We start from the raw sequence: 54,832 nt of genomic DNA, 5'->3' as shown, positions 1-54,832 counted from the left end.
TAAGCAGAGAACTGAACAGCGTGACTTTGTTGTAATTCGTGTACATGTGTTTGTGTCTACGAGAAAGTAAGTCGGTCAGCACATCACACGCGCGCGCGTTTGCGTCTGTATGTCCTTGAAAACCCTTTTTCCAATTGTATTCTGTATTCATCGTTTTAATTTTGTTTGTTACTTTTGTTGTTGTTGTGCTTTTGTATTGTGCTTTGTTTTGTATGCTTCTGTATTGGATGCGCATTTCATCTGGGAAGTTTTCCTCGATAACGTTTCTCCGACAAGTTTGCCTTGATTGGCCTTGTTTGTTAGTTTAGTGAATAACTATGACTACCTATTCCTTGCTTAGTCTTCGTGTCAAATCGGAGAGGGCGTGAAAAAGCGTCGTGGACATCAAAGGAACCGCTGTGGAGGACCTCAATGTACTTGCGGAGGCGGCAAACCTCCTGGTGTGCGTGCGGCTCTAAACATTCTTTCGGTTTTAACTCTGCTGAGTTTCTTTCGTTTTTAGGGTGGCAACGTGGAAATGGCTGGAGGTGTTCTTTGTCCTACGTGCGCTGCCGATACAGTACCTCACTTAGGATGTCTAGTTTCTGTAAACAATGAAAGTTGAGTAAATGATTTTCGAAAGCAGAAAGTTAATTGAAACAATAGGAGAGAGCATAGAGGATAGACAGGTTTCGATACCTATTTTAAGATAATTACTATGATAATAATAATAATAATAATAATAATAATATGATAGTGGTAACAATAGCACCTGTAACTGTTATGATGTCAATTATTATTATTATTATTATCATCATCATTATGCTTCGTGTCCCCATTGAACTGGGTCTCACATCAATTATAATTATATATTCTTTAATAGTTTTGAGAAAGGTAATGGCTGCGCACTTGACATGCCTTCATTCTGTAGAATTTATCAGCCTGAGCTCATGAGCAACCGTAGCTTTTCCTAACTGTGAGATACTACGTCGTTGTTAAGTGAAGAAGAGAAGAAAACTGATTCTCTCTGATTATCAAAATTGCAAATATGACATGTAAATTAGACAAAACCGAATCAACAATTTGCTCAAAGTGTTTGAAATAAAAGACAATTTTCTATGTTAAAAAAAAACTTAAGCAATTGGTTATTTTTATCGTCAGTAAAACCCTGGCCTAATAACGGCGAATAAGCTAGGTGAATTAAATAAATATTATTGGTTTGGACTGAGGTGTCAAGTTTTGATGCAGAAGTAATTATGTGTCCTTTCCAATCGTTTTCCCTGTTCCCAGAACCCCATGGCAGCCTTCATTTGCGGTGTTTTCATATTTTGTTTGCCTTTTCACAATATTGTAATTCTGTTCAGTAACGCCGGCTTTTGAACAAGTCGGTTTATCTTAAGAAGTCAAGGTATACACCTGGGCCCAGTTGTTCGAAGGCTGATTAGCACTAATCCAGGGTTAGATTTTTATCCAGGTTTCCATATTTCTCTGATCAAAAGCCGTTTTGGGATAGTTTTCCCAATTCTTTTTAGAACATTTAATCATCAAATTGTAAACAAATGGAATTAAGTTGAATTTTCTTTGAAAGCTTTCAGATCTGAAATCAAATTTCACACTAACCCTTGGTTATCTTAACCCAGCTTTGAACAATCCGGCCCTGGTTATTTGCGCGTACTTAGCTATTATGCTTTTGTGGTCGACAAATGCATCTACTGCTCTCAATAGATGTATTCGTTATGAATTTGTAAATGGCTTTGTGTGAATGTCAGCATACATGCCTTCGGGTTCTGATTCAAAGTCGTCATTAAAGTTGAGTTGGCGCCAGGAATGGATGCCTAATTTTTTTATATACCCATTTTCTCAACCGAGTTTTGATCTTGCAAGTGTTAAGATCAAAGTTAAAAAAAAACATAATGAATTAAGAGAGACGATAGCTAATTAGCCCAGTCTTGGAATAAGTTGGCGCTAGACACAAGGAGGAAGAGCAGGGGGGGGGGGGGAGGGGGGGCGCACTCATTGATTTGGTAGCCTGATTTGCTTATCGATTTTCTTAACCGATCTTTGGTCTTGCTCATATAAATATCGGCGTCTCGATCTTCTGCAATCTTCAAACTATCAAATCCCAAACCAAACGAACATTTTTATGCGTAATCCCTCTTTTATTCAGCTTTTAATGATTACAGAAGGGAGTTTCTACGTCTTGGAGACAAATCTATTGGGGACCTTTTAACTCTGCTTCACTTTCCCTCGCCTCTAGTGTCTAACTGGCGGAGATTTTATTTCCTTACTGTTGTCAACGGGTTTTACTTTTGGTGCCGGAGGATTTATAGGAGGAAACATTGTAGGCTTGTCACCAGACTTCTTCACTTTTCCTCGCCTCGCATGCCTAACGGGCGGAGGCTTCATTTCTTTACGGTTGTCAACGGGCTTCACCTTGGGTGCCGGCGGATTTATGCGAGGAAACACTGTAGGCTCCGGTTCCTCTCGATCGTTGTCATTAGACATCTTGGCATAAGGAGCTTCTATGTCTTTGGTGTTGTCGATGATCTTGACTACGGGTCCTTCGGGGTATAGGCGAGGAAATTCTGGGAAGTTCTCCCCCTGGTCTTGCATTGCTGTTAGATTTGCAAGTGCATCATCCATCTCAGAGATAGGTCGTGATGGATACCACTTGGACTTAATCTCGTTCTCGGTGGTCTCTTCAAACTGGCCTTCCATGGTGAACGCGTACAGGTCTGAATTAGTGAGTTGGTCGATGTAGTATTGAGCGTACGGATAATGCTGTTTCAAAGCAAGCCATTGCCAAGGGTACATGTTCTGCTCGATCTGGTCTTTAAGGTCGTCATAAAATGGTTTATCAGCACTCCCAAACGTCCAAGACAGTGTTTTTCTATCTCCAGATCCACGGTGCTCCTGGTGGAAATTTGGATACTTCCCATGGTAACCACCTCCCCATACCATGTAACCTTCCAGTTTAACAGAGAATGTAGGGACGACTGTAGCTGTATACGGAACGGTAACTTTTTGAGGTTTTTTGAAAGCGTGCCATTCTGAAAATGTTTTTGGGGGTAGTTTTTTAGCTTCTTTGATGGAAAGAATGTGCCAGTTTTGGTCGACTGTGGTATCTTCCTGATCTCCACCCCATTCATAGCTGAAACTGCTTTTAGCAGAAAATCCCACCCCACCGGTTGTGCTTGGTGGCTCGTACTCCATTCCCACTTCAAGTCCAAATTTGGAATCCCAACTGGTTTTTTTAACATTTTTTAAGGTGGTTGCTACTCGAATCTGTATTTGGACCTCAGAGTCATATCCTGGTGTTGATTTTCTGTTCGAGGATACCTTGCTGTAGCTTCTATCAGGAGAATTCATCAATTGCTCTTCCTGGTCCAGTGGAATTGTTTGCTTTATAGACTTTCCAAATTTTACATCTTTCATGGTAAATTTGAAATTTTCATAAGTTATCTTCAAGCGAACGTCTTTCTTAGGTCCTTCACCCAGGCAATGAGATTTGTAGACTGATTCCCACGTGTCTTTATTCCGCCGGAAGTGTTCTCCAGCATATTTTGACCAACACCCTCCAGACCAGGCAAATCCCATCATGTTGGCCAGCTGTCCAATGTTAAACATGGTGGCATCCATCACACGTTGTTTAAGTCCATCCATGGTCTTAAGCTGTGGAATACCTAAACAGTGAAGTAAATGTGCATTACTGACCAAGCTTGAGGTCAAGATAACTGATTATTGATTATCTTTTAGTTCTTTATTGATCGAGACACAAAAAAGGAGCGATGCTAGTGTCCAGCCATCTTGACCGAATAAGCTTGGTCAAAGTTCTATTGCGAAAAGGTTTCGTTATATTTTTCGTAGACAGCTATTCTTATCTTTGCTCTTACGAATCACATTCACTTAATCGCACAAAATTCTTCGTCATTCATGAACATAGATCTTCACCAGTATACGAAATCGATATCAATATAATAATAAACCAATATAATAATAAATTATTAGCTCATTATTTGTAACTAGTTTCACGTTCATGTTTTAAACGAGCTATTAGCTCTTAGGTGATACTTGGGTAAATAAAGTATTATTATTATTATCGTTGGCGATAAAAAATTGTTATCAATTGAAAGTAATATTTTCCTGCTTCTTTTATTTACATTTCCGTTATTTTCTAAATTTACCTCAGATTTGGAAGTGCTACGACAGTATTGCAGAAATAACAGTGCTGCTACTACAATTTTTAAAACATAACACTGAGGGTGATATGCTTCATAACAATAGCCCATTTCCGAATTACCTATTGTCTCTTTTCCAAAGGGAGTCCAGGTGCTCATCCTTTTATATCATAATAAGTTTTCATTCACATGTAAATTAAACTCATTTTCAAATGATTGGTCGAGCACCAGGCCTCGTTTTGAAAAAGAGGCCAAGGTAATTCCGAAATGGTCCATTGTAAAACTTACTTTCAACCATGCGGCAGCATTTGAACTTTTTGATGCTGGATAGCTTTCCTCCAGAATCTTGATTTTCAAATCCAGCGATAAAAAAGCCATCCCTTTTGCACTCACTTAGACCGGCTTTGTTAAACGTATTGCTGACGTCCTCTACATAGCACTCGTGATGTTCATAAGGATGATGAGAGGGTTTGCAGCATTTTCCCCAATCAATACTACCGACATTTTGGCCATTGTTGTCTCCGCGGTACAAACCCCGGAGGTAGAAGCCAGAAGGACAGTTGCTTATTCCAGTCCTAGGATCATTTTGAAACGAGGTCATAATCATGCGTATAGAGAGGGGATGATCAGTAAGCAATAAGCACTTGTGCAGAGCATCACTTAATTATTCAGCAAAATCAAGGGCTGCAGAAGAAAATTATCTTCGATCCCTTTAGTGATTCACATTATTCACTTCAATTAAAAGTCAGTTGTGGTGAGCGAATGACAAAGAAAAATGGCACAGAAAGCTTTATGTCTGAAGCTGGATAGTTTTTGGTACTATTAATTAAGAAGCCTAATTAAACGAAAGCTGAGCTTAAAATGAGGGAATGTATTTAGATTGAGCACACCACCCCACTACATCAATTGAAGGATTTCTTCCCTGAACATGAATTTTAAACGGATATGAATATTCGATGATATCCACCTCGCCTTCGGTGAATAATTGTTAAATATCAGTTAGGGGATTATTAGTTGATCTAATTCTCAGAAGTAACATGATAAGAATTGATAATATAAATTTGTTCTGTTGTCTCAAGACAAAGTCACAAGATGTAGAACGCAACGTTACAACTGCTTACTGCAAGTCTTCTTCAGACAATGGGGTCGACCGGTTGCACAGCATTATGTATCATCATGGTGGTCTGTGGATACCTACAATAAGCAAACATCAAAACCAACGACGCGCGAAAAATCAGCGAACGCCGAAGGAAACCATGGTACGTGGAAACAATAGCCGGATCGAAATGTACCAATCACAACAGACCACCATGATACATAATGCTGTGCCGCAACCAGTCGACCACATCGCCTGAAGAAGACTTGCAGTAAGCAGTCGAAACGATGCGTTCTATATCTAGTGACTTTGTTGTGAGACAACAGAACAAATTTATATTATCATCCAGCTACCACGATGAACAACAACCTATTTCACAACATCATAAGAGGTATATGGCAGACAGCAAGAAAAATTACTGATGAGATCGTCGGAGGGAAAGGGTTGAGTGTTACCTGTCCATTGATTTGATCCAGTCAGGCATCGTGCACTGGGTCGGTACTCCCCAGAACGTTTGATCCCTATCGCAGCACTTGGCTTTCTTTAGTCCTAGCAAGTTGTCAGTTCCGTCCCTTTCAAAACCTACAAGGTATTTAAATCCGCTACATTCCTTTTCCCCTTTACTGTTAAAAGGCCAGTCTTGCATGACGCAATTACGTGCAGCTAAAAGAAAGAGAACATAAACCAGGGGTTAGCATCTTTGACTATGTGGCTTTGCACGGGAGAGAAGTAGCATATTTTTGAAAGACAACATTCAGCCATAGTGCAAGTGTAGGTTTGCCGTTCTTTCGTTCTATTTTAGCTCTTAACTTGGTCGTGATGTTCCATGCACCAGAGCAAACTCAAGATCTGCCTCAAATTGTGATTTTTTGATGGACGTTTCATCGATGAGTAAGACAAAAGATAAGATTGGATCTTCACTGGTTGAGTGCAATTAAAGTCGTTGCGTAAGAAGAAATGCGAAATATTCAGCATCTGATGGGTGTGGAGTTCTTGAATCCTAAACACTTATTGGGCACCACTGCAAACTGAAATACGAGACCTCTTTCTGGGATTGAGGCTTTTTAACGTTTTGTTTTGTTTGCAGAGTTAAACTCGTCATGTGATGTCTTATCCACAGATTAGATTAGAAAAATAAAACAAAGTTGACAATCGATACCTTTACGGGATGCCAAGCACTTTTTCAGATTTGCCTTACTTACGATAGCTCGCTTTGGTATCATGTAAGCTCAGTCCTCGCAGAGGCCTGACTCTTTCTCTAGCTTCTTTTTTTTATGCAGTGACTGACATTTCTGTCCATTGGTAATGATCAGTTCCTTTCTTGTTAAAAGGAAATTTAAAAGAATCCCTTTCAAATTTTTTTCAACAACCTACCTGAAAAATACGAAAAAGAGCCCACTAATATAAATATCACCGGGAAAAAAGTGCTGGACAACATCTCCACTCGAGGAAATCTCTTTGGAAGTAGTAAAGACTGCAATGGGAACAACAGAACAGGTTCATTCTTGGAGACAAAGAAAAATGTTCCTGAGTCGGCTTTTGAGTATCATGATAAAAGATTGATGGGCGACGAAGGCGGTTCGGGGAGGATAAAGATTCAAGAAAGCCATGCGATCTTTTTGACTGTCGAACGGATGCTTATGAGTAAACTAAACCATCTTATAAATATTTGAAGTTTCATTATATTTATCACGACGTAGCTGCAATGCAAGTTTTAAGACTCAATTTTATGTACTTTGGTCTTACTTCTATACAACGCTTTATTCTCCGTATACGGTGCAGTGCTTTGAAAAGATAATTTTAAGATAAAACTCACCTAAGACGAATAAAAAAACTTACATGAATATACTCGAGATGCGGAGGGTCTGGACACAATCACTGAGACCAAATGTTGGTTTATAGATCCTGGGATCTTTGATCTTGTTTTCCGTAGCTATTTCCAGAAGCTGATACCAGAATCGTGTAAGAGTGATATGGTTGTTACGTGTAGAGCAATTAGTAAACCGACATTTGAGTGACACGTACAATAACCTGTACAGAGTCAATCTTATATGTCAAACGCCAATTACGTTTCTTCGAATAAGTGCTTATTTAATTAAAAAATTCTTGACAACCTCCCGAAGAATTTATTATTAGATTGTACTCTAACAAAAGGAAACTCCTGCCAACAAACACAAAAAGTATCAAAACGAAAAACATCGTTTTTCCTTTGTTGAAGTTTATGAATAACCTATAAAGATTTCATAATGATTGCCTCAAAATTGTTTGAGAAAGGAAATTATTGGAGGTATGTATGTATGTAGGACACTTAAGGTTGACGATTAAATGAAACTGAGTACTTAGGCAGAATAAAAGGCCATTAGTAGGGCAAAATAAAAGTACATTGCTACGAGTATCAGTTCAAACAGTGTAAAATTGGTTACGACTTGCAACAAGATGAAAAATCACCTATTCGGTATTAGAGTACGACTGTTTAAAGAGGCGATTAATTACGGGAAGTTGAAGGAACGGTTTTTTTTTTTTTTTTGCTTTTTTTTTTTTCGTCACAGGTGTGCCCATTCATCCGATTTGTGCTAAGAAAACGTGACAGTGTAACCCGCAACACGCGCCTTTCTGTTTATGTAGTGCGACATACACAATAAAATTTAAATGAGGCGCACCCTCTAAGGCGTTGCAGAAAAGCTGCCTATCTATTTTTTATTTTCTTTTTCACATCTATGGCTTAGGGTGTCATTATAGCAGGCCTTTGCATATATTTCTTTATATCGAGTTCACTAGACCAGATGTGCTAAAGCCAAATTTCTAAATTTCAGTTCAGAAAATAAAGTGATACCTATTCTTTGATTTTTGCCCAAAAACATTTTTGTAAATCAGTAAAACAATTTTTCAATAAATGCTAAGTTAAGTGTATCAAGATCAGGGTCTTGTATGATTAGTTTGACAATTTAATTTAATTTGGCGACAAGACCATGCAACTTGAAGGAGACACTTTCGATTCAGCTGGTTTTGGTTGAAAAATTATTGGTTACAGGTATAACCTTGTCTCAGAAACAAATAGCAATTTTCCCCTTTGTTTATGTCTCAGTAAATAATTAATTAACTGCTTTCATAGGTCGCTTGATACACTAATTAACTAGGTAATAAGTTCTTTCTGATTCATGAAATAGGTAATTTTATATTACACTCCTGGCTTCACTGACCGATGAGTCGTGCTGAGTAAGTAATGTTTAGGAAAATTTTTATTCCTTTTTCTATTCCCATTTCTGACAACCTCGGTTTTTTTGTGATAATGAGAAGGCGAACAAAACGTGCCGGCGGGGAAATAGACGTCCCAACAATTATTTTATTGTGGGGTTTTTAATGGCATTTGGCCACTTTCAGGAAGTACTCCAACATCATTTCTTCATCTGTTGAAAATATCATTCGTTAACCACACTGACTATTACCTTTTACAACTTCTCAAAAGCAATTTGTGGACATTGATCATTGAATGCTGATCTCTGTATCTTGAATGATGGTATTTACGAAATATTGATGGCGCGGAAAAAAGGAAGAAGCTCTGACTCTTTGCCTAACTGCTATCCCAGACAATTAAGAGTAGTATGTGAATTTTCCGATGAAAAGCAGGACTTACCATCCAAATTTACTTCCTTTGAAAATACCTTATTATTTTTGTCACAAGTATTTGCCCATTAACCCTTGTATTTGTTTGCGCTTAAAAGTGATCACTGCCATTTTTTAAATTTTTCTGTCACTTCTTGCTGGGGAAGCGGGTCCATGTTTCAATGTCTTTTTAAACATGAACCTCTCATAAGCAAGAGGGCTATATTGTTTCCGAAAAAACAGAATACTTTTCTTTGTCTCATTTTTCTTCAAAGTATAATGCTGTTTTTTTAGCAAACTCGTTTCCATTTTGTCTTCATCTTCCATAATTACCTATGGCTAATTGCGGAGAGAGGAATGTTGGAAATAGCCTCCGGTGGTTTCTTCTTATTCTTATTTAATTATCACTCGTCTCACTGTTATTTTAGCCACTTATAGAATGGCATCATTTGGCTTTGGAATGTTGCTTTTTTTGGTGACACTTTGTACGTTTCCAAGCTCAACATTACAAGCGTGTACCCAGTACACAGATATGGAAACTGAAATGGCCAAAGAAGGATACGCTTACTGTCCGTACACAGATGATAATTTGTACATGTCTGGATTTACTCGAAAACGAGGGACCGATGATCTAAGGGACTTTAAAACTTATATATGCTGTCAGCCTCCTCCACAACACAGAAAGAAGCCGTACACGTGTACATCAGCTGACTGGGACATGAGTTTTTCAAGGTGTGTTATTTTAACAAGGAGTTATCTTTTCAGTAAGGCGAGTCACGATCGATTGCTAACCGTGGTCCCTGAGCCAAACGTAACGTGCTTGTTGTCTCATGATGTTTTAACTTTACGATTATATGAACTAGCTCTGGTCTGTCTCTATGCAACTTGTTTGGTTTGGTGAAGGTTATGTGCTGTAATATTGCCGTTCTGTTGTTAAGGCTGGGCCCCCTGTGCCCTGCCCGCATTTTGCATGACCAGCGGTTTCACTTTATGGCTATTTATTATCGTGACCGCCATCTTGTATTTAGTCTTTAGTTAGGTTCTAAGTGAAGTAAGGCCTATTAAAGGTTCGAACTCAACATTATGTAGCCTGATTGATTTGTTGCAGTGTTACTAAGTGTTGAACGAGTTTGACACACTTGATGCATTTTTTCTGGCTGTCCCTTACTCAACTCCTCGGCCTTGTCCTATAATAGTGAACTGGTTTACCCCCTGCCAGTTGGGGTTTTCACAAAATGCATGTGTTTAATGTACACTATCATTTTAAAAATTATTTGGATGTTTTCGCTTCGTGGGCGACGGTGAATGTGATCTTTAGTGACTTTCTCCTAGATTATTACAAACTAGACCTGTATCATTAGTCGGATGAGCAACTCCACACTGATGCAATTTGATAACGGCTTTCATTCAAAATATCTGCAGTGTTTTATCGATATCCTAGTACCTTTGCTAAGTCCAAAAGAAAAACAAACAAACAAACAAACAGACCAACAAAAGAAGCGTTCTCATTTATTGGCAACCGACTAGCGCTAGTCAGTGTAGTTTCGTAACGTCACGTTCACCGTTGCCCTATAGCTACTGGGCTGGCTGCTCTAATTTCCTCATCTACTAAACATCTGTTCACAATCTGAAGCAGCTATAAGCTCTTTTCATACATTCTTGTATTCTAATCCACTCTTACTGCTCCTCTGTGCTTCTACTTGCTTCAAAGGGAGGGCTGGGCTGTTTGCCCATCTGGGCATTTCCTTCGTGAACTTCATCGCGGTGGAAGCCATGAACTGAAGAGTATCCAGTGGGCCACATGCTGTAAGCCGGCACTTCATCCTCATTGGTACAAACAGTGCTATGAACAAGACGTTGGTCAAGGCGAGCGGATGGCTTGCAGTAGGAATGGTTACTATGTGGTGGGGATTCATAGAGGTGCCTCTGAAAAGCTTTCCAGCATCAATAAGCTTAGGTGCTGCAACATGTATGATAGTAAGTAACTTTGTCGGGTGGCTATGCGGTTAGGCGATCGTTACACATTTTACATTATGAATTAAGAAACCAAACGTCATCAAACTGAAGCATCATTAAAAGCACTGGGTAAGATTAAGGAATTGCCACTCCATTCAGAAAAATTTGTCTATCTTGTTAGCGTTATCTGCAGTACCCTTGAAAGCGAATTCCTTTTGGCCATATAGCCAATGCCTAACTGACCTGGCATCCCCCGCCAGGATGGCTGGAAATTTCCTTCTTCTGTAACCTAACGCTCTTTCCGCGGAGGGATGTCACGTTCAGTCAAGTTTGTATGATGTACCTTTTTTCAAAGTAGGTAAATTTTTTTCTCGGCAGAGCCGCTCACGCTCAAATCAGTATTAGAAGTCAGGACAAGAGTCATGGACATCACACAAGAAAATCTGGCATTGTTGGCCAATTATCTTGGTTATGGTTGGGCGGGTGGATGTCGAGGTAGAGTCGCCGGTCAGGACTTTGTGCGCGAGGGTGATTCCTGGAGGTCACATTACCAGCAAGGATGTAGCGGATACATGTCAACAACTCGTCTGAAAATCCATTACGACAACTTTTCGTTCAGAGTAAAGAATATAGACTACGGGAAACCGGAAATCGAGTCAATGAAGCCCATTGTGCAAGATGTCGGAGAGATAAAGAACCTGGATTCCCAATCGACGAAAAGTACGATAGCACGACAGATTAAGACTGTCCGCACCGTCACTCACTCGTCTTCGACCAGGTTCAAATCAGGTTGGGGTGCTTCCGTTACCCTCAGTTACAAGTCTCCAGGATTGATTGGCGAGGTAGCCACTGGAACTTTCAAGGCATCTGTAACTTTGTCAGGGGGAAGCGAAAGTGCCCAGTTGAACACAAAAGAAAATGGTGATATTAACTGGGATATTGTGCAAGTGAAGGAAACGCAAACGACGGAGGGAAACTCAGGTTCCTCCTATCAAATAACCACCTCCCAGAAGAAAGTCAATGTTCCTTACAAAGCCACCATACAAGTCCAGTTCACTGCTACTCTCGATGGCTTCCTTATCTGGGGAGGAGGCTCAAACGGCGATAATCCAAACTACCACGAGAGGTATCGAGGCTCCGGTGAGCGGCCCATCTTTAAGTATAAAATTGGCACAGAGAAGGTTCCCTTCTACACGTTCTTGAAGCAGGCGAGCCAAAGAGGTGACAGTCCTTGGTTATGGAATCTGATGAAGCAGAATAAGCCTTATTCCAAAACCGCAATAGACATACTCACGGACGAGTCTCTCTACGAATTTGAGCTCGAGGGAAAGTTCCATGATGTGGCTGGTTTGGATTTTAATGTGCAATGGGATGATGTAGCAGTGGGAGGCGCTAATTCCACCATCATTGCATGAAAATCTGTGGCAAGTGAAAAATTTACATTAGGCTTTCCAAACAAACAACAGCATATTGTTATATGAGGGATTTCATCAAAATCGAATAAATTGAAGAATAAAATCCCTTTCATGTGGTTAGTGAGGTTCTCTTTGTACTTGTGCGATTGCGTGACATACGCGTAGTAAATTTAACTCAAATGCTTGTTGCATTAAGAGGCAGAACACTTCGAGGACCGTTTCATTTCACGATTAACTTTCTTGATATCATTCAAGTTTTTGAGGATCTTAAATTCCTCTTCATACCTATTAAGGTGACCTACTAGTCAATTCGTTACCTTCTCTTAACGTTGGTAGCTTTAGAGCTTAGCTAATGACGGCATCTCGCAAGGATTGCGGTGTTAAAGTTCAAATAATTCGATCGAGCCAAGCACATTTCCCAAATGCAACTCATTTTATCCGCAGCTTCGTGTAAAGATGAACCGGCATGAATCCATACCAAGTGTCAGTAACTTTTGTACAATCGCTGAGACAACAAAGTAAAAAATTGAAAGGTTACTGGCTTGCAGAATTCACACCTAAGAGAGACGTAATTGATAAACAGAATGTGACGAAAAAGTGAATTCAGACTTTATTGTAGCCGAAACTTTATACAAGCCATTTTTATTTTGGGAAGTCGCCACCAACAATAAACTCTCACGGTGAAATGATAGACGCCATATTTTTGATATTATTCATCTTTCAGTCAGCACAGCCAATTTTTCTATTTACATGTGCTTCGTTTAAGCGTTATACCGGACCTTTCACCGTAGTTTTTTTAGTCCCGAAAAAGAAGCTTTTGAAAATACTTAAGCGATATCAGGTCACGCATAATCAAATTGTTTCAGTCTTATGAAACCAATATAACAAGTTGAATGTGGGAGATCTGTCGCTCGCAGACCACTAACTGACAACAAACATGTGCGTATCAATATACTTCCTACGTAGGTTATAAGTGCTGAAAGTAAATTTTTGCTTAGAACTCAATATCTTGCCTTTGAATGTACTATTAATTGTTCTGACTTTATCATGTCATGCTTTTGAATCTATTGTTCAGTTTATTGAGATGAACAACACAGTTATGAAAAAATCCATATGCTTCAATGGTGGCTGATATAAATTCGCATTGTGCTGTAATCAGCAATTTCGAAAGTTTTATTTGACTTTTCCCACTAGAGATATACCAGAGATTTAATTCTTTGCTGCAACTTTATGAATGAAGAAGTTGATAAAATCCGGCAGTGGATACTCTAGTCACAATTTCTCCAGAAGTGCTTTTAGGTGCATCGTGGGTTTGTTACAGTGCTTTTACAGGTAGATGTGATATCATTCTTGCCTATTTAGTAATTCTTTAAATAGAATCGAAGCTATTTTAACCATTTCAAGGTTAACATGCGGTAGATCAAAGGGTAAGTGGACTGAAGAGAGACTGACAATCATTACACGGAATCATGATGATATTAAGCCCATGATCCATGTGGAGATTGAAAATGACCTCCCAGATCTATCAAATTCAATTTTGACTTAGAACAATTCGTTTTTCAAACCTTAAATATTTCAGCGATATCTTACGAATTATAGTTCGTTCTAAGCGCCATATCGCTTATGCTCAACAATATATCACGGTTCCGCGATATATCATTTACATCTAACGAGATATCGCTTCCGCCAAGTGATTTCTCGTTTGCACTGAGCGAATTATCTTAAGGAAATTTTCAAACGAACCAATAGAAATGTGCCAAATACGAAGATTGTCTTCGGAATTGTAGCACTCTTTAGCTTTGTGATTTAGCTATGCTGAGCTTTGACTTTTCTTGGACTATTGCACTTTAAAACTTTGATCTGTGGGTGTTCAAATACTAATATTTCAAATGCCAATATATATCATCAAGAATATTAATAGTTCATAGTTGAAGTATCTACCATGTCTACGTCGCCCTTTAGGAATATAAATGCAAACATTTGATGTGGTTAAAACAGAAATCGAACGATCTTATTTATTTATGTTTTTGCTATCTGATTCATTCCTCATATTATTTCTCACTGAATTCTACTGTCGCAGCTAAAAGTGACTTTTTACCCCAACGTACAGTTGGCCAGTTTTCTCGTTGAAAGAGGAACTCTGCTGGGAATGCGAATAGCTTAAGCTTACTTCTCTCAAGTTCGTTGTTCTCCCTAAGCACGATTTTCGTCAATAGACTGACGTAGCCATAAGCGCGAGGATCAATCGTTAAAAACTCTTACAAATCTGTCTCAATTTGACGCTCTTGTTCATGGAGAGTTAACATCTATTGCGTGTTTACCTGAAAATGAAATCACTGCTTGACGCGGATTTAAATCATTGACCCGCTACAATTTTAAGGTGGTCCAAATGGTTTCGCTAAGACCAACTCTTTAATAGATAATCCTTGAGCAAGGTGTCACAAAATTACCAATAATTTCTTAAAAATTTTAACATGTTTTGTTTTTACATCTAAGGTTACCATTGCAAAACCGCAACCTCTTAGAAACACCCTTAATTTAAGCTGTTTGTGTCTGAAACTCGATACTCCCCATTTTTAATCTTTATGCAGAAACCGTAAATTAAAAAAAAATAGATAAATTTAAAAAATGGTACAGCGACACTTTAAATGTTTGAAGAATAGCGTGGGCCTGAACTGATTGAGAATAAGTTTTGAAAATCTTGCAGAAGAATGAGTCGTAACATGCCGATTGAAATTCGATGAAAATAATGTTGATAAATACAAATTGAGATCAACGAACTTTTTGAGTTGCATGAACATGACACTCCACGTAAAGGTCTTTCTGAGAGCTGCTTTAAGGTATCCATGGCAATTTTAATTTAAGGCAAAACAAAAACTACAGCATGCTCAGAAATTCTTTAGGCATCTTTTTTGATTCTATACGCCACGAAAAAAGACGAAATAGCGGAAACCACCAGCCATTAAAGAAATATTGTTACAAAAGGGAAACTAGATATTCACTCAAACACAAAAAGATTTCGTGAAAGAATTCTCTCGACTTATCAATATTGAAATTGCAAAAATTTTCCTCAATGAGAGATTCAGTAACTTTCTCGAAAGACAAGGGTAGTCAGTCAAAATATCAGTAAAAAAAAACTGTCAAGTGATACGTCAGAGTTGATACGTGTCCAACCATTCAATATTGAAATTACAAAAGGTACGAAAATAATCTTTATTTTTAATATACAATGCCTGTAAAAAGGGACAAACTGCCAAGTGTTTCGCCAGAGTTGATTAGTGTTCATATCACTATTCATTTGGAAAAGACTATTCAAGGAACTAAGGGCATCGAATGTGTACAACCTTAGAGACCAAGCATCAGGCGAGTTGCAGTAGCTTTTGTAAAGTTGTCAAGTATTTTCAATTGGAGTTAAACATTTTACTACCCCAGGGTGTTTTCAAAGAGGCGAATGGGTTACGTTCATCTTCTATCGCCAAACTTTTCGGAAATTCTGAGTTGTTAGTAAACCGGATAAAAGCAAAATTTTTGTCATGAAAATGAAAAGAAAGGTCAGCTATTTTCATCTCTAGACGTGGTCGAACCATGATCGTTTCTAAACATCTGATTGATGAGCCCAGCAGATCCTGGTCTGCAGCCAGATCTTACCAAAAAAGCTCGCTTGGATATTTACTGCACTCAATCTCAGCCAATAATTTCGTGATGTTTTGAATAGTAACTGTAGTTTATTTTTGTATGGTCCTATAGAGCCACACGAGAAGAATATGGCGGATAAACGAACGGCGAGTAAAGCGAGGAGTTAAAACTAAGTTTGGACTTTTACACGAAAAGATTTAGAATCTTGGTGGCAAACTGTTTGCAATTCCCCTCGTTGCGAAAGCATTATCGGCCTTTCCAAACGAGAAATCTCCGTGTATATGGCAAACATGTTCATAAACAGAGACATATATGGTATGAGTGTTGCTACAAGGCTTCACATTCTTGCATCAGAGGTTCGAAACCAGACTTTTGACCTTTTTTCGAATGAGATGTTTAGGGCGAAATGAAAGAGAAATGTACTTTAGCACTGAAGCAGCAGCAATATCAGAGAACTTTGTAAAGGCCACTGCTTAAATATGATTCGTTTGACTTTCTTGTTCTCTGCATTTTCAGATTTGGTTTCTGAACTAACAGCGGTATGTTCCTTCTGCTGACAGGAACATTTTTGGCGTTATCCGTATTCGGAGGCACTCAAGGTAATGATTTCACTCTTCATAACATCTGGCAAGCAGGATAGGGCTGTCCAAACTATAAACTGTCGCTTTAAAATAAAAAGAAGTTTTTCCATGATAAAAATTAATCATAGCAATCGGCTGTTTTTAGTCATCAGAGTAAGATTCTAGTTGGTGAAATGATTCAAAACCTTGCGTATTCTCACACCCTCGTTCATCTGCCTTTGCTTTGTATACTATTGTGTTGGCTCAGTCACAAATAATCAAAATTCATTTCTGAACAAACATGTACAATGCATCCCTGATCGAAAAAAGCAATCTCTTAATTTTTTCCTCTTTTAGGTACAGTGCCTGTTTCATACTTGGGATGTTACCGAGAATTTACATATCGCCCTCTCTTCAACAGAGTGTATTTCAATTATAGAAATGGGATCAATCTACGACGACGACCCAATTGGAGTTTCATGATTCAGGTCTGTGCTCGAGAAGCCGTCATGAGAAAGTACTCTTATTTTGCCATCAAAAGATATGGTCAATGTACGTGGGGGCGTAGAGGACTTAGCATCACCAGAGGATGGAACTGTAGAAATCGATGCCACTACGGCGTCGGCAGGTTGTGGTATGCTGCCGTATACAGAGTACAGGGATCTTCAGGTTATTGCTTATATCAGTTTTTTATCATTTAGTTCCAGAGCTATCTGGATGCTCTTGTATGACGCCGATACATCACAGTTTTTGTGCAAAATCGGCTTTTTAGGCATGAACTTTTCACCAGGAATTTCTTGACCTTTCAGATATTGATGGACCCATTTTAGGTTAAGTGAGATCTTAAGAGATAATTTGAAAAAGGTTGGCTTATCTTACTGAAAGAAAAAAAATATGTTTGTGCTACATTTGGCCTGCCGAAACTAATGTTCTTTCTTTCTTTTTTGTCTTCCCTTTGCAAACCGATATAAGAAAATAAGAAAACTTCTATTCAATATTTCATATCTGTAGAAAGCTGACAATCCGAGGTTACGAGACTGTAACAAAAAAGTCAGAAATCCAGTGCATTCCTTTTTTTTTTATACTGTAATGATAGACGAACAGGACGATCTTTCATGAATATGATTCTCCCCCTGTTTTAGTTTGCCAAGAAGGACGTAAATCGTTTGATAAATGTGGGCAGAGATGTGATTGTATTCGTGGACGTCTCGTTAACTGCGTAAGGATCAGAAAGGAATTCACTTCTCTCTCGTTAAGAGAGCGAAGGCGTTATATTCAAACCATTCTTAAGGCTTCAACTGACCCTACGTTCAAAAACGATTACGACCGCCTGATCAATGACCACAGGATTCTCTTCACGTCTGGAATTCATGAGCATATTCACTTTCTGCCATGGCATCGTTATTTTATCCTCCTTTACGAAAACCTTCTACGACGAGTGGACTGCAGAGTTACTGTGCCATACTGGGATTGGTCTCGAGTCTCGGGTGATCCATTTCGAACAAATCCAACAGACCTTTGGCATAGTGGAAATGCTGGTTTTGGTGGAAATGGAGTTGCACCAAACGGTTGTGTACAGACGGGTCCTTTCAGAGAGAGCATCTGGAGCCTCCCTCCCCTTCCAGCGGGGGCGCCAACCGAGCCTGGACCTAGATGCTTACGGCGACGATTTAATGGGAACCCTCCAGACCTGGTTGCCGTGAACAGAGTCCTGCAAATAAACCTGGTTAACTTCACAGATTTTGAGCTGCTACTCAGGATTATTCTCCATGACGTTGTTCACTGCTTGATTGGTGGTACCATGTGTTTTAATGACTCTGCTTCAGCGCCTGAGTTCTTTCTTCACCATGGCTTCATTGACAAGATCTGGGATGACTGGCAAAAGAGGAGTGATGCTCACCTGAATGTATTCTTTCCTAATATCAACGAGGTTATGCCAGGCACTCAGGTGTTTCCCAGGGAGGTTGTTGATCTTTCCTCCCAGCCAGGTGGCGTTCGTGCAGAATATCAGCAACCTAAAAGCCCTGTGAGACCTTCATCAGGTGAATATTGCTTAAGTTATATTCTGTCGTGTTTATGATCGTCCAGTTGAAGGTTTTCCTGAGGAGGGCAGTTACTGCAAGTGGTGACGGACGTATCGACAACCTGCGCGTCGCGAAGGTAATCGATATATATATATATATATATATATATATATATATATATATATATATATGGAATTGATTATCAAATTTTCCTTTATTTTCAGGCCAGGGACATAATCAGCAACGAAGGAGATTTTCCTCTCTCAATGCAAAGGTCATCAGAGTGTTCCACATAAAGTCAACTGAAGTCAGTAAAGCGATGGAGATGGCAAAGATGTTACAACCTTGAGCTTGTTGAAAGCAAAGAGGAAAAAACTGTCTCTTTAAGTCAGATGCACTCCTGACTGAGATATCGATAATGAGAAATCTTAGGCTATTTACTCGCATTAAAAAGTAACGAATTTAGTCATCTCGAACTGATTTAAACTTTTGATTTAACTGATATATTTTAAATATATATATATGGAATTGTGTAAAGCGTAAAAGTAAGCTCAGCTGTAACTTATCCATCACCTGGCCCCGATTTTTCAAAGAGCAGATAACCCGTTCCAACGGATAAATCGCTGTCCAGCGGAAAAGTGTTAACTAAACCTACTGCGCTATCCATTCGATAGAGATTCAACCAGTGTATTGCATTATCCACCCTTCGAACAACCAGGGCATGGTGGCAACTGGTGCTAATAAATGATGAAGCAACAGTTGCACTGTATTGACGTGAATATGGGTTTGATATCGTTTGATATTTACAAGATTTTAAATGAAATTTGTTTTGCATTGATGCTACGACGGAAATGCATGGGCTGTCCTGAACAAAATCACAATGCATCTCACACTCTCATTTTAGCATTAAAAAAAACTGAAAATAGAAGGAAATCTCTACAATTAAATTGGATTTTTAGAGCAATTTTTGATTGAATATGCAAAGTAATCACAAATTGAACAAGCAGTCGCGAGTACAATTTTATACGTACATCAAAGCGCTTTTATTGGAGACAATCAGACAACAATCCTTGTAAAGGGCTGTATGCGATGAGAAGGCCGGGGAAAGCCCTAAGGCCAACCTAAATGCGACTTTAAAATGCTAAAATGCACATTAACTGTCATACTGGCAGGGAAAAGTTTGGTTCTTAGCCATTATCCCCAGCTAATATCAGATGAGTATCCTCGGGCCAAATGTCATACAGTCTAGACCCCTCACTCAAGCAATAAGTGCGTTGTACACTAGTTGTCCCACTTTGAAGCAAGGGAAATAAATTTTAAACTGTCTTGGCCAAGCTACAACTTGTGAAGGTGTAGTCTGATCGTCCGGGTGAGTGTAGTCCTGAGAAGGACTGTTGTCGGTGGTAGTGACTGACGTTTCGACAACCTGTGCGGGAGTCATCATCAGAGTCAAGATGACTTCCGCACAGGTTGTCGAAACGCCAGTCACTGCCACCGACAACAGTCCTTCTCAGGACTACACTCACCCGGACGATCAGACTACACCTTCACATGTTACCCCCGGGTTCAAACCATTTACTGCACTACAACTCCTTGCTAAACACTTTAATTCTGGTATTCAAAAAGATTCTCAAGCGTTCGCAAGATCGTCAACAAATCAGTTTTTTCCGCTAGCAAATTGTAACGATTTAAGGTTACTTCCCACCTTCGCTGGTCTCCTTCGGGAAAAAATTCGTGCACGCGCTAGTTTCAAGAAGATCCCAACAAACTATATATCAAAAGAAAGCTTAATAAATGCAGTTTACGATAAAAATATAAATTATGCTATTTTTTTTATTTAGAGAGTATCAGGAGCAGGTAAGGCGTCAAACGACTGAGGGTCCTTCTATTGAATTTACCGGGTATCGGATCCTGCAGCACGAGCAAAGTGGCTGCACAGTCTTATTCACAAGGCACCAATTAACAAATGTGTCAGGTTTTTCCTATATTCTGATTGGTTGTCTCGATATCCGCATTTCAAGTTAGAGTAGCGTAAAATATGCGAAACGTGTTGCGTAAATGGACACAACGTGAAAAATATTTCAAATATCAAAATTTCCTGACACTAATTCGTCCTTAGGGGCCTTAAGCAGTCAGGACGACAACGCCAAGGAAGACGTCAATTACAAAGTGAATTTATACTTTTAATTAGAATTTTCGAAAATTGCTTTTTGTGTGAACCATCCCAGGCGGCGCCACAAATCAACCTCAAAATAACGTATAAGTTGCGTTGAGTTCCAAATGGAAATTTAAATAATTTGTCGTCACGGTTTCGGTTCGCAAACGACGCAAATTTTGGTGATTTCACATTGTTGATTTGCAAAAGACGGTTATGAAATGTACTAAGTTTTAAAATGCACATGCTGACCAACCGTTCTGCCAATTAGATCTTATTTCCACGTCCTTGTTGCCGTCGCTGTCGTGCAGTCGCCGTCGTGGTTTGCTTCAGGTCCCTATTATCCCTGAAATTTTTAGCGAAATTTCACGAAAATCGGTCAAATCTACATAGTTACCCTATAAATTCGCATAGAGTGGTTGTATTCCTCTCAAAATAAAATGCGAGATTTTAGTTCCTAAAGGTTTGTAAACGACTGGCGCCACACCAAGAGATAATAGGGAGCTTAAGATACAGACGTTTTCGGGGCGACGGCGACGTGACAACCCAGGTAAACTGGGTCAGAGGTTGCCGTTTGCGCGCCATAATTGAAGTTGTTAAGATTCTAATGACGGCCGGCCTTTGCGACATCTTCGAAGTTCGTCGAGTTTCGCTTCATAAATTGAGGCTTTTTTGTCGTAACGTGGTGACGTTTGAAGAATTCCGCCACCTCCTCGTCCTTTACTACGACGCTAATCTTATTAGCGATGAAGAGTTCTTGGTTTTGTATGAAATATTTCCATCTAAAAACCTTAATTTTCCAAATGAAAATCTCCATAGATCTGAGGTGTACGTTTTCGAGGTGCATCTACGAATTGATAAAGGGAATGGCAGCAAGCAAAAATTCCCTTTTATGTTAAGAATTCAAGTACTGTATGCCCAAAACTTACCTCGACGATTTGGACTTCACTCTGTTGCCTCGGTCATTTTAACCTAAAGAGAAAACAAAAGGTCTCTTGAGTTGGCCGAGACATCGTGTGATGATTTGTGCGAAATGTGATAATGCAATCACTTTAATACAAGTGACAAAATTGGCAGTATATTAAATAAAACAAACAAGATCAACTCACGTTTTCACCACAACGGCAAACTCATTGATCTCACGTCGCCGACGTGAGGGCGACGGCGGGGCCGCATGCGCAGTCAATCTCGCCCCAATCTTAATCGGCCTCCACGTCGCCGTCGCCCCGAAAACGTCTGTATCTTAAGCTCCCTATTATCTCACCTCCTGAAACCGTGAACCAATGGGAAGATGGAACTGGCGTCAATGACAATGCATCAAGATTTTCCCGGGAAAAGTATCGCATAGCAGTCGATCAGATTTTTTATCTCGCTCTGTTGATTGTCGAGTAATGGGCGAAATTGGCAAAATAAAAACCCGCGGGTGAAAGATAAAGTTGGAAAAACTTCTGAAAAGCAAAACAGCGAATCGACAGACAGCTTAAGTAATACCCTTATCGCTGAAATGAGTTCCCTCAGGTAGGTTTATTCATGATTTCATACGATTCGAGGCCATTGCCTATGTTTTGTATCAAGGCCGGTACTTGCCTATTGAAAGGAAACTTCGTTTTCAACCTAATGCACGACAAATGTAGATTTGATGGCGACTTCTTTGTTCGTAATTTGTATGCCAGCGTGGAGAGGAGCCCCAGGACTGGTTTTTTTTCCTGACAAAATGGTGCCATTTCCATCCTCTTTGGGCGCTGGGCCTGTTTTTTTTCTTTTTCTTCGCCCAGCCACTCCTCTCGAGTTTTGATTGCTGCTTTTTATCCATGAGAAAAGACTTTCCACCAGCAAAGAACTTTCACGTGTGAATTTTTTCAATTGTATGAACATGAAATTGCCGCGAGTGTTCCCTCCAGGGGGTTCGCCCATTTACGAGATTACGACACCCTCCTGATTTATTAACTTTTGATTGAAAATAGGTTTTCTAAATAAGTTGGACGCTTTTTGAGATTTTAAAATTTTTCCTTTTTGTAAACGTTAGGTAAAATATCGGTCTTCAATCTAGTCCAATAAAAGAAAAAAACATTTTTTTGGTCTCTGAAGGTGGGAAGTAACCTTAATCAATTATAAAGACTACGATTAAAAATCTCACTTTGGAGAAGCTGGGACTGGACCAATCAGTTACTTTCTTACATCCAGGGTGAATCTCGATCGACTTCAATCTGTTACTTATCAAATACGTTATGACCGAGAGGGTGTTTTCGAGATCACATTAAAATATCGTCCAATAAGTTAGTTACAATGAAAAATGATGATGAAAATGATAATATAATAGAGCTATATTGAGTTGATATTTGAGATTTGACTTCAATGATTGCATTGTTCGAGTAGAATCTTTGAAAAAAACACTAACAAAGAAGAACTTTTACAATAGCTACCACTGCCAGCAGTAGTCCTTTGACAGCGTTCGAGACAACGCGCACGGTAAGTCAAGTGGTTGACTAATTCTAAGGTGTCGTTTTTAACAATTTTTTTTTGGCTCACGATTTTAACTGATCCAGAACAAAAAAACCTTTTCATCATCATCGAAGCTAGTGCATTTGTATACTAAAGTGCCCAAGGTAATACTTCACCTGTTTGTCAAATATTTTAATTCTGTTTTTTATTCGACATCTCATTCATTCTGTGTGGTATGAAATTTTATCAAAATTACAGGATTTATTAGAACATATTTGAAAATCTTAAGCCACATTGGCGTCGTAGAAAAGTAAAATGTGTTGTCTTTTGTTGATTTCTTTTCGCTAATATGGGGTGATTGAATGAATAAGGTGTTATTATTTGACTTAATCATTGACTAATCTAAAGAAAAAAGAATTGAAATGAGACACGACGTGTAACAGAATTCATAATCACTTCTTAAAAAATTTATTTTCTTTTTATACGTCTACCAAAAACGTTGGGGATGATTTTGAAAAAGAATGCTACGAGGAGTGATGTTTTTCTAACCCATTTATTTTCCGTATGTTTCAGTATATTTAGCCGTTGTTTACCGAGATTCACAATAATTATAGCGGGTTATTGGATTTTTCGCTTTCTATAATAACGAGTCTTTCTTTTATTCTGGCACGGAAAAGGATATTTCGACCGTGACAACCCCTGGCTGGCTAAAAGAACTATCAGAATATACAATATTACTTGCTAAATTATTTGTTTTTTAATCAGTTGGGTGGCTGAAAAGCTAATTTGGCTTCAAAGTTGATTGTAGTAGGTAGTAAATATTCGTATCCTCTTTTCAGATCTCATTGATAACAATGGCGAGAACTATAGCTCTCTTCTTGATGGTGACACTCTTAGCTTGCTGTGAAATGGATGGTGAGGATTTCTAGATCAAATAACGAAGAAAAAATTAACCGTAAAGCATATTTACAGGTTACGCTTCTATATGAATCATCTATTTAGAGTCCTTAAGTTTAGAAATTAAATAATGAAAGAAATGAGTAAAAAAGCTGAGTACTAATTACCATTCAACCGCCTGGAGAGTTACTCAGGTTTCTATATCGTATCAGGGTGGTCCAATATATATCAACCACCTGTACAGCTACTCAGGTATTTCTATATTGGGTTAAGGTGGTCCAATATATTTGATGAGACATTTCATATCACGCCTGGTTTGCTTTTATTGTTTCACGAGATGTACATGAGCAGAACTCTCTTTTGCTTGAAAAGACAAGACTAGCAAATAGGAAATGTTATAAAAGTTTGGATTATTGCCGGTTGAAATGTTGAGAAATCGTATAACAAAGCAACTTAAAAGAGAAGCTTGTTATTATGCTAACACTCCAAAAACCTGTGGAGTTCCTCGGCTATTTCTATGTTCTGGTGAGATGGTTTAATATATCAATTCACCATTTGAAACTGAGCGACACACACTTATTATCACGATCGATTTGCTTTAACAAAGGTACAAGCTGCCCTTCCGTTTTCTTTTCACCTCCGTTTTCTTTTATATTCTTTCATTTTTTCTTTGTTCTTTGCGTGAAGAAACAGGATTAGAAAAAAAGGAGTCAAAGGGCATTTACACGAAAACACATTTTTATACAAAAATGAAAAGAACAAAACACAGCAATACAAAATGCTAATATGAAATGATTAATTCACTCTTCTTCTTGTAGCATCAGGTCATTTTCACGTGTCCTACCTGGGCTGTTACCTAGAACCCCCCTACGACTCGTTGTTCTACAAAGCGTATCTAGATTACAGGTACCGTATAGATTGGACAAAGCTACCTGATTTGAGACACGTAACACGGGCCTGTGCTCGAGAGGCCTTTAAGAGAAATTATACATACTTTGCCATCAAGAACTATGGAGTGTGTTCCTGGGGCCCAGAAGGTCTCGCAGTAACGAGTAAAGGGAAAAAAGTGTCTGGATGTTTCCTCACCATCGGAGGACCGAGGGCTGTTTCCGTCTTTAAGATTATAAAACCGAAAGGTGAGGAAGTAGCAGTTCTGATTAAAACTAAGAGTTGCTTATATGAAAAGGTTAAGCGTCAAAAGAGCTTCAAAACAAACAAAAAAAAGCCATAGAAATATTTTCGGAACTTGAATATCTACTTTAAGACCTTTCCGTTCTTGATTAGCTTATTGAGAAAAAATTGATATCCTTGCGTTATTACTGTGTTTTAAGGGTAATGTAGAATAACATAAAAGCATATTGAGCGCCGCACAAAATGCAGACATAACGCCTTAAGCCGGTACGAAGTGATTTTCTCGGACCTGAATTTTAAATTTGTGCTGAGAAACATCCATGTTTCAGCGCTAATGTTTGACAAAGCACCTGGGAGGGAGGGGGAGTTGGGGGCGAAGGCATCTTAATCCTGAGAGAGTGGTAGTGCGCACACAGCCGAGGTGTAACACACCTGAGGGCGACAGATCGTGCAGCATTACACGTTATACTTCATGAGTGTCTCTATTCTTCTTTGTCCTTATTTGAAGTAAATGGCGGATGGTCTCTCTGGAGTCAATGGGGCAGCTGCAGTCGGACTTGTGGTGGTGGATCAAAAACAAGATCAAGAACATGTACTAATCCCCCTCCCAGCGCTGGTGGTGTAAGCTGCCAGGGCAGTGGTTTCCAGACCCTATCCTGCAACACAGAAGGATGTCCCGGTGAGAATGAAATAATCGCTTAAGTCTTAAAATAACTCTCAAAGCTCAACGCAGATGGGAACTGCGTTGATATCTGTCACTTCTATTATTTGAAGAATGGCGGATGGTCCCATTTGCTCTGACGAAGGGCTAACGCTCGATACGTCAGCTTTGAATCTCTTTTAGGTGGCCAATTCACAATATCAACTCAGCTGATAAAAACAAAGTTACCTTGTAACGCCCACCGACGCAGCACCATAGTTTCTTTAGAAACCTGATCCCCTTTATTTACCTCTATTATATATTTATTTGCTGTAGCGTGATTTGGTATTCACAAACGTCTCTTATAGTGAATATCTTATAAAGCAGATCATGTCTTCAGAACTTTAATAATTTTCTTTATTTTCTAAGTTGATGGTGGGTGGTCTTCCTGGGGAACTTGGAGCATATGCAGCCTATCATGTGGCAGTGGCAGACAAACACGCGCGCGGACATGTACTAATCCCTCACCGGCAGCTGGCGGTGCCCACTGCGTCGGGAATAATTCTGTTGAGGTTCAGTCCTGTAGCACTGACAGTTGTCCAGGTGAGATAAGGAGTTCTCTCTCAAGAATTCTTTCCCTCACTCTTTTTATGTTCACTTTTAATGTATGAAATAGACATCTTTGTATGAGCGTCACAACGCGTTCTCCATAACTACTTAATCGCACTAAGGAGCCATTAGCTTTTTAATCAAACATGGACTGGCGTCAAATTGTCTGAAATGCGTTAACGCGTAATTCCAAGCTGACAAAATGATTCTTTAGTTAATGGCGCCTGGTCAGCGTGGGGAGCCTGGAGCGAATGCAGCCTAACTTGTGGTGGAGGGGAACAAACGCGGATGCGCACCTGTTCCAGTCCTCCGCCGAGTATAGATGGCCTTACTTGCCAGGGAAGCGACTCCCAGTCTCAACCTTGCAACACGAAAGAATGTGAAAGTAGGAAAAATTAGGAGGTAAAGAGAAATTAACAGGGAGATCGGTTTCTGGCGTAAGATTTTGTCGTTGCTTCTGGTTCATGGTAAATGGAACGAGTAGGGATCTGGGGTGGTTGCAGTCAGACTTGTGGTGGTGGTGCACAGACACGTAAGCGTACTCGCACCAATCCTACCCCGAGCAGAAGGGGAACCATTTGCCAAGGAAACACTGATCATTCAAAACCATGCAACACCCAGTCATGTCCAAGTAAGAGACTGAATCATATTTCTATCAAAATCCGTTTAAATAAAAACTTATATGTAGCGTGAATTTTCTTTTCCATTTGAGTAAATGGCGGATGGTCTATCTGGGGAGTTTGGAGCACATGTAGTCAAACTTGTGATCATGGGATCCGATCACGCGTGCGCACATGTAGTGACGGTGTTGCATGTCAAGGACCTGGATCTCAATCTCAACTTTGCAATGCCAATAGCTGTCCAGGTAAGAGTTTTTTTTTTAAAGGATGATGCGGACAAAAATTTTCATACTTAGTACCCCTTAGTAATCCTTCAGAAAATTGTGGATTATATGATAAGGAAACGCTTTTTCGTTGAAGGGAGCAAATTCAGTGATGTAAGTGCATACAACCGCATAGAAAATGATACGGATTTTTTTCACGCACTGTACTTGTCATGTAGAGATCGACTTTACTTTTCACTATCTCACATTACCTGTGGTAAACATTAATAAGTTATTGTAAGAGTTAAATTCCAAGATGTTTTTATGTCGGGGAAGTTCATTGTACTTTCACTTAGCCAATTGTGTTTGATAGATCGTGATTGAAGATTATCTGGCTTCATTTAATCTAGTTTTTTTCTCAGAAAAGTGATTTACATACTTTTGTATCAAACTAACACGCAACAATAATTTCTGACTAAGTGAATGGTGGTTGGTCAAACTGGGGAGCCTGGGGCAGCTGTACCCAAACATGCGGTGGTGGAATTGAAACACGCAGTCGCACATGTAACAGTCCCGCTCCAGCCAATGGTGGCCTTCATTGTCCAGGAAGTAGCTTGGAGTCTCAAGCGTGTAACAGTAATACGTGTCCAGGTATGTCTAACAATATGTTAGTGACTCAAAGGGGCTTCCTCAAGAAGCTAGAGTCGCTCTCTGCTATCGCCTCGAGCGACACTTACGCTTCTTTCGTGCTTAGCAGCCTCCCGCGTGCAGCTATAACTCAATAGTGTACGCTGTGGTGTTTACCATTTATTAACTAAACTCTCATTATAACATACTGAACATAGTGCAGATCGTCGGATTGGTCAATTCAATTTCCAAGTGGATACTTAATCATGCTACAGTGAACATAGTGAAGATCGTCGGATTGGTCAATTCAATTTCCAAGCGAATACTTTATCATGTTATAGTGAACATAGTGAAGATCATCGGATTGGTCAATTCAATTTCCAAGCGGATACTTTATCATGTTATAGACCCCACATGTAACTAGTTATGTCACAAAAGCAGTAGAACGCATTTTTACCGGGCTCTATTACGTGATAAAGCCACTTGGGATGTTGCGAGAACACTCGGAAAGCTTAAAAGATCAAGATTTAATAGCTCTCCTCGTGTTCTCCAAACATCCCGCGTTGCTTCATCATGTTAGGGAGCCGGAAAAATGTGTTCTTTTGCTAAATCAATTTTTAAACCATCTTTTTATATGATGATTTTAGCCACAGGCGATCAGGGTAACTCTGTATAGTACTTTTAACTTTGGCTTGATGACACCGTCCCAAAGAAATCATATGTAATCATTTGTAATCAGATCTTGTACAAATTGTTGGCATACAAATATGTTATTTTCTTTTTGTGCATCCAACAAGGATTCCTTACATTTGCTACGATTTGAAATTTTTGTGATGATATGTAATATTCTTATGGATATTTTTATAAAGCGTTTTGGTCTTGATTTTATCTCTAGATTGCCAAGAAGGAAGTACCTCATTTGATCAATGCGGACAGAGATGCACCTGTGTTCAAGGCCAGTTTGTAAACTGCGTACGGATAAGAAAAGAATTCACTTCCATGACATTTCCTGAGCGAGAACGCTACATTAGAGTCCTATTGACAGCTTCTACTGACCCAAAATTTAAGAAGGACTATGATGAGTTGATCAATCGGCATAGAAATCTGTTTTTTTCTGGAATTCATGGACGCACGCACTTTCTTCCATGGCATCGCTATTTTACGTTGCTTTACGAGAACCTCCTTCGCCGAGTAGACTGTAATTTCACGGTAGCATACTGGGATTGGAGCTCAGTGTCTGCGAATCCATTCAGCACGGAGAATAGTAAAGACTTATGGCACATCGCGAACACTGGTTTTGGCGGGAACGGCGTAGGGTCGTATAGCTGTGTCCAGACGGGACCATTCAGAGAGGCTAACTGGAGCATCGTGCCACTCCCCGCCAATTCCCTACCGGAACCGGGTCCTCGTTGTTTAGCACGGAGGTTTAATGGGAACCCTCCTGACTCCGTAGCAGTTCAAGAGGTCTTAACTATACCAGCGAGTAACTTCACCGATTTTGAGCTCATGCTCCGTGTGAATCTCCACGACGTTGTGCACTGCTTGATAGACGGAACCATGTGCTCGATAGACTCAGCTGCCGCCCCGGAGTTTTTTCTTCACCACGGATTTATTGACAAGATTTGGGACGAATGGCAGAGGAAAAGCGACGCCCATAGAAATGCCTTCTTTCCTGGTATCAACGAGACTATGCCAGGTTCTGAGTTGCAACCACGGGAGATAGTCAACCTTTTATCGCAGCCGGGAGGTGCCCGGGTGGAATATCAGGCATCCAAGAAACGTTCTAATTTATTGCCTCTTTTAAGAGGTGAGTGTGTTTTCCTTTTTATGTGAAACTATATTTGAGGGACTCTTCTCGAAAGCGGAAAAAATGAGCGAAGCTCATACAAATGTTACGGGATCTTTTATTTAATTAATTCATCAGTCAATTAGCAATGAACAATTTCTTCAAAAATCCCTTTCGAAACTTCGTGGTTTCATTGGCAAAACAAACAAACAATCTAAATTTTCTGCTTGGGCCTTAGGAAAGCATATCTCTAAAGCATCTGTCATGAGTATCCGCAGCACCCATACTAGGTACTCCGCATAGTGTAATGTTGTAATCAAGGGAAATTTGCTTGTTTCCTCTCGTTTCTCTTTAACAGGACTGAGTCTCAATGCTCTCCATCGTATTCCACGAAGACAATTTTCTGGTGTCACTGAGAAGATAATAAAGACATTCCACCTAAAGCCATCAGAAGTGAAACGAGCAAAAGAATTGGAGAAGCTACTGCAGCCCTTGATTTAGTTCAAGCTTATAGCTAATTGAAATATCACATAAATTCATAAATTGTACCTGACGCATAAGATTGTGATGAATATCAAAATAAAATTGAACACATTAAAAGTTGCATTTAGTTCTTGAACAAGTTAGCACCTAAGCGTCAACCTTTATTGTTGTGATAAAGTTTCCCTTATTCCATTACTAGCTCGTTTAGGGAGTTTGGTTATTCCTAAATTTTAAATTATCTTTTTCAGTCAAAGGAAACTGCTGCTCGATAAAGAATTCTGCGCAGAATATTTCAGAGCAGAAAAGAGAATTAATGATGTGCGAGATTTTACCAAATATACTTTTTGGTGTGAATTGGACTTTTGGAACGCAGCAGTATGGTTTCATTCCTGAGTACAAAGAAGATTCGACAATTTCAGATTGTTTACTAGTCAAACTGGCCACTGGAGATCGAAAACCACAAGCCACAACTGAATTTCTACTAGTCTGTGGTTAGTTCGCTACGGTTAGTTTCGGGCCCTGCCTTTAAATTTAATTATCAAAGTCTGCCGGTTTTAAAGCGAACAAAATCAACAGTTATATTTATGTTAGTGAAATTGTTCCTGGAAAACGTGGGAAATGTCATTTTTAAAGTCCAAAATACCGCAAGCTTTGTTTGCGTAGACAAATGCATTCGAATCTCGCTTTTCTTTCTCTCCGTTGGGTACTCCAGTAGATGTAATATGAAATAGAGATGAAAAGTTATCACGGTGCATCATGTTTTGCAGATTTCTAATTGAAATCTTGTGAGAACTGACAACTTTTTTTATTTCTACCCCTAGTTCCTTTAAGGAGCCAAGTAATAACTAAATGATTAAAGCGACTGCGCTGCTCTGGTGGCCTTATTCATGAATGGTGAATCGACCCTCTACTAAAACAGTAGGAGCGTACTTCTTCTGTGATAGCTTTACAGGTGGTGTCCAACGCTACCCGTATCAGGTTCATAGTCAAATGAACATCGCATCTTACTGCAGAGCAGAGTTAGACCAAACAAGACTCTCAGAGCAATACAACAAAGGTAATTGCCTAGCTGTAACAGTTAGCCGTTTCATGAGACTATCAAAGAAAAGTGATCAAATAGAAAATTTGACCAAGGAGCATACGTCACAGTAATGTTCTTGCTGTTATGACTGACTTGTACTTTTATCCAATTAGTTATTGTATTAGTTCATGACGACTCAAAGCGAACTCTGTTGCAATGGTGTAGTATTCAAGTGACAGACTGCTATCGAATAAAAGATCAATAAGTGATCAACCATTTCAAAAGGAGCGATGATGTTTTGGCTCCCTAACTGATTTATAAATTATAACTTCGCGAGACATTCCATGGCAATTGTCGTTTCCTGTCTGTTGTTTAGCTTGTTTGTTTGTTTGTTTATTTGTTTTTTTTTTTTTTTGGAATTTGGTTAAATTTCTTTTTTGCGTTTCTCACCATTATTTAGACTATCTACCTAATTCTCCTAGTTACCTCTTGCCAACTTAGCGCGTATAAGTCGTCAAGCTAATCCGTTACCGACGAATTGCTTGCTTCTCGTTAAATTTTCTTCTCGTTTGCTTGTTTGCTTACATTTTACTCCTGACCACGCTTAGTTCGTTTTGCTATCGAAATACCTGAGATCATTCAGGCAACTTGTTTCTGACGAATTAAATTCTATACATTTAATATCCCCGTTGACCAAGGTCAGCTCTTGGTGACTTTGGTTCGCCGGCCGTTGAAAAAAGACTCAAACATAGATGCTCGTGTCCTTGACGCTATGTTCTTTTCTGTAGATTCACGAATTTAGTGGGGAGAGACTACAGTTAAAGAACCAATACAATAAAGAATAGTATAATATGGAACGTATCTATTTGTTCTAGTGATACTCTATTGATTTTTTAGCAGGTAGTGATGGAGTATCTTGGAATTATCACAGCAATGTTAGTGACGCTGGGGAGTTGTTCTGCAGGTAAGACAATGGGGCTTATCCAAGATCCAAGATACCTTTGCTGTTCGTCGAAGAGTCTTTGAAATTAGGGGGTACGTTTCTAAAGAAACTGTGGTGTTGCGTAGGTGGGGTTAGCAAGGTAATTTGGTTATATTAATTAAGTTGAAGTTTTAAATTGGCATCACTTTCGCTCTGACGAAGGGCTAATGCTCGAAAGCTCAGCTTTATAACTCTTTTAACTCTTTGCGGTGGCCAATTTACAATTTCATCTTTGTTGATATAACCAAATTACCTTAGTCTTTGAAATAGTTTTGCTGATTGTTCATTTCAGAATGTGATCAAGGATGGAAATCGTTCAACAGCAACTGTTTTAAAATGTTTGAGGAAAAAAAGTCATGGGATGATGCGAAGTCGCACTGCGAGGAAACTGGAGCCCATTTGGTAAAAATTGAGTCTGCTGATGAAAACATCTTCTTGTTGAACAGTTTCCTGCAGTTATTATCAAATGAGACAAATCGTGAGGCTTGGACTGGACTTTCGGATAAGATGGAGGAAGGTGAATTTGTGTGGACCGATGGTTCGACACCAGAGTACACAAACTGGGCAGCCGAACAACCCAATGATGAGGATGACCAGCAAGACTGCGCTGAGATTGCGAATGGTGTTTTCTGGCCTGGAGGTTTGCCACAAATTGGAGTTTGGAATGATTTCCAATGTAAACGGGCGTTAATGTTTATATGTGAAAAGGATGAGTAACTGATAAATTTTTGCGTTCAAAGTACAATTTCAATGTTAAAGAACTATATTATTGAAAGACTGTGATTTGAACGTAAGTCAATGTCTCGCCTGTGTTTCTCACTTTACACAAACATCCGATTACAAGTATATCTCAACTGAAGCTGTCGAATTTATTTGCTTGAAACCCAACAGTCTGTACACTTTATTGCTACTGCCTTTGCATTTGGCTATCGTCATCATAGTTATTAAATGCTAAGAATATATGAGAATCATATATTTAAACTCCGGTTACAGAGACGCATATGAGAACGATCTTCGCAGTGAGCAGCAGTATTTAAGTAATAGTGAAATTAAGACCTGAAAAAAATTCAAGCCTGTACAGGATTTGAACCCATGACCTCTGCGATGCCAGTGTAGTGCTCTAGCAACTGAGCTAACAAGCCAACTGGGAGCTCCCAGTTGGCTTGTTAGCTCAGTCAGTTAGCTAACAAGCCAACTCCCAGTTGGCTGGTTAGCTCAGTTACTAAAGCACTGCACTGGCATCACAGAGGTCATGGGTTCAAATCCCGTACAGGCCTGAATTTTTTTCAGGTCTTAATTTCACTATTACTTAAACACTGCTGCTCACTGCTAAGATCGTTCTCATATGCATAGTTATTATAGTCATTATTGCGAATCTAAAAGCAGGTGGTATGCATTGAGGCCATCCGATTGGTTCCCTAAATCACCATTATTCATCGATATACCTGCGGCTGACCTCTAACAGGACATGATTGCGCCAGCAGCACCTAGATTCAAACATTCGAAAGATTTTATAAGGATGTTATTTACGTCCTTTTGATTGACGACTGGGAGGGTGAGCTCTCCTGTTATAAACTGAAGTATTGACTGGAATGCTTCTAATAATTTTTGCTTTAGCAGTTGGCATCTGGGGAAGAGAAACCAACACAACTTCGATATAACTTTATAGCAAAACAGAGAAGAAGCAACGGGATTTCAGGAAATCATTCTAGTAGTCCCTCAGGGAACAAAACAGCAATTATTTCATTAAAGTAACATTTGGTTTTCCTAGAGGTTGTCTAATTCTTGCCTTGTGCATTTTCATCTTCAAATCTTCTAACATTTTCAGATCAGAAGTTGAAACGACGAAGAAAAAATGTTATTGTGGGGGTGGAGGACTGGTTGAAATTCAACGTTTCAGTAAGCAGATCCTTCGTTTAAGTAAAAAGCCTTTAAAACCCAGCACATAATTTACTCAAATTTATCAAGTAAAACATTGCACGACCACAATAGAGGGGAATAAAAACAATACAATTTACATGACGAGGGCATCGATGCGGTCGATTCTTCATGCATTTATCTGATTACTCTGAAGAGGTGTGATACAGCATTATTGTTTCAAATGGTCGCGTCAGTTTCTTGTCAAACTGGTGGCCATATCAAAGGTGCGAAAATCCTTAACAGCATTAGGCAACGGCGGATTTTCCTTCTGGTGGCTCGATTCATGACATAGTCGAATCAGTGTTACAAAGACTAAAACATATCGTTCCATTTTATGCCTGGCTTCAAATAGAATTCTGCTTTTACGAAAGAACGCGGGAATTCACGAGACGCATAGAAGTGTTTTATAGAGGTAAGCGTGTTGTTGATTTATCATCTACGGGTTTATGTCGAATTAATTTGATGGCCTGCTCCCAGTTGGCTTTTTAGCTCAATTGGTAGAGTGCTGCACTAGTATCGCAGAGGTCAGTGGTTCGAATCCCGTACAGGCCTGAATTTTTTTCAGGTCTGATTTTCACTATTACTTAAATAGTGCTTTACTGCGAAGGATCGTGCACATATACGTGTTGTATAGTGTTACATTTAAACACGTGAAATGAGGTTTAAAACTTATTTCAAGTTGCCGGCTTGTTTTCACCTTTCTAGTTATCATCGTCTGTGTAGAAAAATATGTTATTTTTCATCACTTGATTTTTTGATTTTATAAGGTGTTGAGTAAAAGCTGCGTTTAATTAACTAAGCGACATTTTGAATGCTGACTTTGAGAGGAGAACTCCCCGGCACTACTAAGGAAATTAAAGAGCGAAGGATATTAGCTTGTGTCTTTTTTTAAATTTTTAATCGTTGTTACCAATGATATTGGTCGCCAATATAAGGTAAGACATCTCTGGAGAGTATTCCAAGCTGTACTCAAAGTGAACTGCTGGGTGACTGAGATGAGGCATTTACCAAATCGAATGTGTCTAAATATTTTAACTAGTTAGGCTTTCAGAGTATTATAGCTTCTAGAAGAGTAATTTTCTTAGCTTCCTGTAGCCTTTCGATGGTAAAAAGGGATGTAGTCTCAAATCTTACGGTTCTAACTCATGCTTTTTGTTGGCCCCTGATTCTTCGATTCCTAACCTGAATTTGTACCAGACGAAAATTTCTTCTTTACGGAAATGAACTCTAGAATAGGACAGACAAGCTCAGATATTTTGAGAAGACATCGACGTTCACTTAACTCGGATAGTGGGGGACTGACTTTTATTACAGAGAAAGCTGTAGTATGGTTGGGTATAATTGCAAAGTGACAAAAATGGTATGCCTTTAATCTATCACTTCACTATTTGGTATAAAGGTCATAAGTAAAGAGGAAGGTTATTCCACAGCCTTTCACACTTTCTCCTCGTCCTCGAGATTTCATCCCTGACTACTTTGCCTACGACCGAAATCTAAATTGGCGGCGGAGAGGGTGGGGGGGGGAGGGGGAGTTGGTGCACGATAGACCACTCATGAGCAACACAACGATTACTCTTAAGATTTCTTCAAAAGTAAGTTATATTTTATGGGGAAAATATCCTGCTTAGAAGTGCTCAATAAAGCTATGATGAAAAGAGAAGTACATTATAATATTCCAGCTTTTACGACACAAGAAAAAAATTAAAAACAACTTGTAAGAGCATCTAAACTTGCCTCTTTTGTAGAATTGCTCAATGATGAGGTTGGATGGAATCATTTTCGCATTTCTTATCGCTAACTGTATTGCAGGTAAGCGTTAAATTCCCGGTTATCGGAAAGGTGGCCAGCTTTATGGCGGTAGAGTCCACTGGAAATCGGAAAAAAATATGGTTTTGGCTAATTTGATTGTTTATTTGTTTGTTTCCTCTTTAAAGAATGCGAAGAAGGATGGGAGACGCCTGGGGAGAATTCTAGCTGCTACAAACTGTTCACGGAAAAGAAATCATGGGATGATGCAAACGATAGCTGTCTAGAAGCAAGTTCTCACCTGGCCAAAATAGATTCTGAGGAAGAAAACAGCTATTTGCTGAGTACATTCCTGCAAATCCCAAAAGGCGAGGTAAATCGAGAGGCGTGGATTGGACTCACGGACAGACTCAAGGAAGGAGAATTCGTCTGGACAGATGGATCACCTGCAAACTATTCAAACTGGGCCGATGAACAACCAAATAATGAAGATGACGAACAGGATTGTGGTGAAATCGCTAATGGAGTATTCTGGCCTGCCGGTCCACCGCAAATTGGAGTTTGGAACGATTTCCAGTGTTATAAAAATCTTATGTACATTTGTGAAAAGGAACCTTAGAAATTATAATTTTTTATCATCTTCATTACTACTATTTTTAGTGTTATTTGTCTCTAAGATTAATCATATCTAATGGCTAGGCTCACAATTTGACTTTTTGTTTGAAGGGGGTGGGGGTGAAGTGGAAGATGCCAATGGTGTCCATTCCTTAAAGCGCACACACGGGGACTGATCATAAGTTATCACCTGGGGGTTGGATCGAGAATTTTGGCTGCTTTACGTTAAGATTTAATTGACCCTTCCCCCCTCAGTCGTTGGCAGTTAATTGGCGATCAATTTTCTATAGTCCCCCTCCCCTTCAAACTCGGTTAGCGACGACTGATTTCCCCTCCCTTCGCCCTGAAAATCATGTGATACCCCTCAAAAAATCTTCGCCTTCACCTTCAAGGCGATAGTTAATGTTCCTTAATCATATTTGTATTCAACGTAACTTTAAAACACACAAAGTGTATTCATTGATCTATTAATGACAAATGTATGCCAAGGTATGCCAAGTATCAAACTCGTTCCCAGGGCCTTTTCCCTTGGCTGGGGTGCCCCACCCCCAACTAAGGGAAAAGGCCCTGGGAACGAGGTTGGCCAAGTATCACATTATAAGGGAAACCTGTGGTCTTCATCGACCTCTCCCATCTGGAATCATGGGAAGAGCCTTTGTTGGTTTTTTCCCACAACTACACCTGCAGTCCTTAAATCATGCGCTGTACGATATTTCAAAGACTCATTTAAACACCTTGATATTCTTGTCAAAATTTCATTGATGGTCTCAGCTGAGAATTTTAATATGGTAAAAATGCGTTATATTAGGAGCACATCAATTGAATGAGATAGGATCGTGCATCATACACATCAATTGAAGTTGCTAATATTAACTTTTGGCTGTATAACTAAAGACGCAAGAAAAAAACGCTTCTAATACGCTGCAGTCGTAAAAAGTATACGTTAACTACCACACAGGCTTTATGTCTCATGCATTACGTAAACCGTCCAACACACACATGATGTCATGATAAACTTTGACCATTGACTTTCGAAATAGCACAACAGGGATTTCAATATACATGTACTAATTCTTATAGCTGAGCCACCTCTCCTTGGAACGTTGAACAAATCATTCGGTACATCTCAGGAGTTAAACAATGATTTCATGCAAAATAAATTAAAATGTTTCATTTATTAACTAAATCTTGGCGTACGGTAATTTTTCCAAATAACTGTCTTGCACATGCACGAAGACTTGCACTATAATATCACTCGAGCGCATGTTTATAACAAAGCTTTCACTTGTCGCTCTTATTTGAGATCAAGAACTTAAATCAAGTTGCAAAAGTTTCCCATCCTATAAAAAGCTCAAAACCTACGTTAAAAACCCTTCAAAAAATTCTTCAGATCTTACATTTCACGCTTTGCATATTAATTGAGCGTAAAGGTTTTCCTGTGGAATTATCAACTTGATCCAAAAATAAAACAAGAACAAATTCGTAAGGACATGAGGTCTTTGCTTTTTGTGTCTGAAAGACAATATAACAAATCACATGAGGAAATATCGCCCTATTCCGAAGGAAAACTCGTCATGCCTCCCACAGCAGTTTGGTTCGTTCTTTTAAATAAAGGTAAAAAATAGCTTTATTGGTCGACCCCTTTCAACCTCAACCAAGGTCAATCAGTATCGAATATAACCACCAGTCCGGTTGAGAGCCCAATACTGTTAAATTGATTACTGTATGATATTGCCTTCGCCATGAAAGTGTTTGCGGTCAAATTAAGAATGTCTTGTTGCGTCAATAATGAAGCACGTACTTAAAAGCTATCGAAAAGATTGAAAGATGCGGTGAAAAATGTTTTTACCTTAGTTTGTCTTTCTTACGACTTTTGATTGGACCACGACTACAGCTGATTTTTAACTGACTTAATCAATGAAGAAGTGACTACGCATCTCATACCTTGTGTTGAAGAGATTCTCTCGTCTAAACTTGTTCAGGTAAGATTTCATTCTTAATTACAGTATCTTCTTTATTATGTTGTTTGAAGATGGCTTTGTCTTAGAGATACTTGTATAAGGTATCAATTTTGTTGCTTTAGGGATATGTTTTAACTCTTCCAAAATTGTTAGATATTGTTCGAAATACACCACGGCTTTATGGAAAAAATCTAAACGGCAACGGCGTTTAAAACGGCAACGGCGTTTAAACTTCAGTCAGGACAATCTCTCCAAGGTTTGTCAAGATGACTTCTTCTGAAGTAACCGGTTTTCTTTCGCAAGAAAATAATATTTTGTTCTTTCTAGAATAGGGTCTTCTTAAGTATCCTAGCTTTACTATTGAAAAAGCATTTGAACCCGCAGAAAGATTTCTTAGTCCTTTAAAGCGATTAGTGTTTAAGAGTTTTCAACACAACAATAATCTAACTATTATTTCGTATTATGTAGAGTGACTGCAAAATGGCACTTGAGACAGCCTGGAGGAAGTTATACATGTTACTGATTCTCCTCGTTCACTGCCAAAACGCTAATTCCAGAAGACAAGGTAACTGACACTACGAAACACGATATCACTAGCCTCATAACTAAAAAGCTGACTGAAAAAAGAAATGAGAAGACAACAAACACTTCAACGATGTACTCGGTTAGGATTTCATAATAGAGTAGTAAGAAACAGGTTCTCTGTAAAATCGATTCGTGTCGTGTTTGCGATTCAGTTAAGAAACGATGAGAGCACAAAAACTCTCATCGAATAATTATATTTTTCATTTTAAATAGGCCAGTGTTGATTAAAATAATAGGGCACTTATGTAATATCATGAAGGGATCAGTCCTATGCGCTGGGTGATATTCCAATCTGTCGCGTAATTGCGAAATGACCAACGGGTAACTGTGTGGTCAAATTCATCTCTCCTTCCCATTTCCCGTTAGCTGGTGTCATTTACGGCTGTTATTTGGAAATCCGACGGAAAGACGCAGGAAATAAAACGTCTGAGTCTCAAACTACGGGTCATTTTATTTGCATATCGTTTAGTAATGAAGGAAGAATATTTAGGAAATTTTTGCTTACTTTCGTATTGATTTTCTTAGGCAATATAATTAGCGACACATAAATGTTTTTCAAAATAAAATTAGCTTTTTCTGAGAAAAAAAGATGCCAGTATTGGAATAATGATATCATCATTACGTCATCACATTAAAAAAAAAAAAATGGGACTCGAAGATACGGCTGCTCACATTATTTAAACAACCAAACACCATGGCCCACTCGAGTCAGAAGGGCATTTTGCGCAAGTCTGGTCTGAAGTTCCCTATTTATCTCGGCAATCACATTTTTTTGGCACATCTTCGATTGAACTACTTTCCATCCGTTTTCAGCCGTTTGTGAATTACGGTGAAAATATTTACCCTGGTGTAAACAAAATATTAGTTTGCTATGTTGTCTTCAGTAGATATTCAAGTAGCAGAAGATGACCGAGTAAAACAAGAGCTTATTTTTCCATTTTCTGTTGTTATAAACGTTGTCATTGACAGACATGCAGCTGTACGGTGCCGTACAGGGCCGGGGGGGAGAAGGGAGGGGGAAGGGTGGGGTGGAGGTGGGAGGCCATTTTGTCAAATCCAGACAGCGTACCTCAGTGCGTGTTATGTTGACATTCACGCTGTTTTTCACTGGAATTAGCATTTTTCAAGCCATTTTGCTTCTTTGAGTTAATGCTTTCTCGCCATCTGAATCAAAATGTTTTATCATTTTGGTCGTTTCACAATAATGAAAAATCATCTCATGAAGTAAAAGGGAAGGAGTTCAGGCCAGGACCACCTAACTGTCACAAAACTTGAAAAAGTGTCGAAAACGGGAGGTTTTGGGGGGAGAATTTGTCTTGACTAGGATCCCGGGAAAAGCATTTTACGCTCCACGAGCTCGTATGTAGCATAAACGTGACATGTCTCCCTAATATGTAAATTTGTTTTTCTGTTTACTTCCAGGCCCGGTTTCAGTTACGTCTTTAGGGTGTTACCAAGATAGAACGACCCACCCAAGTCAAAGGATATTTTCCATACTGTTCTTAAGAGTAAATATTGTAAGGTGGTGGCCTGATAGTCACCACATCATACAATCATGCGCCAGTGCGGCCGCCGCCAAAGGATATCGGATATTTTCTATTCAGGACTTCGCAGATTGTCGCTGGGGTCCAAGCGCTGAAAGGGAATACGGAAACTATGGCCTTGGCTCATATTGTTATAGAGGAATAGGTTGGCTTGGGTCTGGCAACGTGTACACGGTTCAAAGTTCATCACCAGGTGACATTATTAATTATAACATAACCAAAGTAAAGCGCGCGCTCTGATTGGTCAATTTAGCGTCCCCCATTTGCCCATGGGTGTACGCTGCTGACGTGAGCAAATACAAAGACTATTTTTCCGCGCGCGCTTGTTTTTTCTGGTCACGTAAGATTTGTTAAATAAAAGGGAACTCTTTAGCTACAATGTATCAATGTTATGTTATAAAACAAATGGTAAACACCACACCGTACACTATTGAGTTATGGATGCACTTGGGAGGTCTGCTAAGCACTCAAGAAGCTAGAGTCGCTCTCGGCTATCGCCTCGAGCGACTCTTACGCTTCTTTCGTGCTTAGCAACCTCCCGCGTGCATCCATAACTCAATAGTGTACGCTGTGGTGTTTACCATTTGTTAAATGTAGGATCAGGTTGTAACCGCTGACTATACCTGTTTTGATCATGTTTTCCCAGGGATACGATAAATTCATTTCTCAAATTTTCACTGCTGATTATTTTATAAAAAATCCTCATGATTGAAGAAAAAAAAAGTCCTCATCTTTCTCCTTTCATATTTACCTCAGTGCCGATATATATTCTGATATTTAATTCAGTTAGCCTGTGTCTTGATTTCGTCGTTGTAAGATTCTTTACATTAAAAAAATCTGGCTTTTTTTTTTTCACCATCAGCAAAGGGGAACTGGGCGCCCTGGTCTCGTTGGAGCTCGTGTAGTGCCAGTTGTAATGGTGGAACTCGAACGCGCAAACGTAGCTGTACCAATCCTCCACCGACCAATGGTGGCGTAAGGTGTCATGGATCGAACTCTCAGACGCAGCTTTGCAATACCAACCGCTGCCAAACTAGAGGTAGGAGTTTCGCTGTTCTTTGCCTGTCAGAATTGGTATACTTATGAGCTAATTAAGAAATCTGATTATCTAACGATCTGCGCGTTTTCCCTAGTTTGTATGTTTGTTTGATTTTGCCACCGCTCTGAAGTTCATTCGGGCTTAACTGATGGAGCTTCTCCAACAACACACATCTGAACTGTAAAGCACGAGTACTAAGCCGCTTTTTCAACTTAATACCTTACTTCCTTAGGTTGGTGGTTATACCTAAAGATTAGATGAGCATCTACTTTCAAATCGGCATTTTAATATGATTCACTTTCGCCTATCATTTTCACATTTCGACTACAAAGTGTTATGGTCACCAGCTACACGTAAGTTCAGCATTTCAAATGAGTGTTTCCTATTGAGAGGGGGGTGGGGTGGGAGGGGGGAGCGGGTAGGGGAAGGAATCTTAGAATGTTTGTTTCCCCCATCACAAAAAATGTTGCATTTCTCAGTGGTTTTTACAAAACTCCTCGCAGTTGTTCATGGAAGATGGTCAGCTTGGCAGTCATGGAGCTCCTGCTCACGAAGCTGTGGCAGAGGGTCACAACTCAGGACCAGAACATGCAGCAACCCTCCTCCAAGAAATGGAGGCAATTACTGCCGAGGTTCAAACTCTCAAAGAAGAAGCTGCAGCTCAAATAGATGTCCTGGTATGCTAGTTTTTACACTGAGTGACTTTTTTGTGACTTATAATACGCAATCGATAACGCGCGCGTTTTTTATAAGCAGTTATAACAGCTAGACTTTAAAAGCTGTAACTCAAGTGGAATTCCCAGTTTGTAGTTATAAATGTGCAGCGTCCTTTTGACTATGGAATTCGTAATTCCAAAGTATTAAACGCGTATGTTTTAAGCATTATGACAACGAAAATGATAAATGATCCATCAGAAGCGTGACGATATGATTGATTAGCCGGACTCCTACATAGTGAAACAAACGATTAAATAAAACCACGATAAACAACAAAATTAAACTAGAACAACCATTTAACGATTTAAATCACCGCGTAAGTGGTAATGAGAAAACCGAGTATCACAGCTTTTTTTTCTGTTGGTTTGTTTGTTGCTGTTTAACATCAGTCAATGGTGGGTGGTCAGGATGGCGACGGTGGAGCTCCTGTTCCAGAAGTTGTGGAGGAGGAACACAGCGACGAGTCAGAACATGTACCAACCCCCCTCCAAGAAATGGTGGATCCACATGCCCAGGAAGGAACATCCTAGTCCGTTCATGCAATACCAATCGCTGTCCAGGTAACACTTCAGACTTGAGTCTCGATTCTACTTCGGAAAATGTTCTTGACGTAGTCAAATGATGTCTTGTCGATGTATTAGAGAGGTCATGGTCATGTTCCTTTCAGTGAAGATAGAGACAGTCGAGGAAATCCTCTTAATAACTAATTTCAGTTCTTGACAGCTATCCAACTTAAAGTAGAGGAGCGATTATACTTTGTGCCTCTTGGTAAAAGCTGTATCACCTTAATTGACTAAGAGAAAATTTTTTAGCTCTCTTATTTTCCTTGAACTTATAAAAAAAGAAAAATGTTTTTTAGCACGTGGTGTCTAGAGATCTGATATGTTCCCATGGTTTCCTCACAGGTTGTGTGGAGAGGAGCATAGTGACCGATAGGTGTGGCCAGCGTTGTAGATGTTCTCGTGGGCGCTTTGTCCAGTGCACACGAGTGAGACGGGAATTTACAACCATGTCAAGAGCTGATCGTGAAAAATACGTCAGAGCTGTCCGCACTGTGTCAACAGATCCCAGATACAAAACCGATTATGACAGTATGGTAACCCAACATAAAACAATATTCAATTCAGGGATTCATCAACGAGATTTTTTCTTACCATGGCATCGATGGTTCATGCTACAATATGAGAATCTTCTTCGACGCGTGGACTGCACAGTGACGGTTCCTTACTGGGACTGGAGCGTAGCATCACGTTCTCCCTGGCGCCGCAGAGCGTCCGATCTGTGGTTTCCAGGAAATAGTGGTTTTGGTGGGAATGGAGAACAAACAACCGAGCAGTGTGTGACAAGTGGTCCATTCAGGCGAGGAGTTTGGAATGTTGTGCCATCAGCCGGGGGTAGCTGTCTTCGTCGTCAGTTTAATCTTACTGACAACCCCCCTGATTCCGCAGCAGTCGCAGAAGTGCTAAGGATTCCTCATTTGCAATTTGATTCCTTCGAGATTGCGCTGCGAATAAATCTTCATGACACTGTTCACTGCTTTATAGGAGGAACCATGTGTTCATTCGACTCGGCTGCTGCTCCTGAGTTTATGCTGCACCATGGTTTTGTGGACAAGATATGGACAGACTGGCAAAGGAGGAGTGCAGTTCACATGCATGCTCATTTTTCCTCCGTCACTGCACCAATGCCCGGCACGAACCAGCTACGTACTACAGCAGTTTTGAATAACTTAAGATTACCAGGAGGAGTACGAGTGCAATACCAGAATCCACCGAGACTGCAGATGAGAAGCCGTTTTGGAGGTAATCAACCAGTTATATTTCATCAGATACATGTATATACGCGCGGTTCTAGGGTAAGTATGATAGTATGGATCGTCTTATTTATGTCTTGTAACTATCTTTACATCCTTGAGAGCAAACTCCCTTGGCCAAGTTTCACGGGGGGCAGTTTTCTGTCCTTAGTGAGTTAATCAACCAGTTATATTTCATCAGATTCACGTATATACGCCCAGTTTTAGGTTAAGTATGATAGTATGGACCGTCTTATTTTTGTCCTCTAACTATCTTCACAGCCTTGAGAGCAAACTCCTTTGGCCAAGCTTCACGGGGGCAGTTTTCTGTCCTTAGTGAAAAAGCTATCATACTGTTCAACGTCTCCAAAATTGAGGTGGAGAAGGCAAGACGACTAGGAATGCGGCTGCTGCCTACACGCCGCCGCACTGGAAAGAGAAACCTCATTGATACTTCATAGGATTTCTAGTTGTTAATTTCTAGTTTTTTTGATTTCTATTTGTTAATTTGTAACGATACCTCTCTAACTTTATCAATTTTTTTTTCATCTCCGCAATCAATTTTCCCTGCATTCTTTAAATCCTCAAAGAAAAGTACAACTTACTGAACTCAATTTTGTCGGTTGATTTTGTGGGAAATTATCTCATCTTGCCGATTGCTTACTCAGTCTCTGAATCAATACAGATGAAACTTCGAATTCGCGCATGACCATTTACTAATTTTAAGATTATTTTAATCCGACCACTTGATCCTAACTTAAATATTTTTTAGTATGATTAACTTAGAAAGGTAGGAGGGTTTAGTCTTTGACTTTTAACCTCCAAGATTTACATCTTTATTCAGTTCTCAGCTCCGTCCGTCAAACTTTCTCTTTATTTTAGGACTGTGGGGTTTGATGTTTCATCAAACGGTATTCCCTTGTTGATAATTCTCTTTCTTTTGATCGCCATTCGTTTGAAAGATCTATATTATATCTAAATTTTGAAGAAAAAGTCTTTTTTGGTAACTCCTGGAAGTGAAAGGTTTCACTGGGTATAAAGCAATATTTCAAAGAGCAATTTGTTTTGTAAAAGGTGCTTTTAAACTCTCTCGTTCTCAGCTTCCTCCATCATGCGGTCTCTTGGCAGCAACATTGATGAATAAACGAAACTTCCGTTGTCAATAGCTCCAATTGATTTTTGATGATGATATTCCATTCTATATTGGGGAACTCATTCCGAACGCCTCTGTAATAAGTTAGGCATGAATTAGTTCTTCGAGCGCCCGTATGGTTTTCTAACGTGGAGTGTTTTAAAAGCGATTCTTGGTAATGATATGAGCATCACTTAATAGCCTTCAACTTAAGAAGAACGCAAACTATTCGTGTTGCATCCTACTGGAAGCTGGGTGACTCCAGGGCTTGGGCGCCATCTTGGACTGACCACTCGTCTCGATTGCATGCAAAAGATTTGAATCCCGCCAGCGGAGAGAAGACCTGCGAGTTAACTCGCTTCGGTGTAGACGCTATGGGAAGATATGGAGTTAAATCGCAACTATTTATTCGAAAGAAATAAGTTGCTATGGATAAGAACTGTGAGCCACACCACAAATCGAAGGTTTGATTATACACCGGATTTTGTCGGTTACACCGAAACAAAAATAACAATTCCTAGGCTACACTGAACACAGTTTATTAATTCATAATTATTGCTAGTTGGTAGAAATCAATTTATCCCTGAATCTTCCTCGTTTGATAATCGAAACACCTGCCGTATTGTGTGCTTTACCGCCTGTCTCACCTCCGGGATTTTATAACAGTAAAGAAACGGGTTGAGTGACGAGCTCAAAAAAATCAAAATTCCTGTGAATTCCCAGGCGATATACAAAGATTGAATTCTCCTTCCCTCATTAAAAACAAAAATTGTGGTAACTACAATGAAAGGGATGTAGCATACTTCTAAAGTCACCTGCACCCACAGCGCACTGCAAACAACCTTTCTTAACCGCGATACGTTTGGTGAAAATCTTGCTTGTGAATGACTCGCAATTTGACTTTCACGCTGGCGAAGTATGAGAACTATCTTGGTGTAACTGACTGCAGAAACTGCCAGGCAAAATATCAATAATGTTATGGCGATGAAGGACACACTTTTTCTGAGAATAAATCCCCAAAAGGACACAGCGATCAAGATGACGCCAAGTAAACATAAGCTAATCACAGCTGAAAAGGTTCGCTTGAATGTTACAACATGTCTGTAGCGAAGACCTAACACCAATGCCAGAAGTCGGTCCAAACTGATGGCCGTTGATATGAAAAGCGAAACTCCGCACAAAGTTGTGGCAATGGTAATCGAGAATGTCGCTGTGTAAAAACAGATAATGCTTCCTTCTTCTACCATTGACCTGATCGAAAACAAGTAAACAGCATGTAGAGGTTCTGCTAAGAGGGCGACAAGAATGTCCGTGACAGCCAAGCAACGGAACAAAAGTTTCGATGGCGGATGAATCGAAGATATCTTCTGTAGGGCAATTAAGATGAGAACATTTCCTATAAATGCGGTGACAGATAGAAAAGCAACCACGGTTATTAGATATAAGGCATGATTTTGATTAAATCTTATTGGTGTTGCCATACAGAAAATAAATCGAAGTGAATTCTTGCTTCCGTTGACAAAAGAATGATCCATTTTCGGAGTTTATTCGAACGCGTAGAACGGTTGTTTTGTTTGCTGTATTCAGTGGTGATTATGTAAGAATATGAATTAAATGAAAACTTTTTATTTCCAGAGTGACATTATGTCAAAAATTGGGCGGAAAAAATAAACACGCCGAAATTGTTCAAATAATGAGAAATTAAAATCGTATTCGCATTTGTTATAGTTTTGAACCAATCGAGTCGGGTAGTCTAACATTAATGAAATTTTTACTACTAATCATGTATTTGAATTAGACTCCAGAATGTTTAGTATGAAGAAACTCAAAAGTATCTTCTGGTTTAAAATTCACTAGTACTTCACTCTTTATTACCTTTTTTGTTAAAACAAACAGAGTGGCTCGCCATCGCATAAGAAATAATCATGACTATATTCAGCGAATGATTGCAAGTAACACACAGCTCATAAAAGCAAAAAAATTCATTCCTTATCTCTAATGCAATCATTTCCAACATGGAAAATATTTCATTGCCTCATGCAGTTTATTACCTTTTAGGCATTTGCTTCTCTACTCACTGATGGGTGTGATTTTGATTATTTTATTCGAATGCAAATCAGAAACTGAGTTTGAATCAACTCTACGTGTCCTAGTGCGCTGATTTAAACTCTAAATCTTGCGGACATGGTGTTGTGAAAATAATCACGACATATTTTTTTCAGTCGTTCTGAGGGCTTCAACTTTTCTTTCGCCTCTATTAAGAATACGTACCATTCGGCGTCATTTTTTTTTTGACTATTTCAACCGTTTTCAATCGTTACCAGTGTACGCCTGCAGCACTGGACGATGGAAACGATTTTGCGAAGAACTTTTTATCGCAAAAACTGCAATTACCGCCGCCATGACGATGACGTCAGTCCAAGGAGAATACAGCTGTCCTTTGACTAACAATTACTAGTGGTCTCTCGATATATTCCTCTTTCCTTTTGTTTTTGTTTTGCTTTTGTGTTTGTTTTTGCTTTTTTCCAGTATAAACAAAAACGGAAAGCAAACCAACAAACAAAAGCATAGACCAAACTAAACCAAAAAATCAATTAAACATAAACAGAACAAAAAAGACAAAACAAAAAATGAGACTGAAATTGAGTTTTGATTTCACAGAAGTCAATTTGCACTTCTACTGTTTTACAATAATGAAAAATAATGCAATTTCTTTAAAAGGACTTTGACCTACGGCTTTGATAGAAGTCATATGTAGATATGGTGGTGACCTATTTTACAAACCCTAACTACAATTTTCCTTGGGCACATACAAAACAAAAAGCCACTGAAAATGGCAGATGGCGATTCAGTTAAATCCTGACACGGAATATCATTAAATAATGGGTTTCTTCATTGACTTCCATTTCATACTTTTGACTTAAATATGCTGAATTTTATACAGTCATTCCCTTAAATCGATTTTCATCTAGAGAAAATATCGGGACAATACTTTCTCAGTCTGGAAAAGTCCCCCGCACAGTGTTGTAAAGCGCATTAGAGCATTTACATGGAAATGCGCTATAGAAATTGATCTATATTATTATTATTATTATTATTCTCTTGATTTCACTAGTCATTTGCCATGGGTATTTTACGTTTGTATTCGATGATTCCTATAAAGTTACTAAAGTTCATTGTGTTTTTGCTTCTCCTTTTGCCTTATTTCCGGCCCGTCATGATCATTATGTTTCGTTTGAATTTTTCGATTTCTTTCTCGTTCGTTTCTTTAGTCTTTCCCAATAATTCATGACCAGACATTGAGATTCTTATATATTTACTTAATCATAGCTGGTTGCAAAAGTTCAAATAACTTTTTCGCCAGATTGAAGCGGAATAGGTATAAATGGATAAAAGCATCGATCGGTATCCCATGATCACCTTTAAAACTCTTAGCATGCTAAAGCTGTGATTTGCGCATACCGTTTTGCTATTTACCATCCGATTCCTACAAAACGATTATATTATCTTTATAAATTCGTTCAGTTTTGAAGTCAGCTGCTTGACTCCTGCCATTCATCTGTGATGCAATCGTTAATGGATTTGTGCAATCATTGTATTAATTCACATCTCGCATATTTGCTTTTCTGAAGTCAATATGTAAAATAAAGAAATTGTTTTTCCTCGACATCACGTTTTTCTAGATTGAGTCAAACATGGTTCAGAATCTAAGCGATGAAAATCCCCACAACTTGCGAGCTGAAATTTGTACCACTGCTTCTAACGATTTACAAATATCTTACACAATCGTCCTTTTGGTAATCAACGCTTTGCTCTCCATTAGTACATCTCTGGGAAATACATTGATCTTATTTGCTTTTCACAAAGATTCGACGCTTCATCCGCCCTCGAAGCTTCTGTTTCGCTGTTTGGCCTTAACTGATCTGCTGGTTGGTTGCATTTCACAGCCTCTGTATATCTTATATTTGGTGTCACTTTTAACAAAAAACCAAGATTGGCGAGAGGATCTCTGCTTTTACTCTGCATTCTTAAATAACATTACCTCGAATACTTTGTGCTCGGTTTCGTTGTTCACTTCAACTGCGATAAGTATAGACAGGCTTTTAGCTCTTAATTTAGGTTTGCGTTACAGGCAAGTCGTCACTTTCAAACGAACCTTCCTTGTTCTTCTATTTATCTGGGTAGCAGCCATAGGGTTTGTGGTTTCCTTATATCCGATTTTTGAATTTGACCAAGCTGAGATATTAGTAGGAGTTGCACTATGTGTTGTAAACCTTGGAAAATCTTCTTTCTGCTACGCCAAAATCATTTTGAAAATTCGTCAACATCAGCGAAGCGTGCAAACAAACGGGGAAGTTGCTCGTGGAACTCTTTGTACAGACAACATGGCTGTGAACAATGCACGGTTTAAGAAAACGGTTTCTAGTGTGCTTTGGATTCAGCTCACCTTGACTATTTGCTACTTGCCGTTTATCGTAGTTCTTGGTTTGATTTCCTACAAAGGGCTTACATTGGCGCTCGACACCGCATGGGGAATTACATTAACTTTGGTTTATGTCAATTCATCTTTGAACCCCTTCCTTTACTGCTGGAAGATAAGTGAAATAAGAGTGGCAGTTAAGGGCATAATAAAACGGTTTTTTCCCTTTTAAGGGAGTTTCAAACTCAGAGAAGTCAGTCTACAAGCGATTTACAAGTTTTCCTCGTTTTTTCTGTACATCCTGCGTGGCTTTAACATGATAGAGCCCGGAAAAAATATTTTCTAGTGCTTAAAATGAGACTTCTTTAATTGTTAATCATAATTAAACGTTGGCAAATCTAATTCCGTCGCCTCCATTATTATGAGAGCAAAATAAAGAATCAGTGAGTATTCTATATCGAGGAATAGAGAATGAAAAAGATGATTCAAGTTTAAAAAGTTTTTATCCTCAACGAAAAAAAGGATGAATCGTGTCTTGCCGTGTTGTAGTATAAATTTTAAATTCTATTTCGAATGGGTAACATCGTGAATATCCTTGATCTCAAGTGTAAGCGTTGCAAAACACTTTTAGCTCTGACATCATCATCGGAAAACGTGATTAGAATTGGATTAATAACAGTACGTCAATAATGTTTTTGTTTTATAGAGCACCAGCTGAAAAAATACATTGCTTGCATTTTGTATTTTGAAAGTAATACTTTCTTTTTAATAGTATTATTCGTGACGAGAACTGCGTTCGTCATTGAGTGGCTAAGCTTCCGTGCTGAAAACACAATATCTTTCGAATTCGATGCAAAATTTTGTTTGAAACGAGTGTTTGGAAAATCTACAAATTTATCTTTGGAGTGTACAGTGACATGAGTCAAGCGAACTCTCCGTTCTCAGTGCATTGGGATTGACGTGTGCGATGCTATCCAGTAGGTCCCCTCTACCCCTTTGCAAAACTCAGTCACGCAAAAAATATTTGGCCTTTTCACGCATCACGAATAATATCCAAAACTCTATCACGTTCACGCAAATTCGAGACAATCAAGTTGAATTAATATTTTTACTTTTTCTGGTCTGGACATCACTTACGCGTCAAAAGATGACGTGCTGTCTTATTTTATTTGTTTAAGAACTTAAGTTGTCTGTTTTGTGACTTTCATCGATCCGTATCAAGTCCATCTCCTGTCAAAACCTAACAAAAGCCATTCGAGAACAGTACATACATTTCCAAAACCTTTACAGTCAAGGATTACATTAATGATTTGATTATTTGAATATTGAACTCGCTAATCGTTTCAGGAGCGCGGTAGCGAATTGAATATTTGAAAATGGAACCCGCTAACCGTTTCAAGAATGCAATAATGGATTGATTATTTGAATATTGAACCCGATAGCCGTATTCGTTTTGAAAAGGAGCGGATCGTTGTTCAAATCAGAAGTCCATTTCTGATTAAATTATGCGAGCACGTGATGATGGATCGGAACTATTTCAACATGGCGTCAGACTTGGCGGGAAAGGCGAGTTCGAGTGTTGTGTAGAACTTCTTGTAAATGTTGTAAATGGAATGTTATCGAGAGCTTTTTCGCCTATTTACATCTTGACGAACTTGTAGAAATTCTTGTGTGTGTTCATGGTCGAAAAAAATAGTTTACGGGCGAAGGCATCGCAGGACTTTTTTTATTTCGTTAATATTTGCGATCGACTGTTTTCGTAGTGTTTTTACAGTGCAGTTTGTTCATTTTCAGGATTCCTCGTCAAATAGAACAATCTTATTGGACTTCAGAAATGGACTTCTAATTTGAACAATGATCCGCGCCTTTTCAAAACGGATACGGCTATCGTGTTCAATATTCCAATAATCAATCCATTCAACAACAAACATATGAAACATATGTGTGAACTGCGGTTATGAGACGTATATGAGCACGATCCTTCGCAGTAAAGCACTATTTGAGCAATAGTGAAAAATCAGACCTGAAAAAAATTTCAGGCCTGTACGGGATTCGAACCACTGACCTCTGCGATACTAGTGCAGCGCTCTACCAATTGAGCTAACAAGCCAACTGGGAGCAGGCCATCAAATTAATTCGACATAAACCCGTAGATGATCTAATCCGTAATCATCTACGGGTTTATGTCGAATTAATTTGATGGCCTGCTCCCAGTTGGCTTGTTAGCTCAATTGGTAGAGCGCTGCACTAGTATCGCAGAGGTCAGTGGTTCGAATCCCGTACAGGCCTGAAATTTTTTTCAGGTCTGATTTTTCACTATTGCTCAAATAGTGCTTTACTGCGAAGGATCGTGCTCATATACGAATCAATCCATTATTGCATTCGTGAAACGGCTAGCGAGTTCAATAATCAAATAATCAATTCATTATTGCATTCTTGAAACGAGTGGCGGATTCAATATCCTAATGATCAATTCATTAATGTAATCTTGAGGGGTTTGCTTCACTTAGTTTGACTGTAAATAGACGTAGGTTCATCACGAAAAACAAAATGATTCACGAATAACGTTTAATTCAGCTCTTGACTCACGACTCACATTTGAATAAAAAAATCCGTTCAGATGGTCATGAAGATCTTATTATCTTCAATCACGATTCAAAAATGATAAATAATTAAAACACATTGACGCGATCACTGATCTTTGTTGCACGCGCGTGCAGATGCAAGCACGAACTCAGTCGTTCAATGTTAATTTTTCAGTTAGCTTGGTAGTATTGAGTCTTAAAGATTTTAGTCTCGGTCCCGAAGCCATAATGACTGTAATGCTACTGAGATAAAGCCATGAATATTATTTTATTTTTTGAACACGGAAGTTTTTAAAATAAAACATTCATTAAATGACATGAAATAAAAGTTGTGCTACTCAAATGTCGCTCCGGTGATAAAAATAGTCGTGAGAAGCTGTGGGCTTATTTGTCGATCATATACATTATAGTCGCTGCTGTTTTAATCATAGAGAACGTTTTGGTCTTCATCACACTGAGGAAGGCTTTATACCACCGCTCATTATCAAGACATGTGTTTCGCTTGTTGGCTGTTACTGAAGTGGACTCAGTCACGTGTTACGACTCACATCATAGGAAAAAAGTTTTCTCAAAAATCTAAAACCACTTGAGGAAAATGTAAATCCTTTATTTGTAACACTAATTACTTTCAAAGTTTGGAAAATGGTTGCACTCTTACATCTAAAAATTTAGCTCAAGTCACCAATGGTTATGATCCAGTGACTAGTAAACAAGATAACAAGTGCTAAACATGGCTAATCAAAAATATCACTAAGAATTACTATAGAGTCGGTCACGTTTGAACACTTGTTACACCAAGTATCTTGTGACCTTCTACATCGAATAATTATTATGTTGTAGAGCACTGAAATGATGTAACTTCGTTACCCAAATACGGCTGTAGACTACAGTTAAACGCGCTGACAAAGGGCTAACCCTCGAAACGTTATCTTTGAAACGTTTTACGGCGGCCATTTTACATAATCTACTCAGTTGCTAAAACAAAAACTATCTTGTTATACTCCCCCACCGACGCAGCACTAACCACAGTTTCCTCAACAAGATTCCCTCTTTAAAGATAAACCTTGACGGAACGTTTATTTTTGAGGATACCCTAAATGAAATACAGTGGAAAAGAAAAACAAAGAAAAAGTAAAAACAATAACACAGAAGGATGTTTGGTTTCCTCTTCCTTTCTTATACATTAAAATTTAGGAATTGATCACGAATCCAAGATGGTAGCCGGAGTTCTTAATCATTCGACAAAAAAAAAAACTATTTCTAAAAGAGAAAACCAAAGAAAAAGCAAAGTATCTGAATGATACCCTAAATGAAATACAGGGGGAAAAAAAACAAAGAGAAAGCAAAAACAATAACACAGAAGGATGTTTGGTTTCCCCTTCCTTTCTTATACATTAAAATTTACGAATTGATCACGAATCCAAGATGGTAGCCGGAGTTCAAAATCATTCGACAAAAAATAAACTGTTTCTAAAAGAGAAAGCCAAAGAAAAAGCAAAGAATCTAAATAATACCCTAAATGAAATACAGGGGGGAAAAAACAAAGAAAAAGCAAAAACAATAACACAGAAGGATATTTGGTTTCCTCTTCCTTTCTTATACATTAAAAAATTAGGAACTGATCACGAATTTAAGATGGTAGCCGGAGTTCAAAATCATTCCACAAAAAAAGCTATTTCTAAATGAGAAAACCAAAGAAAAACCAAAGAATCTGAATAATACCCTTAATGAAATACAAGGAAAAAAAACAAAGAAAAAGCAAACACAATAACACAGAAGGATGTTTGATTTCCTCTTCCTTTCTTATACATTAAAATTTAGGAATTGATCACGAATCCAAGATGGTAGCCGGAGTTCAAAATCATTCGACAAAAAAAAAACTATTTCTAAAAGAGAAAACCAAAGAAAAAGCAAGAATCTGAATGACCCAAGCATGAAGCTTTTCAATGGAACTGAACTACGCATGTTTATATGACTGTACGCATGGCATGCAGACACTTTTCATAATAATTAACAAAAGATATAGTGTTTTTTTGTTTCGATAATTGAATAAACCGCGGTTGCTGATTTTAGAGCCCTTCTTTGGTGTTTGACCAAAGGCTTGATATGAATACTTTCAACTGACTTGCCATCCTTGGTGTCCATGCCGGTAAAAGATTTGTTACTTATATAAAGAAAATGAGAAAACGAGAGAGACCCTACTGAACAAAGGCCTCGCTTGTTAAGGATACGTAAAATGCAGGATAAAATAAATAAATGTAATGAACACTAACAAAAGAATTGAAAGCCACAGTTGATATATCCCGTTAATGTTATGTTTTAAGTACGATGTTTCATCGGTCTGGCTGTATCCAGCGCCTCGTCCTAACCAGCATTCACAGGCTGAAGTATCTTCTCATTCTCCTTTGCCTTTTTGGCTTCTTCTGTGCTTACATGGAACAGACGGAGAGATGCTCCCAGAAGGTTGGTAAACGGCTTGCGCTTTGTCTCATGTAATTGCGCGATACTCTTGCCTAAAAAGAACAAACGTTCTTATGTAACTTCCTTAAAAAAAAAATTTATGATTAAATGCTCACCATATTCCAAACACCATTTAACCATTGGACCCCCCAGAAATCCTTGCCTCCCCCCCCCACCCCCGCGAGAAGTAATGACAGGTCCCTAACCAGCCTTGTAATCTACTACTTCTTACCTTGTAGTCGGCCCATTATTCTAGTTTCCCTGCTAGATGCC

General features: G+C 39.0%; 8 protein-coding genes across 12 annotated transcripts in view; 6 read left to right on the top strand and 2 right to left on the bottom strand.

The window, feature by feature from the left end:
- Nucleotides 1–1,807, top strand: part of LOC111339196 (F-box DNA helicase 1) — a 32,144-nt gene extending 30,337 nt beyond the window's left edge. The window contains exon 22 of the mRNA XM_022945788.2: nucleotides 503–1,807. Coding sequence (XP_022801523.2) covers nucleotides 503–604 — 102 coding nt within the window. The 3' untranslated portion in view covers nucleotides 605–1,807. The remainder of the gene's footprint in view (nucleotides 1–502) is intronic.
- A 308-nt stretch (nucleotides 1,808–2,115) lies between these two features.
- On the bottom strand, nucleotides 2,116–7,235 carry LOC111339197 (uncharacterized). 2 transcript variants are annotated; one of them, XM_022945789.2, is made up of 5 exons: nucleotides 7,093–7,235; nucleotides 6,628–6,727; nucleotides 5,709–5,916; nucleotides 4,446–4,732; nucleotides 2,116–3,662 (listed from the first exon to the last, which is right to left on the bottom strand). In XM_022945789.2, the coding sequence occupies exons 2-5, from the start codon at nucleotides 6,689–6,691 to the stop codon at nucleotides 2,233–2,235; spliced, it is 1,989 nt and encodes a 662-aa protein (XP_022801524.2). In that variant the 5' UTR covers nucleotides 6,692–6,727; nucleotides 7,093–7,235; the 3' UTR covers nucleotides 2,116–2,232. The 2 variants fall into 2 exon arrangements, with proteins under 2 accessions (XP_022801524.2, XP_088615532.1); XM_088759406.1 differs by having other exon boundaries at nucleotides 7,070–7,215.
- Nucleotides 7,236–8,371: 1,136 nt separating this feature from the next.
- LOC111339199 (uncharacterized) lies at nucleotides 8,372–12,344 on the top strand. Its single transcript, XM_022945791.2, has 4 exons — nucleotides 8,372–8,469; nucleotides 9,285–9,588; nucleotides 10,568–10,833; nucleotides 11,191–12,344. Exons 2-4 carry the CDS (start codon nucleotides 9,296–9,298, stop codon nucleotides 12,225–12,227), a joined length of 1,596 nt encoding a protein of 531 aa, XP_022801526.2. The 5' UTR covers nucleotides 8,372–8,469; nucleotides 9,285–9,295; the 3' UTR covers nucleotides 12,228–12,344.
- A 3,056-nt stretch (nucleotides 12,345–15,400) lies between these two features.
- LOC111339189 (uncharacterized) lies at nucleotides 15,401–30,157 on the top strand. Its single transcript, XM_088760834.1, has 15 exons — nucleotides 15,401–15,590; nucleotides 16,380–16,462; nucleotides 16,781–17,092; nucleotides 17,566–18,465; nucleotides 20,289–20,304; nucleotides 23,005–23,071; nucleotides 23,884–23,959; nucleotides 24,760–25,077; nucleotides 25,581–25,751; nucleotides 26,142–26,315; nucleotides 26,536–26,715; nucleotides 27,034–27,186; nucleotides 27,625–27,795; nucleotides 28,667–29,578; nucleotides 29,916–30,157. Exons 2-15 carry the CDS (start codon nucleotides 16,405–16,407, stop codon nucleotides 30,056–30,058), a joined length of 3,651 nt encoding a protein of 1,216 aa, XP_088616960.1. The 5' UTR covers nucleotides 15,401–15,590; nucleotides 16,380–16,404; the 3' UTR covers nucleotides 30,059–30,157.
- A 736-nt stretch (nucleotides 30,158–30,893) lies between these two features.
- On the top strand, nucleotides 30,894–33,813 carry LOC111339217 (alpha-N-acetylgalactosamine-specific lectin). Of its 4 annotated transcripts, none has more exons than XM_022945815.2 (3): nucleotides 30,894–31,097; nucleotides 31,962–32,025; nucleotides 32,490–33,813. In XM_022945815.2, exons 1-3 carry the CDS (start codon nucleotides 30,932–30,934, stop codon nucleotides 32,758–32,760), a joined length of 501 nt encoding a protein of 166 aa, XP_022801550.2. In that variant the 5' UTR covers nucleotides 30,894–30,931; the 3' UTR covers nucleotides 32,761–33,813. The 4 variants fall into 4 exon arrangements, with proteins under 4 accessions (XP_022801550.2, XP_022801549.2, XP_022801548.1 ...); XM_022945814.2 differs by having other exon boundaries at nucleotides 31,959–32,025; XM_022945813.2 differs by having other exon boundaries at nucleotides 30,978–31,097; nucleotides 32,336–33,813.
- Nucleotides 33,814–33,943: 130 nt separating this feature from the next.
- On the top strand, nucleotides 33,944–36,357 carry LOC111339191 (C-type lectin domain family 17, member A-like). Its single transcript, XM_022945783.2, has 3 exons — nucleotides 33,944–34,375; nucleotides 35,709–35,772; nucleotides 35,898–36,357. Exons 2-3 carry the CDS (start codon nucleotides 35,718–35,720, stop codon nucleotides 36,326–36,328), a joined length of 486 nt encoding a protein of 161 aa, XP_022801518.2. The 5' UTR covers nucleotides 33,944–34,375; nucleotides 35,709–35,717; the 3' UTR covers nucleotides 36,329–36,357.
- A 1,737-nt stretch (nucleotides 36,358–38,094) lies between these two features.
- On the top strand, nucleotides 38,095–45,125 carry LOC111339216 (uncharacterized). Its single transcript, XM_022945811.2, has 8 exons — nucleotides 38,095–38,306; nucleotides 38,754–38,850; nucleotides 40,293–40,607; nucleotides 41,277–41,453; nucleotides 41,957–42,130; nucleotides 42,560–42,730; nucleotides 43,076–43,972; nucleotides 44,245–45,125. Exons 2-8 carry the CDS (start codon nucleotides 38,766–38,768, stop codon nucleotides 44,421–44,423), a joined length of 1,998 nt encoding a protein of 665 aa, XP_022801546.2. The 5' UTR covers nucleotides 38,095–38,306; nucleotides 38,754–38,765; the 3' UTR covers nucleotides 44,424–45,125.
- Nucleotides 45,126–52,685: 7,560 nt separating this feature from the next.
- Nucleotides 52,686–54,832, bottom strand: part of LOC111339209 (uncharacterized) — an 8,612-nt gene continuing 6,465 nt past the window's right edge. Inside the window, exons 5-6 of the mRNA XM_088760833.1 lie at nucleotides 54,792–54,830; nucleotides 52,686–54,612 (exon numbers count right to left, since the gene is read on the bottom strand). Coding sequence (XP_088616959.1) covers nucleotides 54,464–54,612; nucleotides 54,792–54,830 — 188 coding nt within the window. The 3' untranslated portion in view covers nucleotides 52,686–54,463. The remainder of the gene's footprint in view (nucleotides 54,613–54,791; nucleotides 54,831–54,832) is intronic.

This window comes from Stylophora pistillata, chromosome 5 (assembly GCF_964205215.1).
Source record: "Stylophora pistillata chromosome 5, jaStyPist1.2, whole genome shotgun sequence".
NCBI lineage: Eukaryota > Metazoa > Cnidaria > Anthozoa > Scleractinia > Pocilloporidae > Stylophora > Stylophora pistillata.
The sequence above is the reverse complement of the archived record's forward strand: the minus strand, read 5'-3'. Positions and strand labels throughout refer to the sequence as shown.

Coding starts and splice junctions, on each gene's coding strand:
- LOC111339191 (XM_022945783.2), top strand. CDS start 35,718: ATGATGAGGTTGGATGGAATCATTTTCGCATTTCTTATCGCTAACTGT. Junction 35,773..35,897: donor TATCGCTAACTGTATTGCAG/GTAAGCGTTAAA, acceptor TCCTCTTTAAAG/AATGCGAAGAAGGATGGGAG.
- LOC111339216 (XM_022945811.2), top strand. CDS start 38,766: ATGGCACTTGAGACAGCCTGGAGGAAGTTATACATGTTACTGATTCTC. Junction 38,851..40,292: donor CGCTAATTCCAGAAGACAAG/GTAACTGACACT, acceptor GTTTACTTCCAG/GCCCGGTTTCAGTTACGTCT. Junction 43,973..44,244: donor GATGAGAAGCCGTTTTGGAG/GTAATCAACCAG, acceptor CTATCTTCACAG/CCTTGAGAGCAAACTCCTTT.
- LOC111339189 (XM_088760834.1), top strand. CDS start 16,405: ATGTTCCTTCTGCTGACAGGAACATTTTTGGCGTTATCCGTATTCGGA. Junction 23,072..23,883: donor CGTTCGAGACAACGCGCACG/GTAAGTCAAGTG, acceptor TCCTCTTTTCAG/ATCTCATTGATAACAATGGC. Junction 27,187..27,624: donor CAATGCCAATAGCTGTCCAG/GTAAGAGTTTTT, acceptor TTTCTGACTAAG/TGAATGGTGGTTGGTCAAAC.
- LOC111339199 (XM_022945791.2), top strand. CDS start 9,296: ATGGCATCATTTGGCTTTGGAATGTTGCTTTTTTTGGTGACACTTTGT. Junction 9,589..10,567: donor TGGGACATGAGTTTTTCAAG/GTGTGTTATTTT, acceptor CTTGCTTCAAAG/GGAGGGCTGGGCTGTTTGCC. Junction 10,834..11,190: donor GTGCTGCAACATGTATGATA/GTAAGTAACTTT, acceptor TTTTCTCGGCAG/AGCCGCTCACGCTCAAATCA.
- LOC111339197 (XM_022945789.2), bottom strand. CDS start 6,691: ATGTTGTCCAGCACTTTTTTCCCGGTGATATTTATATTAGTGGGCTCT. Junction 5,917..6,627: donor CTCTTTTTCGTATTTTTCAG/GTAGGTTGTTGA, acceptor TCTTTCTTTTAG/CTGCACGTAATTGCGTCATG. Junction 4,733..5,708: donor TGGATCAAATCAATGGACAG/GTAACACTCAAC, acceptor AAATGATCCTAG/GACTGGAATAAGCAACTGTC.
- LOC111339217 (XM_022945814.2), top strand. CDS start 30,932: ATGGTGAATCGACCCTCTACTAAAACAGTAGGAGCGTACTTCTTCTGT. Junction 31,098..31,958: donor CTCAGAGCAATACAACAAAG/GTAATTGCCTAG, acceptor TTGATTTTTTAG/CAGGTAGTGATGGAGTATCT. Junction 32,026..32,489: donor GCTGGGGAGTTGTTCTGCAG/GTAAGACAATGG, acceptor CTTGTTGAACAG/TTTCCTGCAGTTATTATCAA.